This window comes from Oncorhynchus masou, chromosome 28 (genome assembly GCF_036934945.1).
Source record: "Oncorhynchus masou masou isolate Uvic2021 chromosome 28, UVic_Omas_1.1, whole genome shotgun sequence".
NCBI lineage: Eukaryota > Metazoa > Chordata > Actinopteri > Salmoniformes > Salmonidae > Oncorhynchus > Oncorhynchus masou.
Window position 1 is genome coordinate 2,692,667 of NC_088239.1, and position 51,063 is coordinate 2,743,729.

The 51,063-nt window shown below is 43.2% G+C and overlaps 1 protein-coding gene across 1 annotated transcript; it reads left to right on the forward strand.

The window, feature by feature from the left end:
• Positions 1–3,584: 3,584 nt before the first annotated feature.
• On the forward strand, positions 3,585–48,427 carry hhatlb (hedgehog acyltransferase like, b). Its single transcript, XM_064943660.1, has 12 exons — positions 3,585–3,763; positions 19,987–20,169; positions 20,288–20,355; positions 20,475–20,588; positions 21,628–21,822; positions 25,587–25,796; positions 27,038–27,209; positions 36,544–36,688; positions 36,775–36,810; positions 37,164–37,365; positions 38,117–38,258; positions 47,727–48,427. The coding sequence occupies exons 2-12, from the start codon at positions 20,064–20,066 to the stop codon at positions 47,942–47,944; spliced, it is 1,608 nt and encodes a 535-aa protein (XP_064799732.1). The 5' UTR covers positions 3,585–3,763; positions 19,987–20,063; the 3' UTR covers positions 47,945–48,427.
• The last annotated feature ends 2,636 nt before the right edge of the window (positions 48,428–51,063 follow it).

Genomic DNA, 51,063 nt, shown 5'->3' on the forward strand with positions numbered 1-51,063 from the left:
CAAACAGACCGGGAAACACAGAGAACTACAGGTTCAGACCCTCCCCAAACAGACCAGGCAACACAGAGAACTACAGGTTCAGACCCTCCCCAAACAGACCTGGCAACACAGAGAACTACAGGTTCAGACCCTCCACAAACAGACCTGGCAACAGAGAGAACAACAGTTTCAGACCCTCCCCAAACAGACCTTGCAACACAGAGAACTATAGGTTTAGACCCTCCCCAAACAGACCTTGCAACACAGAGAACTATAGGTTCAGACCCTCCCCACACAGACCTGGCATCACAGAGAACTACAGGTTCAGACCCTCCCCACACAGACCTGGCAACACAGAGAACTACAGGTTCAGACCCTCCCCAAACAGACCTGGCAAAACAGAGAACTACAGGTTCAGACCCTCCCCAAACAGACCAGGCAACACAGAGAACTACAGGTTCAGACCTTCCCCAAAGACCTGGCAACACAGAGAACTATAGGTTCAGACCCTCCCCAAACAGACCTGGCAACACAGAGAACTACAGGTTCAGACCCTCCCCAAACAGACCAGGCAACACAGAGAACTACAGGTCCAGACCCTCCCCAAACAGACCAGGCAACACAGAGATCTACAGGTTCAGACCCTCCCCAAACAGACCTGGCATCACAGAGAACTACAGGTTCAGACCCTCCCCAAACAGACCAGGCAACACAGAGAACTACAGGTCCAGACCCTCCCCAAACAGACCTGGCATCACAGAGAACTACAGGTTCAGGCCCTCCCCAAACAGACCTGGCAACACAGAGAACTTCAGGTTCAGACCCACCCCAAACAGACCTGGCAACACAGAGAAGTACAGATTCAGACCCTCCCCAAACAGACATGGCAACACAGAGAACTACAGGTTCAGACCCTCCCCAAACAGAACTGGCAACACAGAGAACTACAGGTTCAGACCCTCCCCAAACAGACCTGGCAACACAGAGAATTACAGGTTCAGACCCTCCACAAACAGACCTGGCAACAGAGAGAACAACAGTTTCAGACCCTCCCCAAACAGACCTGGCAACACAGAGAACTACAGGTTCAGACCTTCCCCAAAGACCTGGCAACACAGAGAACTATAGGTTCAGACCCTCCCCAAACAGACCTGGCATCACAGAGAACTACAGGTTCAGACCCTCCCCAAACAGACCTGGCAACACAGAGAACTGCAGGTTCAGACCCTCCCCAAACAGACCTGGCAACACAGAGAACTACAGGTTCAGACCCTCCCCAAACAGACCTGGCATCACAGAGAACTACAGGTTCAGGCCCTCCCCAAACAGACCTGGCAACACAGAGAAGTACAGGTTCAGACCCACCTCAAACAGACCTGGCAACATAGAGAACTACAGATCAGAACGGTATTTGCACCTGCTCCTGTCCTGCTGCATAGATAACTTTGGTTTGCATTGTTCTGGTGTAAAGTTAGCTTCAAGTTATTTCCTCATCTGTCAGTCAATTATTTATTGTGATGAAATTTATTTTGAGATAATTCAACAAGCAAAGAAACGGAACATTTTCTCAGGACATCAGAGGAAGGAAGACTTAAAATTTGAATCCTGACATTGATTACCCTATGATCCCCCTCTCCGCTGTTTCAGTTCATCCTGTTCATGACCCTCTCTCCCCTGTTTCAGCACATCCTGGCTATGAAACTCTCTCCCCTGTTTCAGCACATCCTGGTCATGACGCTCTCTCCCCTGTTTCAGCTCATCCTGGTCATGACGCTCTCTCCCCTGTTTCAGCTCATCCTGGTCATGACCCTCTCTCCCCTGTTTCAGCTCATCCTGGTCATGACCCTCTCTCCCCTGTTTCAGCACATCCTGGCTATGAAACTCTCTCCCTTGTTTCAGCACATCCTGGATATGAAACTCTCTCCCCTGTTTCAGCTCATCCTGGTCATGACCCTCTCTCCCCTGTTTCAGCTCATCCTGGTCATGACCCTCTCTCCCCTGTTTCAGTACATCCTGGCTATGAAACGCTCTCCCCTGTTTCAGCTCATCCTGGTCATGACGCTCTCTCCCATGTTTCAGCTCATCCTGGCCATGACCCTCTCTCACTTGTTTCAGCTCATTCTGGTCATGACGCTCTCTCCCCTGTTTCAGCTCATCCTGGTCATGACGCTCTCTCCCCTGTTTCAGCTCATCCTGGTCATGACGCTCTCTCCCATGTTTCAGTTCATCCTGGTCATGACGCTCTCTCCCATGTTTCAGCTCATCCTGGTCATGACCCTCTCTCCCTTGTTTCAGCTCATCCTGGCTATGACCCTCTCTCCCTTGTTTCAGCTCATCCTGGTCATGACCCTCCCTTGTTTCAGCTCATCCTGGCTATGACCCTCTCTCCCTTGTTTCAGCTCATCCTGGTCATGACCCTCCCTTGTTTCAGCTCATCCTGGTTTTGACCCTCTCTTCCTTGTTTCAGCTCATCCTGGTCATGACTCTCCCTTGTTTCAGCTCATCCTGGCTATGACCCTCTCTCCCATGTTTCAGCTCATCCTGGTCATGACGCTCTCTCCCATGTTTCAGCTCATCCTGGCCATGACCCTCTCTTCCTTGTTTCAGCTCATCCTGGTCATGACCCTCTCTCCCTTGTTTCAGCTCATCCTGGTCATTACGCTCCCCCTTGTTTCAGCTCATCCTGGTTTTGACCCTATCTTCCTTGTTTCAGCTCATTCTGGTCATGACCCTCTCTCCCTTGTTTCAGCACATCCTGGCTATGAAACTCTTCCTTGTTTCAGCTCATCCTGGCCATGGCCCTCTCTCCCTTGTTTCAGCACATCCTGGCTATGAAACTCTTCCTTGTTTCAGCTCATCCTGGTCATGACCCTCTCTCCCCTGTTTCAGCTAATCCTGGTCATGACCTTCTCTCCCCTGTTTCAGCTCATCCTGGTCATTACGCTCCCCCTTGTTTCAGCTCATCCTGGCTATGACCCTCTCTCCCTTGTTTCAGCTCATCCTGGTCATGACCCTCCCTTGTTTCAGCTCATCCTGGTTTTGACCCTCTCTCCCATGTTTCAGCTGATCCTGGTCATGACCCTCTCTTCCTTGTTTCAGCTCATCCTGGTCATGACCCTCCCTTGTTTCAGCTCATCCTGGCTATGACCCTCTCTCCCATATTTCAGCTCATCCTGATCATGACCCTCTCTTCCTTGTTTCAGCTCATCCTGGTCATGACCCTCCCTTGTTTCAGCTCATCCTGGCTATGACCCTCTCTCCCCTGTTTCAGCTCATCCTGGCTATGACCCTCTCTCCCATGTTTCAGCTCATCCTGGTCATGACCCTCTCTCCCATGTTTCAGCTCATCCTGATCATGACCCTCTCTCCCATGTTTCAGCTCATCCTGGTCATGACCCTCTCTTCCTTGTTTCAGCTCATCCTGGTCATGAGTTCCAGAACCAACAGAGCTCTTCTGTATAACCTGGACTTGTCATGGAAACCCAATGAACCTTTATCTACAGTTACCACTATATTTTGTTGTGACAGGCACTAAAACGGGTCCGCCCCCTCTGAGAAAATAAAAAAATCCAGACGCACCTTTAATTGTTGTCCGCTTCCTCCCCGGGAGTCAGTGGTCCCGTGCGCCGACCACACCACTGGACCGATAACAACACTGCAGATGCACGAGACTGCTTTCTTTCCCCACCTTCATTTTCCATTTGGTCTTTTTGTTTCGTTTTAAGGGGGATTGCATTTACTTTGTTGACTTGTTTGGGGGTTACAGCTACTTTGCCTCCTCAAGGTCAGTACCGCAACAGGTGTTGCTATTATAAGCGCAATAAGGTTACAAATTGCAATGCATGACCATGTGACATTTAACCAGATAACATCACAGAGAAGTGATTTTAATAGCAGCAACAGTTTTCACTATGGAGATCAAATGTGCATGTTTAATGCAATGTGGGCTATTATTCCTAGCAAGCAGAATAAAGTAGCCTAGTAAAAATATTAAGTAGACTAAAATTGGTCAATGGTCAATGACCCTTCAATAGGGTACACTGGAAAACCATGAAACGTGACACGTTCATAACCTAAATACCAGTGTTTAAAACGTAAAGATAATGCATTTATATTAGCCAATATGTGATTAGCATGCTAGATTAAACACTATAGTCAGCTTTTTCCAGTCCGTTTCCAACCAGGATAACACCTACATCTGCAAAGTATTTAGATTTTAAACATTAGTGTTTACTTTCACATTGTCCTGTTTAGAGTGTATTTAGTCATTAGAAATGTATGTGACCTTCCATGGCTTTTTTTTCAGATCAGTGTTATGAATGTCTGTCACCTTATCTACATTTCAGGACAACTGAACAGGACATTTCATTCAATAAATAGGTTTAACCGCATGTTGTTGTTTTTACTTGACTGTATTGAGTTAATTACCATGAACTTTCTAGAGTGAAAAAGACATGAAAGGGGCCTCATTATCATATTTCCCAGCATGCTTTGTTGCAGGTTAGTTTTTAGAATAGTTGGTTTTAATATCTATGGTTTTATCATGTATGTTGATTGATTTATTGATATTTTACTATACAAAGATAAATAACTTACATTTTTCTAAAATAATCCAATCTGTAAAGGGGTTGGACATATTGCACCCGAAAACTAATCCAATCTGAAAGGGGTTGGACATATTGCACCCGAAAACTAATCCAATCTGAAAGGGGTTGGACATATTGCACTTGAAAACTAATCCAATCTGTAAAGGGGTTGGACATATTGCACCTGAAAACTAATCCAATCTGTAAAGGGGTTGGACATATTGCACCTGAAAACTAATCCAATCTGTAAAGGGGTTGGACATATTGCACCTGAAAACTAATCCAATCTGTAAAGGGGTTGAACATATTGCACCTGAAAACTAATCCAATCTGTAAAGGGGTTGGACATATTGCACTTGAAAACTAATCCAATCTGTAAAGGGGTTGGACATATTGCACCTGAAAACTAATCCAATCTGTAAAGGGGTTGGACATATTGCACCTGAAAACTAATCCAATCTGAAAGGGGTTGGACATATTGCACCTGAAAACTAATCCAATCTGTAAAGGGGTTGGACATATTGCACCTGAAAACTAATCCAATCTGTAAAGGGGTTGGACATATTGCACCTGAAAACTAATCCAATCTGTAAAGGGGTTGGACATATTGCACCCGAAAACTAATCCAATCTGAAAGGGGTTGGATTTATGCAACCCATTACTGATATAGTTGTTCCAGTTGAGATGGTTGAGCTAGTAGTGTTTATAAATCAATCGCCATAGCAGTAATAATGAGTGCAGATTGTGGGTGATAAAAATATTCCAATTGTTGGATACTCTCTCTTTGGCTGGACTCAGATAGGAATTTCTAATCACTTCACAAACAGTGTATTTTGACTTGTTCTGATGTGGATAACTAGTCCATAACTAAAGACTGAGGATAACTAGTCCATAACTAAAGACCGAGGATAACTAGTCCATAACTAAAGACTGAGGATAACTAGTCCATAAATAAAGACTAACTAGTCCATAACTAAAGACTGAGGATAACTAGTCCATAACTAAAGACTGAGGATAACTAGTCCATAACTAAAGACTGAGGATAACTAGTCCATAGCTAAAGACTAACTAGTCCATAACTAAAGACTAACTAGTCCATAACTAAAGACTAACTAGTCCATAACTAAAGACTGAGGATAACTAGTCCATAACTAAAAACTGAGGATAACTAGTCCATAACTAAAGACTGAGGATAACTAGTCCATAACTAAAGACTGAGGATAACTAGTCCATAACTAAAGACTGAGGATAACTAGTCCATAACTAAAGACTAACTAGTCCATAACTATAGACTGAGGATAACTAGACCATAACTAAAGACTAACTAGTCCATAACTAAAGACTGAGGATAACTAGTCCATAACTATAGACTGAGGATAACTAGACCATAACTAAAGACTGAGGATAACTAGTCCATAACTAAAGACTAACTAGTCCATAACTAAAGACTGAGGATAACTAGTCCATAACTAAAGACTAACTAGTCCATAACTAAAGACCGAGGATAACTAGACCATAACTAAAGACTGTGGATAACTAGTCCATAACTAAAGACTGAATATAACTAGTCCATAACTAAAGACTAACTAGGACATAACTAAAGACTAACTAGTCCATAACTAAAGACCGAGGATAACTAGACCATAACTAAAGACTGAGGATAACTAGTCCATAACTATAGACTGAGGATAACTAGACCATAACTAAAGACTAACTAGGACATAACTAAAGACTAAATCGTCCATAACTTAAGACCTTATGACCTGTCTAATATGTGGTCATAAAAGGTTAACTTTTTATTGAAAGACATTTATTGAAAGACGGTTACTGATAAAAGGCTTCCGGAGTAGATCTTACTAAATGTACAACCAATACTCTGTCACTAACAAACACAGTCATGAGTGGGTATCTCTCACATTCACTCGAAAGGAAAGCTTGGAAATACGCAAATACAGCTTTACGCCCTAGAGTGTTAAAACAACACCCCCAGTATTTAGTGTTTAAAATGCCTTGTGCTGAATAAATGTGTTCATGTGTTTAAAAATTGCTACATGTTTTGGTATTTACAATCTCAACACTGATGCGTTTGCATGGAAATTCTAAATGCCTTGACGTGTTTAAATAGAGTTTCATAAAAGCGTTTAGTTATATGTTCAGATCGTAAACACTTGGTTTAGCAGTTTATGCAGTTCCATATATGTTGCAATGTCATTTGAGACCAAAACATCACTAGTAATCAATGTAATGAACATACACTACCATTCCAACGTTTGGGGTCACTTAGAAATGTCCTTGTTTTCCATGAAAACATACATGAAATGAGTTGCAAAATGAATAGGAAATATAGTCAAGACGTTGACAAGGTTATAAATAATGATTTTTAATTTAAATAATACTTGTGTCCTTCAAACTTTGCTTTCATCAAAGAATGCTACTTTTGCAGCAATTACAGTTGTCAATATGTTGAGGAAATCTGGAGAGATTTCACCACATGCTTCCTGAAGCACCTCCCACCAGTTGGATTGGCTTGATGGGCACGTCTTACGTACTGCACCAAGCTCCTCCCACAACAGCTCAATAGGGTTGAGATCGGGTGACTGTGCTGGCCACTCCATTATAGACAGAATACCAGCTGACTGCTTCTTCCCTAAATAGTTCTTGCATAGTTTGTAGCTGTGCTTTGGGTCATTGTCCTGTTGTAGGAGAAAATTGTCTCCAATTAAGGACCGTCCACAGGGTATGTCATGATGTTGCAAAATGGAGTGATAGCCTTCCTTCTTCAAGATCCCTTTTACCCGGAACAAATCTCTCACTTTACCACCACCAAATCACCCCCAGACCATCACATTGCCTCCACCAAATCACCCCCAGACCATCACATTGCCTCCACCAAATCACCCCCAGACCATCACATTGCCTCCACCAAATCACCCCCAGACCATCACATTGCCTCCACCAAAGCACCCCCAGACCATCACATTGCCTCCACCAAATCACCCCCAGACCATCACATTGCCTCCACCAAATCACCCCCAGACCATCACATTGCCTCCACCATGCTTGACAGATGACGTCACTCCTCCACCATCTTTTCATTTTTTCTATGTCTCACAAATGTTCTTCTTTGTGATTCGAAACCTCAAACTTAGATTTGTCTGTACATAACACTTTTTTCCAATCTTCCTCTGTCAAGTGTCTGTGTTATTTTGCCCATCTTAATATTTTCTTTTTATTGGCCAGTCTGAGATATAGCTTTTCACTTTGCAACTCTGCCTAGGCCAGCATCTTCACTGTTGACGTTGAGACTGGTGTTTTGCAGGTACTATTTAATGAAGCTGCCAGTTGAGGACTTGTGAGGCATCTGTTTCTCTAACTAGACACTCTAATGTACTTGTCCTCTTGCTCAGTTGTGCACCGATGCCTCCCACTCCTCTTTCTCTTCTGGTTAGTGCCAGTTTGCGCTTTTCTGTGAAGGGAGTAGTACACAGCGTTGTACGAGATCTTCATTTTCTAGGCAATTTCTCACATGGAATAGCCTTCATTTCTCAGAACAAGAATAGACTGACGAGTTTCAGAAAAAATGTCTTTGTTTCTGTCCATTTTGAGCCTGTAATCGAACCCGCAAAATGCTGATGCTCCAGATACTCAACTAGTCTAAAGAAGGCCAGTTTTATTGCTCCAGAACAACAGTTTTCAGCTGTGCTAACATAATTACAAAAGGGTTTTCTAATGATCAATTAGCCTTTAAAAATGATCAACTTGGATTAGCTAACACAAAGTATCATTGGAACACAGGAGTGATGGTTGCTGATAATGGGCCTCTGTACGCCGATGTAGATATTCCATAAAAAAATCAGACATTTCCAGCTACAATAGTCATTTACAACATTAACAATGTCTACACTGTATTTCTGATCAATTTAATGTTATTTTAATGGACAAAAAAATATGCCTTTCTTTCATAACCATTTCTAAGTGACCCCAAACTTTTGAACGGTAGTCTATATATATATAACAAATCAGTGTCAGAAATGTTCAGCAGTTAGCTCCAAATAGGCAACAGCTGCTGTATAGGAATAGATGACCTCTCAGAGTCCTTGTCTGTCCCGTTGTTCCTCTCCTTCTAGATACACATGAACCATGTTCAAAGACATTATATTAAAGGTCCAGTCAGATATAAAGCTGATGACAGCCTATCCGTCCTGTGTCTGGACAAACATTGACAAGTGATCAGTATCTTGTAGTAATAATATGGTAATATGATCTAGTATCTACACAACATCTAAATGGAGGAAGAAGTGCTTTACATCGGACCATATGCATGTCAAGGTAAAATAACAACCCAATGTTCATCTCCCAGGACAAAATAGCTATCAAAAGCTAGCTAGCTAAAATGTCCATCAGCGATTCTGATCCACCCGTAAAATACATTGTGCCCCTGGACTGAGAGGACGGAAGTTCAATATGTAGCTAGATGTAGAAAGCTAATGTTAACTAGCTAACGTTGCCCATGAAAGGACGTATCTAATAACACTAGTGTATATAATTCCAGAGAGAGAGAGAGAGGTCTCTAGGTTCTCTGCTATCTCTGATAACACTAGTGTATATAATTCCAGAGTAAGAGAGAGAGGTCTCTAGGTTCTCTGCTATCTCTGATAACACTACTGTATATAATTCCAGAGAGAGAGAGAGAGGTCTCTAGGTTCTCTGCTATCTCTGATAACACTAGTGTATATAATTCCAGAGAGAGAGATAGAGGTCTCTGGGTTCTCTGCTATCTCTGATAACACTAGTGTATATAATTCCAGAGAAAGAGAGAGGTCTCTAGGTTCTCTGCTATCTCTGATAACACTAGTGTATATAATTCCAGAGAGAGAGATAGAGGTCTCTAGGTTCTCTGCTATCTCTGATAACACTAGTGTATATAATTCCAGAGAGAGAGTATAGAGGTCTCTAGGTTCTCTGCTATCTCTGATAACACTAGTGTATATAATTCCAGAGAGAGAGATAGAGGTCTCTAGGTTCTCTGCTATCTCTGATAACACTAGTGTATATAATTCCAGAGAGAGAGATAGAGGTCTCTAGGTTCTCTGCTATCTCTGATAACACTAGTGTATATAATTCCAGAGAGAGAGATAGAGGTCTCTAGGTTCTCTGCTATCTCTGATAACACTAGTGTATATAATTCCAGAGAGAGAGATAGAGGTCTCTAGGTTCTCTGCTATCTCTGATAACACTAGTGTATATAATTCCAGAGAGAGAGAGAGGTCTCTAGGTTCTCTGCTATCTCTGATAACACTAGTGTATATAATTCCAGAGTAAGAGAGAGAGGTCTCTAGGTTCTCTGCTATCTCTGATAACACTAGTGTATATAATTCCAGAGAGAGAGATAGAGGTCTCTAGGTTCTCTGCTATCTCTGATAACACTAGTGTATATAATTCCAGAGAAAGAGAGAGGTCTCTAGGTTCTCTGCTATCTCTGATAACACTAGTGTATATAATTCCAGAGAGAGAGAGAGAGGTCTCTAGGTTCTCTACAATCTCTGATAACACTCGTGTATATAATTCCAGAGAAAGAGAGAGAGGTCTCTAGGTTCTCTGCTATCTCTGATAACACTAGTGTATATAATTCCAGAAAGAGAGAGAGGTCTCTAGGTTCTCTGCTATCTCTGATAACACTAGTGTATATAATTCCAGAGAGAGAGATAGAGGTCTCTAGGTTCTCTGCTATCTCTGATAACACTAGTGTATATAATTCCAGAGTAAGAGAGAGAGGTCTCTAGGTTCTCTGCTATCTCTGATAACACTAGTGTATATAATTCCAGAGAAAGAGGTCTCTAGGTTCTCTACAATCTCTGATAACACTCGTGTATATAATTCCAGAGAAAGAGAGAGAGGTCTCTAGGTTCTCTGCTATCTCTGATAACACTAGAGTATATAATTCCAGAAAGAGAGAGAGGTCTCTAGGTTCTCTGCTATCTCTGATAACACTAGTGTATATAATTCCAGAGAGAGAGATAGAGGTCTCTAGGTTCTCTGCTATCTCTGATAACACTAGTGTATATAATTCCAGAGAAAGAGAGAGAGGTCTCTAGGTTCTCTGCTATCTCTGATAACACTAGTGTATATAATTCCAGAGAGAGAGAGAGAGGTCTCTAGGTTCTCTGCTATCTCTGATAACACTAGTGTATATAATTCCAGAGTAAGAGAGAGAGGTCTCTAGGTTCTCTGCTATCTCTGATAACACTAGTGTATATAATTCCAGAGAGAGAGAGAGGTCTCTAGGTTCTCTGCTATCTCTGATAACACTAGTGTATATAAATGACCACTTTTTATGACTCAGAGAGGGAGAGTCACTGTGAATACACTAGGCATTAGTCTACTAGTACTGCAGCCAAATACAGTAGTTTGTCCAAACGTGACACTGACCTGAATGTAAACTGGAGGGCGAGGGACTATTTTTAAGCCTGCCGCTCCATCACATTGATATCTGACTCTGATTGAAACAGTGGTAACTATAGACCAGGCCTGACTGCATCTCAAATGGGACACTATTCCATATTTAGTGCACTACTTTTGACCAAGACCTTTAGGAAATAGGGTGCCATTGGGACACAGCCTGTTGACAACATGGGGCTGGTGCTAACAGAGAGAATTGCTAGCTTTACAGATAGCTGAGCTACAATGTGACATTTGTTCACTTTGAGAGAGTGAGAGAGACTCATGGCTCTATTCAATCGGGGTCACTGAAGCGTTACAGATTGCCCGCTAGAAATGTGAAGGTAATTTCCCATTGAGCTGACATATGTAGCATTTACCGTGAATGTACAGTCGTCTCGGAAACCACGGGAACATTGCCAATAATTGTCAATTTCACTATGAAGCTGAATTTATACGGATGGAATAGAGCCCGACGGTCAGAAAAGGTTTAGGAAAGAGGAAGTCCAATTGAATCAACATTTATTGGTTGCCGACACAGATTTACAGATGTTCAAATCATATCAAAGTAACTTGTTATCGCAGATGCTGTGAAATGCTAATGTTTCTAGCTCCAATAGAGCAATAATATATATCAACACAATAACAATACATACTGAATACACAAAGTTACAAATATCAGAGTCTGGAATAGATATACAGGACCAGTCAATAGTTTCGACACACCTACTCATTCCAGCGGTTGTCTTCATTTTTACTATCTTCTACATTGTAGAATAATAGTGAAGATATTAAAACTATGAAATAACACGTATGGAGTCATGTAGTAACCAAAAAAAGTGTTAAACATATCAAAATACAGATTCTTCAACGTAGCCACCCTTTGCCTTGATGACAGCTTTTCACACTCTTGGCATTCTCTCAACCAGCTTCACCTGGAATGCATTTCCAACAGTCTTGAAATAGTTCCCACATATGCTGAGCACTTGTTGACGGCTTTTTCTTCACTCTGCGGTCCAATTCATCCCAAACCATCTCAATTGGGTTGAGGTTGGGTGATGCAGCACTCCATCACTCTCCTTCTTGGTCAAATAGCCCATACACAGCCTGGAGGTGTGTTGGGTCATTGTCCTGTTGAAAAACAAATGATTTTCCCACTAAGTGCAAACCAGTTAAGATGGCATATCGCTGCAGAATTCTGTGTCAGACATGCTGGTTAAGTGTGCCTTGAATTGTAAATAAATCACAGACGGTGTCACCAGCAAAGCACCCCCATACCATCATACCTCTTCCTCCATGCTTCACGGTGGGAACCACACATGTGGTAATCATCCGTTCACCTACTCTGCTTCTCTCAAAGACACGGCAGTTGTAAACAAACATCAAATGTGGTCTCATCAGACCTCAGGACAGATTTCCACCAGTCTAATGTCCATTGTGCGTGTTTCTTGGATCAATCAAGTCTCTGACTAGAATACAGTACTTCCTGTACATATATACTGGGCATAAACTCAGCAAAAAAACAAAATGTCCTCTCACTGTCAACTGCATTTATTTTCAGCAAACTTAACATGTGCAAAAATGTGTATGAACATAACAAGATTCAACAACTGAGACATAAACTGAACATATTCCACAGACATGTGACTAACAGAAATGGAATAATGTGTCCCTGAACAAAGGGGGGATCAAAATCAAAAGTAACAGTTAGTATCTGGTGTGGCCAGCAGCTGCATTACGTACTGCAGTGCATCTCCTCCTCATGGACTGGACCGGATTTGCCAGTTCTTGCTGTGAGATGTTACCCCACTCTTCCACCAAGGAACCTGCAAGTTCCCAGACATGTCTGGGGGGGAATGGCCCTGGCCCTCACCTTCTGATCCAACAGGTCCCAGATGTGCTCAATGGGATTGAGATCCAGGCTCTTCACTGGGCATGGCAGAACACTGACTATCCTGTCTTGCAGGAAATCACGCACATAACGAGCAGTATGGCTGGTGGCATTGTCATGCTGGAGGGTCATGTCAGGATGAGCCTGCAGGAAGGGTACCACATGAGGGAGGAGGATGTCTTCCATGTAACGCACAGCGTTGAGTCTACCTGCAATGACCAACAAGCTCAGTCCGATGATGCTGTGACATACCATGACGGACCCTCCACCTCCAAATCGATCCCGCTCCAGAGTACAGGCCTCGGTGTAATGCTCCTTCGACGATAAATGCGAATCCGACCATCACCCCTGGTGAGACAAAACCGTGACACATCAGAGAAGAGCACTTTTTGCCAGTCCTGTCTGGTCCGGCGACGGTGGGTTTGTGACCATTAGCGACGGTGTTACCGGTGATGTCTGGTGAGGATCTGCCTTACAACAGGACTACAAGCCCACAGTCCAGCCTCTCTAAGCCTATTGCGGACAGTCTGAGCACTGATGGAGGGATTGTGCGTTCCTGGTGTAACTCGGACAGTTGTTGTTGCCATCCTGTACCTGTCCCTCAGGTGTTCGGATTTACAGATCCCGTGTAGGTTTTGTTACTTGTGGTCTGAAACTACGAGGACGATCAGCTGTCCGTCCTGTCTCCCTCTATAACCGTCTTAGGTGTCTCACAGTACGGACATTGCAATTTAATGCCCTGGCCACATCTGCAGTCCTCATGCCTCCTTGCAGCATGCCTAAGGCACGTTCATGCAGATGAGCAGGGACCCTGGGAATCTTTATTTTGGTGTTTTTCTGAGTCAGTAGAAAGGCCTCTTTAGTGTCCTAAGTTTTAATAACTCTGACCTTAATTGCCTACCGTCTGTACGCTGTTAACCTCTCTGGCCCACCCGGGACACTACCGCACCCCCTTCCAACAATAAATGCAAATGCGCTACGCCAAATGCTAATAGCACTCGTTAAAACTCAAACGTTCAGTAAAATTCACATACAGGGTACTCAATTCAAGCTACACTCGTTGTGAATCTAGCCAACGAGTCAGATTTGTAAAATGCTTTTCGGCGAAAGCATGAGTAGCTATTATCTGATAGCAGGCAACACGCCGAAATACCAGAAGGGGACGTAAACAAAGGAATTAGCGTAGCCGGCGCAAAACGCAGAAATAAAATATAAAACATTCATTACCTTTGACGAGATTCTTTGTTGGCACTCCTATATGTCCCATAAACATCACAATTGGGTCTTTTTTTTATTAAATCGGTCCTTGTGTACCCAAAATGTCAATTTATGAACACCGTCAGATCCAGTAAAAACACATTTTTTAAAAACAACGTTATTTTTTTAAATTAAAAAAGTTGCCTATAAACTTTGACAAAACACTTCAAACTACTTCTGTAATCCAACTTTAGGTATTACTAAACGTTAATAAACGATCAAATTGATCGGAGCAATCTGTATTCAATAAGCACGAGTTTGGGTAACGTAACTAACTTTTCCGGTTCCATTGTTTACATCTGTGGACTTGACAACCGGATGTGGCTATTACTCAGATGACCAAGGATTTAGTTGAATCGAAATCACAACACTGGCGACATCGTGTGGAAGCTGTAGGAACTGTAATCTCACTCTTAATTATTTTTCCTTCCAAAAGACAATACATGGGCTGGCGGATTGATTTTTTCTTTGTCGATTTAGTGACCAGGTTTTCTGGCTATTTTGACCACGGAACTCGTTCTAGTCACAGACACCATTGAACCAGTTCTAGAAACTTCAGAGTTTTTTCTATGCACACATACTAATCATATGCATATACTATATTCCTGGCATGAGTAGCAGGATGTTGAAATGTTGCGCGATTTTTAACAGAATGTTGAAAAAAGTAGCCCGATCTCTAATTTATGGTTCATTGAACAAGCATGGGAAACAGTGTTTAAACCCTTTACAATGAAGATGTGTGAAGTTATTTGGATTTTTACGAATTATCTTTGAAAGACAGGGTCCTGAAAAAGGGACGTTTCGTTTTATAAAGTAGGTAAAACAGCATGTAAACATTGTTAAAGTTCCCAGTGTTCAATGTTTCTAAGGTGCTGGGCAGAGTACCGGGCGGTGGCTGGCCAGTGATGGCTGTTCAAAAGTCTGATGGCCTTTTTATCAACCTCTTGGTCTCGGCAAACTGGCTCTAACCAGAATAAAAAGCAGAATCGGAGGCCCCAGTGCACAAATGAGCAAGAAGACAAGTACATTAGAGTGTCTAGTTTGAGAAACAGATGCCTCACAAGTCCTCAACTGGCAGCTTCATTAATTAGCACGTGCAAAACACTAGTCTCAACGTCAACAGTGAAAAGGCAACTGGATAAGAGCGTCTGCTAAATGACTTAAATGTAAAATGTAAATGCAACTCCGGGATGCCATTTCTCAGACTGGCCAATAAAAATAAAAGATTAAGATGGGCAAAAGAACACAGACACTGGACAGAGAAACTCTGCCTAGAAGGCCAGCATCCCGGAGTCACCTCTTCCATGTTGATGTTGAGACTGGTGTTTTGCGTGTACTATTTAATAACGCTACCAGTTGAGGACTTGAGGCGACTGTTTCTCGAACTAGACGCTCTAATGTACTTGTCCTCTTACTCAGTTGTGCACCAGGACCTCCCACTCCTCTTTATATTCTGGTTAGAGCCCGTTTGTGCTGTTCTGTGAAGGGAGTAGTACACAGCGTTGTACGAGATCTTCAGTTTCTTGGCAATTTCTCACATGGAATAGTTTTCATTTCTCAGAACAGGAATAGACTGACAAGTTTCAGAAGACAGGTCTTTGTTTCTGGCCATTCTGTAATTCGCTTGCTTGGGTATCGGAAACAATGGTGGACGTCTTGAAGCAAGTGGGGATGGCAGACCTGGATAGGGAGAGATCGAATATGTTTGTAAATACTCCAGTCAGCTGGTCTGCCATACTCTGAGGACGCGGCTAGGGATGCCATCAGGCCAGCAGCCTTGCGAGGGGTAACAATCTTAAATGTCTTACTCACATCGGCCATGGAGAACGAGAGCTCACAGTCCCCGAGAGAGGTGGTGGCCCTTGTTGGCAGCATTATGTTTTCCTCAAAGTGGGCGAAGAAGGTGTTTAGCTTGTCCGGGAGCAAGACATCGGTGGCTGGTTTTCCCTTTATAATCTGTGATGGTCTTGAATTGCATCTCCACTTTGTCTCTGTACTGATGTTTTGCCTCTTTATTTGCCTTTCAAAGGGCATAACTGGACTGTTTGTACCCAACCATGTTCTCAGTCCCCTTGTTCGCTCTTTCAGTTTTGTGCAAATGCTGCCCTTCTATCCATGTTTTTTGGTTTGGATAGGTGCTATCGTCACAGTGGGTACAACATCCTCTATACACTTCCTGATGAACCTAGTGACTGAGTCAGTGTAATCATCAATGCTATTCTCAGAGGCAACCCGGAATATAATCCAGCCCACTTGATCAAAACAGTCCTGTTGTTAGTGATGTTAACTGATGTTAAGTGATGATAGTGATGACTTCTTAAGGCTATGGGTTCCCCTACAGGAACTCCATCCCCCCGTTCAGCTGAAACGGTGGCGCAGGGAATGCAAAAATATTCTTAGAAATATTTAACCTCCACACATTAACAAGTCCAATACCTCAAATGAAAGATAAACACCTTGTTCATCTACCCAGCGTGTCAGATTTTTTAAATGTTTTACCGCGAAAACACAGCATATATTTATGTTAGACCACCATCAAAAGAAATAAAAAACATCGCCATTTTGTCCAGCAAAATATAAATTGAAAAAAGCAGGATTTAAAAAAAAATAATTCACTAACCTCTTGAAAATCTTCATCAGATGACAGTCATATGACATGTTACACAGTACATTCATGTTTTGTTCGATAATATGCATTTTATATCCATAAATCTCGGTTTACATTGACGCCATGTTCAGAAAATTCTCCAAAATGACCGGAGGAATTATAGAAAGCTACGCCAGATAACAGAAATACTCATCATGAACTTTGACTAAAGATATATGTTCTACATATAATTAAAAATAAGCACTGGTTCTTAATGCAACCGCTGTGTCACATTTTTTTAACGTTACGGAAAAAGCCTAACATTGCAATAATCTGAGATGGCGCTCAGACGTAACAATATTTCTCCGCTATGTTGGAGTCAACAGAAATAAAAAATTACAACATAAATATTCCCTTACCTTTGATGATCTTCCATCAGAATGTAGTGCAAGGAGTCCTAGTTCAACAATAAATCATTTTGTTTCATAATGTTCAATTCTAGTGTCCAAGTAGCGGCATTTGCTACCACTTTCAGCTCAAATGCCCCAAAAATGACTTCTGGTCCAGGATAACTTTGCATCAAAACTTCCAAACTAAGTGCAGAATCAATCTTCAGGATGTTACAATCATACAGATCGAATAGCATTCCAACCGGGCAATCCTAGTTCATCTGGGGCTGATTGGAACAGCCGAAGCACTCGAACGCAAACGCGCCTCAAGCACATGGAAATCTTTTGCGACACTTACTACTTTCCTTCCCATTAGGTCAAAGTTCACAGCAAATGCTCCATTACACTTTCTACTGAATGAGGACATCTAGTGGAAGACATAGGAAGTGTTTCCAGATCCATAACTTGTTGGGAAGGGAGGGGGCGATGACGTCAAAGTTGCCCCAACTTTCAGGATTTCAAAACTAGTTTGGAAGATTGCCTGCCCTGTGAGTTCTGTTATACTCACAGACATAATTCAAACGGTTTTAGAAACCTCAGAGTGTTTTCTATCCAATGTTAATAATAATATGCATATATTAGCAATTTAGGACAGATTTTGATGCAGTTCACTATGGGCACGCAATTCATCCAAAGGGGAAATACTGCCCCCTATCTCTAAAAGTTTTTTTAACTGATGTTAACTGATGATAGTGATGCTAACTGATGCTAACTGATGATAGTGATGCTAACTGATGTTAACTGATGTTAAATCAAATCAAATCAAATCCAATTTTATTTGTCACATACACATGGTTAGCAGATGTTAATGCGAGTGTAGCGAAATGCTTGTGCTTCTAGTTCCGACAATGCAGTAATAACCAACAAGTAATCTAGCTAACAATTCCAAAACTACTAACTTATAGACACAAGTGTAAGGGGATAAAGAATATGTACAAAAATATATATATGAATGAGTGATGGTACAGAGCGGCATAGGCAAGATACAGTAGATGGTATCGAGTACAGTATATACATATGAGATGAGTATGTAAACAAAGTGGTATAGTTTAAAGTGGCTAGTGATACATGTATTACATAAAGATGCAGTAGATGATATAGAGTACAATATATACGTATACATATGAGATGAATAATGTAGGGTATGTAAACATTATATTAGGTAGCATTGTTTAAAGTGGCTAGTGATATATTTTACATCATTTCCCATCAATTCCCATTATTAAAGTGGCTGGAGTTGAGTCAGTGTGTTGGCAGCAGCCACTCAATGTTAGTGGTGGCTGTTTAACAGTCTAATGGCCTTGAGATAGAAGCTGTTTTTCAGTCTCTCGGTCCCAGCTTTGATGCACCTGTACTGACCTCGCCTTCTGGATGATAGCGGGGTGAACAGGCAGTGGCTCGGGTGGTTGATGTCCTTGATGATCTTTATGGCCTTCCTGTAACATCGGATGGTGTAGGTGTCCTGGAGGGCAGGTAGTTTGCCCCCGGTGATGCGTTGTGCAGACCTCACTACCCTCTGGAGAGCCTTACGGTTGTGGGCGGAGCAGTTGCCGTACCAGGCGGTGATACAGCCCGACCGAATGCTCTCGATTGTGCATCTGTAGAAGTTTGTGAGTGCTTTTGGTGACAAGCCGAATTTCTTCAGCCTCCTGAGGTTGAAGAGGCGCTGCTGTCTGTGTGAGTTGACCAATTCAGTTTGTCTGTGATGTGTATGCCGAGGAACTTAAAACTTACTACCCTCTCCACTACTGTTCCATCGATGTGGATAGGTGGGTGTTCCCTCTGCTGTTTCCTGAAGTCCACAATCATCTCCTTCGTTTTGTTGACGTTGAGTGTGAGGTTATTTTCCTGACACCACACTCCGAGGGCCCTCACCTCCTCCCTGTAGGCAGTCTCGTCGTTGTTGGTAATCAAGCCTACCACTGTTGTGTCGTCCGCAAACTTGATGATTGAGTTGGAGGCGTGCGTGGCCACGCAGTCATGGGTGAACAGGGAGTACAGGAGAGGGCTCAGAACGCACCCTTGTGGGGCCCCAGTGTTGAGGATCAGCGGGGTGGAGATGTTGTTGCCTACTCTCACCACCTGATGATAGTGATGTTAACTGATGTTAACTGATTTTAGTGACACTAACTGATGTTAACTGATGATAGTGATGTTAACTGATATTAGTGATGTTAACTGATATTAGTGATGTTAACTGATGTTAACTGGTAATAGTGATGTTAACTGATGTTAACTGATGACAGTGATGTTAACTGATGTTAACTGATGATAGAGATGTTAAATGATATTAGTGATGTTAACTGATGTTAAATGGTTAACTGATGATAGTGATGTTCGCAGATTTTAGTGATGTTAACTGATGTTAACTGGTGTTAACTGATGATAGTGATGTTAACTGATGTTAATAACTGATGATAGTGATGTTAACTGATATTAGTGATGTTAATTGATGTTAAATGGTTAACTGATGATAGTGATGTTCGCAGATTTTAGTGATGTTAACTGATGTTAACTGGTGTTAACTGTTGTTAACTGATTTTAATGATGTTAACTGATGTTAACTGATGTTAACTGATGATAGTGATGTTAACTGATGTTAATAACTGATGATAGTGATGTTAACTGATATTAGTGATGTTAACTGATGTTAACTTGTGTTAACTGATGATAGTGATGTTAACTGATGTTAGTGATGTTAACTAATGTTAGTGATGTTAACTGATGTTAGTGATGTTAACTGATGTTAGTGATGTTAACTGATGTTAACTGATGTTAGTGATTGTTCCACCTCTGCAGGTCCCTTCTGAGTGGAGGGTGTCTGTCCCTACCCTCCAGGTTCTGAGTGTGTGGGTTCCACCAGCTGATCGGTCACCATGGGGATCAAGGCAGCCCTGCCCAGATATGAGCTGTACTTCTATAACACAGTGGTCTATCTGGGCTTGTTGTGGGCTGCCAGCTGGATCTTTGATGTGTCCAGCTGTAAGTATACACACACACACACACACACACACACACGGTCCTAAACATTACAGAATGGATTTTTTTGTCACATTTTAATAACTTAAAATCTAAGCTAATCAAAGTTTTATTTTTCCAGCGAATGCAAACAGAAAGACGTTCAAGTCCAGCGTGACACCAGGATGGTACTACTTCGGCAGGAGGATGGTGAGAGGAACGCTTTAGATTCAGGCTGACTTGTGGACCTTTTATATGTTAGTAACAACTAAGATCCAAATCATCCTCTGATATGACTGAGATCCCTACTCTATTTTATCTGGCTGCAGGATACGGCTGACTTTGAGTGGGTGATGTGGTTCTCTACGTTCCGGGACCACATCCTCTTCGCCCTGTCTGGTCATGTGATCTTCGCTAAGATCTGCTCCATGCTGGCTCCACAGGTGGATTTACATCTGCAACTCTGTATCCAAAATGGTCAAATGTAGTGCCCTATGTAGGGAATAGGGTACCATTTAGGACACAGGCATCATCTTACCAGTTAAGAATATCAGCTTCATCATCCTCTGGAACCAGTTTTGTCACCCTTCAAAGCCATGCTACATTGTACAGTAGCTTTTATTACCTTTAGATACTTAGTGATGGGAGGGGACAGGTGGAGGGAGGGGGAGGGAGGGAGGGAGGGAGGGAGGGAGGGAGGGAGAGAGAGAGAGAGAGAGAGAGAGAGAGAGAGAGAGAGAGAGAGGGAGGGAGGGAGGGGGAGGGAGGGAGGGAGGGAGGGAGGGAGGGAGGGAGGGAGGGAGGGAGGGAGGGAGGGAGGGAGGGAGGGAGGGAGGGAGGGAGGGAGGGAGGGAGGGCTAACTTGGTTGTGTCTGTGTAACTGGCCTGTCAGCAAACTCATTCTATAGAGGACAAGGCTCTTCAGAAATATACATATATCCATACGTTTAAATATATACAGTACATAAACATCTATCCATAGATTTGTCTCTGTGTATGCTCACAACCTTGGAGAAAAGAGAAAACAGTTTCTAATTGGTGCATCACATCAAGGACTGAATCAAGGTACCTACACCCAATATCATGATGTACACAGAGGACTGCATCAAGGATGGCCTGTCTGTCTGTCCACATCATAGGTCCCGGTTGTACATGTTGAGTGAGTGAGTGAGTGAGTGAGTGAGTGAGTGAGTGAGTCCGTCCGTCCGTCCACAGCATAGGAGCCTGATGTACCTGTGTTATGGTACCCCTGTCTGTCTGTCTGTCCACAGCATAGGTCCCGGTTGTACATGTTGAGTGAGTGAGTGAGTGAGTGAGTGAGTGAGTGAGTGAGAGAGTGAGTGAGTGAGTGAGTGAGTGAGTCCGTCCGTCCGTCCGTCCACAGCATAGGAGCCTGATGTACCTGTGTTATGGTACCCCTGTCTGTCTGTCTGTCCACAGCATAGGGTGTTACGGTACCCCTGTCTGTCTGTCTGTCCACAGCATAGGAGCCTGATGTACCTGTGTTACGGTACCCTGGCGGTGCTGGTCACTATGGGTTGGACCTACACCACTCTGATCCTGTCCCACTGTGTGCTGCTCTACAGTATCTCTCTGGTTAAACTGCGCTGGCTCTGCTTCCTAGCTGGACTCACCACCCTGTCCACATTCAAGATGGAACCATTCATATCCTGGCAGGTAAGAATAATACACTACAATACATTACTACTGGGTGGCAGGTAGCCTCGTGGTTAGAGAGGTGAGCTAGCAACTGGAGGGGAGAAATCTGACGGGAAGTGAGCTGGCAACTGAAAGGCTGCTGGTATCAAATCCTAGATGCCTTTGCTGCCTTTGTACCCTTGAGTAAAACACTAGAGGTTAGAGGTTAGGGTTAGGGTTAGGGCGTCCAGTGTTGGGTTAGGGTTAGGGCGTCCAGTGTTGGGTTAGAGGTTAGGGTTAGAGGTTAGAGGTTAGAAGTTAGGGTTAGAGGTTAGAGGTTAGGGCGTTCAGTGTTGGGTTAGGGTTAGAGGTTAGAGTTAGGGTTAATGTGTCCAGTGTTGGGTTAGGGTTAGGGTTAAGGCGTCCAGTGTTGGGTTAGAGTTAGGGTTAGGGCGTCCAGTGTTGGGTTAGGGGTAGAGGTTAGAGGTTAGAGTTAGGGTTAGGGCGTCCAGTGGTGGGTTAGGGTTAGGGTTAGGGTTAGGTTTAGGGTTAGAGGTTAGAGTTAGGGTTAGGGTTAGGGAGTACAGTGTTGGGTTAGGTTTAGAGGTTAGGGTTAGGGTTAGGGCGTCCAGTGTTGGGTTAGGGTTAGGGTTAGGGTTAGGTTTAGGGTTAGAGGTTAGAGTTAGGGTTAGGGTTAGAGAGTACAGTGTTGGGTTAGGTTTAGAGGTTAGGGTTAGGGTTAGGGCGTCGGGTGTTGGGTTAGGGTTAGGGTTAGATATTAGAGGTTAGAGTTAGGGTTAGGGCATCCAGTGTTGGGTTATGGTTTGGGTTAGGGTTAGAGGTTAGGGTTAGGGTTAGGATTAGGGTTAGATGTTAGAGTTAGGGTTAGGGGTTAGATTTTAGAGTTAGGGTTAGTTACAGGTTAGGGATAGGGTTAGGGTTAGGGTTAGGGCATCCAGTGTTGGGTTAGGGTTAGGGTTATTGCTACTACTATAGTATTAATATTACTACTATACTACTACTATCATATTGCTATACTGCTACTGTAATGCTACTATACTGCTACTGCTATTACTGTACTATTGCTACTATACTACTACTACTATCATATTACTATACTGCTACTACTAAAGTATTAATGTAATATTACTACTATACTACTACTAGGCTAACCCTATTATTATACTTCTACTATATTATTACTGTTTTAGTACTATACTTTTACTATACTATTACTATTGATGGGTTTGTATGTCAAACTTTAAACATTGTTAGTCATCAGTTAAACTAGAGACATGAGGAGTGCCATAGTCTGGTTTCTACACCAGAAGTGAATGGGTATCTGTAGGAGGGTCAAGTTGGATAGGAGCCAGGGGGCTTTGGGAGATGCTGAGTAGAGGAGAGGCAATCGCATGATTGCAGTCACTGATGATAATGGCAGGAGAGCTGTGGAGTAGTGAGGAAGGGGGTTGAGGTCATGTCAGGTCACCTGAAGGGAGAATGAACAGTTTGAGGGCCGTATTACTTCACTTCCTAGTAATAAAGCTGTTTAGAAGGAAGGAGGAGACCCAAGTTTGTTTTACCACTGGTGGAAATATGTCTTTGTCTTATGCAGCTGTGTCGAACCAATGGGTGAATAAACTTGGTTTAAACTTTACTAATCGTCAGTGAGTTTTACTAGGTTATTGTAACGGTTTTCGTGCGGTAAAAGAGAGTCGGACCAAAATGCAGCGTGTAGATTGCGATCCATGTTTAATACTATTACTACACTATTGCCATACTCTTAGTGTACTGCTGCTATACTATTACTACACTTTTGCCATACTCTTAGTGTACTGCTGCTATACTATTACTACACTTTTGCCATACTCTTAGTGTACTGCTGCTATACTATTACTATGCTACCATTATGGTATTGCTATACTATCACCATACTATTACTATACTGCAACCATACTTTTAATGTTACCATTATAGTATTGGTGTACTAATATGACTATACTATTACTCTACTAGCACTATACTGCTACTATACTATTACTATAACAGTACTACACAGCTACTACTATACTATTACTGCACTGCCCTACTATACTATTGATATTATGTTTCTATACTATTACTGCACTGCTACTACTCTACTATTACTGTACTACTACTACTCTACTATTACTGTACTACTTTTAATACTTTACTATACTATTACAATTCTGTTTCTATACTATTACTGCACTGCTACTACTCTACTATTACTGCACTGCTACTACTCTACTATTACTGCACTGCTACTACTCTACTATTACTGCACTGCTACTACTCTACTATTACTGTACTACTTTTAATACTTTACTATACTATTACAATTCTGTTTCTATTCTATTACTGCACTGCTACTACTCTACTATTACTGCACTGCTACTACTCTACTATTACTGCACTGCTACTACTCTACTATTACTGTACTACTTTACTATACTATTACAATTCTGTTTCTATACTATTACTGCACTGCTACTATACAATTACTGTGCTACACCTATACTGTTACTATACTACTACTACTACACTATTACTATAATATTACTATTACATTACTTTGCTAAAACAATAATATTACTATCCTTTTACTGTATTTATATTACTATATTATTAATGTAACTAGACTATTACTATGCTACCACTATACTATTACTATACTATTAATGTACTACTTATACTATACTATTACTATGCTATTACCATGGTAGGACTATGGTATTACTCTACTGCGACTGTACTACTACTACTACACTATTACCATACTATGCCTGTACTATTTATATGCTACCGCTATACTACTACTGCTATAATATTACTGTACCATTATACTACTACTACCATTACTATGCAGCTACTATATTATTACTAAGCTACCACTATACTATTCCTGTAATATGTACTACTCTCCTACTATACTACTACTATAATACCACTATGCTATTACTTTACTAAAACTGGAATGTTGTACTATCACTCTATATCACTCTATAACCATCCGTTTCCTGTCTTTCCTCTCCGTCTCCATCCTCTCCTACAACCCTCCTCTTCCTCTCTTTCCCCTCCCTCTCTGTCCTCTCCGACAAAACTCCTCTTCCTCTCTTTTGTCTCCCTCTCCGTCCTCTCCTACAACCCTCCTCTTCCTCTCTTTCCCCTCCTTCTGTCCTCTCCAACAACCCTCCTCTTCCTCTCTTCCCCTCCCTCTCTGTCCTCTCCTACAACCCTCCTCTTCCTCTCTTTCCTCTCCCTCTCCATCCTCTCCTACAACCCTCCTCTTCCTCTCTTTCCCCTCCCTCTCTGTCCTCTCCTACAACCCTCCTCTTCCTCTCTTTCCTCTCCCTCTCCATCCTCTCCTACAACCCTCCTCTTCCTCTCTTTCCCCTCCCTCTCTGTCCTCTCCTACAACCCTCCTCTTCCTCTCTTTCCTCTCCCTCTCCATCCTCTCCTACAACCCTCCTCTTCCTCTCTTTCCCCTCCCTCTCTGTCCTCTCCTACAACCCTCCTCTTCCTCTCTTTCCTCTCCCTCTCCATCCTCTCCTACAACCCTCCTCTTCCTCTCTTTCCCCTCCCTCTCTGTCCTCTCCTTCAACCCTCCTCTTCCTCTCTTTCCCATCCTTCTGTCCTCTCCAACAACCCTCCTCTTCCTCTCTTTTGTCTCCCTCTCCATCCTCTCACTGCTCCCCTCTAACCCTCCTCTAACCCCCCTCTTCCTCTCTTTCCTCTTCCTCCTCCCCTCTAACCCTCCTCTTCCTCTCCCTCTCCACCAGGCTGGTTTTGTGACGGGGGATTTTGAGCTCCGTTCCGTCCTGTTCTACGGCGGTTGTGGGTTCACCATCATGCGCTGTATGAGTTTTGCTCTGGAGAACTGTGAGAAGAAAGAAGGAAACTACAGCATCCTGGAACTCCTCAAGTACAACTTCTACCTGCCCTTCTTCTACTTTGGACCAATTATGACCTTCGACAAGTTCTACGCTCAGGTAAACATTATGTAACATATGGATTCAGTGCTATGTTCAGGTAAACATCATGTAACCTATGGATTCAGTGCTATGTTCAGGTAAACATTATGTTACCTATGGATTCAGTGCTATGTTCAGGTAAACATTATGTTACCTATGGATTCAGTGCAATGTTCAGGTACACATCATGTTACCTATGGATTCAGTGCTATGTTCAGGTAAACATCATGTAACCTATGGATTCAGTGCTATGTTCAGGTAAACATCATGTTACCTATGGATTCAGTGCTATGTTCAGGTAAACATTATGTTACCTATGGATTCAGTGCTATGTTCAGGTAAACATCATGTTACCTATGGATTCAGTGCTATGTTCAGGTAAACATTATGTTACCTATGGATTCAGTGCTATGTTCAGGTACACATCATGTTACCTATGGATTCAGTGCTATGTTCAGGTAAACATCATGTAACCTATGGATTCAGTGCTATGTTCAGGTACACATCATGTAACCTACGGATTCAGTGCTATGTTCAGGTACACATCATGTTACCCATGGATTCAGTGCTATGTTCAGGTACACATCATGTTACCTATGGATTCAGTGCTATGTTCAGGTAAACATCATGTTACCTATGGATTCAGTGCTATGTTCATGTAAACATCATGTAACATATGGATTCAGTGCTATGTTCATGTAAACATCATGTAACCTACGGATTCAGTGCTATGTTCATGTAAACATCATGTTACCTATGGATTCAGTGCTATGTTCAGGTAAACATCATGTAACCTATGGATTCAGTGCTATGTTCAGGTAAACATCATGTTACCCATAGATTCAGTGCTATGTTCATGTAAACATCATGTTACCTATGAATTCAGTGCTATGTTCAGGTACACATCATGTTACCTACAGATTCAGTGGTATGTTCAGGTACACATCATGCTACCTATGGATTCAGTGCTATGTTCAGGTAAACATCATGTTACCTATGAATTCAGTGCTATGTTCAGGTAAACATCATGTTACCTATGGATTCAGTGCTATGTTCAGGTACATATAACGTATATGCTCACAGAATATCATATGCAAAATGCAGAGAGCATCGGTGACTGTCATTTTTGATCTTAAATGTGTGTGTGTGTGTGTGTGTGTGTGTGTGTGTGTGTGTGTGTGTGTGTGTGTGTGTGTGTGTGTGTGTGTGTGTGTGTGTGTGTGTGTGTGTGTGTGCGTGTGCGTGTGTCTCTCCTCCAGGCCAACAAGGCTGACCTGACCCGTCCGGAGGGGGCGATATGGAACATATCTCTGCAGGGACTCATTCACCTGGGGGCCATATTAACAGTGGACATCCTCTTCCACTTCCTGTACATCCTGAGCATCCCCACGGACATGAAGCTGCTCAAACACATGTCTGACTGGGCTGTAGGTCTGTAACAGTAGCATGTCTGACTGGGCTGTAGGTCTGTAACAGTAACATGTCTGACTGGGCTGTAGGTCTGTAACAGTAACATGTCTGACTGGGCTGTAGGTCTGTAACAGTAACATGTCTGACTGGGCGGTAGGTCTGTAACAGTAGCATGTCTGACTGGGCTGTAGGTCTGTAACAGTAACATGTCTGACTGGGCTGTAGGTCTGTAACAGTAACATGTCTGACTGGGCTGTAGGTCTGTAACAGTAACATGTCTGACTGGGCTGTAGGTCTGTAACAGTAACATGTCTGACTGGGCTGTAGGTCTGTAACAGTAGCATGTCTGACTGGGCTGTAGGTCTGTAACAGTAGCATGTCTGACTGGGCTGTAGGTCTGTAACAGTAACATGTCTGACTGGGCTGTAGGTCTGTAACAGTAGCATGTCTGACTGGGCTGTAGGTCTGTAACAGTAGCATGTCTGACTGGGCTGTAGGTCTGTAACAGTAGCATGTCTGACTGGGCTGTAGGTCTGTAACAGTAGCATGTCTGACTGGGCTGTAGGTCTGTAACAGTAGCATGTCTGACTGGGCTGTAGGTCTGTAACAGTAGCATGTCTGACTGGGCTGTAGGGCTGTAACAGTAACATGTCTGACTGGGCTGTAGGTCTGTAACAGTAGCATGTCTGACTGGGCGGTAGGTCTGTAACAGTAGCATGTCTGACTGGGCTGTAGGTCTGTAACAGTAACATGTCTGACTGGGCTGTAGGTCTGTAACAGTAGCATGACTGACTGGGCTGTAGGTGTGTAACAGTAACATGACTGACTGGGCTGTAGGTCTGTAACAGTAGCATGTCTGACTGGGCTGTAGGTCTGTAACAGTAGCATGTCTGACTGGGCGGTAGGTCTGTAACAGTAACATGTCTGACTGGGCTGTAGGTCTGTAACAGTAACATGACTGACTGGGCTGTAGGTCTGTAACAGTAGCATGTCTGACTGGGCTGTAGGTCTGTAACAGTAGCATGTCTGACTGGGCTGTAGGTCTGTAACAGTAACATGTCTGACTGGGCTGTAGGTCTGTAACAGTAGCATGTCTGACTGGGCGGTAGGTCTGTAACAGTAGCATGTCTGACTGGGCTGTAGGTCTGTAACAGTAGCATGTCTGACTGGGCTGTAGGTCTGTAACAGTAACATGTCTGACTGGGCTGTAGGTCTGTAACAGTAACATGTCTGACTGGGCTGTAGGTCTGTAACAGTAACATGTCTGACTGGGCGGTAGGTCTGTAACAGTAGCATGTCTGACTGGGCTGTAGGTCTGTAACAGTAGCATGTCTGACTGGGCGGTAGGTCTGTAACAGTAGCATGTCTGACTGGGCTGTAGGTCTGTAACAGTAACATGTCTGACTGGGCGGTAGGTCTGTAACAGTAGCATGTCTGACTGGGCTGTAGGTCTGTAACAGTAGCATGTCTGACTGGGCGGTAGGTCTGTAACAGTAGCATGTCTGACTGGGCGGTAGGTCTGTAACAGTAGCATGTCTGACTGGGCTGTAGGTCTGTAACAGTAGCATGTCTGACTGGGCGGTAGGTCTGTAACAGTAACATGTCTGACTGGGCTGTAGGTCTGTAACAGTAACATGTCTGACTGGGCTGTAGGTCTGTAACAGTAGCATGACTGACTGGGCTGTAGGTCTGTAACAGTAACATGTCTGACTGGGCTGTAGGTCTGTAACAGTAGCATGTCTGACTGGGCTGTAGGTCTGTAACAGTAACATGACTGACTGGGCTGTAGGTCTGTAACAGTAGCATGTCTGACTGGGCGGTAGGTCTGTAACAGTAGCATGTCTGACTGGGCTGTAGGTCTGTAACAGTAGCATGTCTGACTGGGCGGTAGGTCTGTAACAGTAGCATGTCTGACTGGGCGGTAGGTCTGTAAAAGTAACATGTCTGACTGGGCTGTAGGTCTGTAACAGTAGCATGTCTGACTGGGCGGTAGGTCTGTAACAGTAACATGACTGACTGGGCTGTAGGTCTGTAACAGTAACATGTCTGACTGGGCTGTAGGTCTGTAACAGTAACATGACTTACTGGGCTGTAGGTCTGTAACAGTAACATGTCTGACTGGGCTGTAGGTCTGTAACAGTAACATGTCTGACTGGGCTGTAGGTCTGTAACAGTAGCATGTCTGACTGGGCGGTAGGTCTGTAACAGTAACATGTCTGACTGGGCTGTAGGTCTGTAACAGTAGCATGTCTGACTGGGCTGTAGGTCTGTAACAGTAACATGACTGACTGGGCTGTAGGTCTGTAACAGTAACATGTCTGACTGGGCTGTAGGTCTGTAACAGTAGCATGTCTGACTGGGCTGTAGGTCTGTAACAGTAACATGTCTGACTGGGCTGTAGGTCTGTAACAGTAACATGTCTGACTGGGCTGTAGGTCTGTAACAGTAGCATGTCTGACTGGGCTGTAGGTCTGTAACAGTAACATGTCTGACTGGGCTGTAGGTCTGTAACAGTAACATGACTGACTGGGCTGTAGGTCTGTAACAGTAACATGTCTGACTGGGCTGTAGGTCTGTAACAGTAGCATGACTGACTGGGCTGTAGGTCTGTAACAGTAGCATGACTGACTGGGCTGTAGGTCTGTAACAGTAACATGACTGACTGGGCTGTAGGTCTGTAACAGTAACATGTCTGACTGGGCTGTAGGTCTGTAACAGTAACATGACTGACTGGGCTGTAGGTCTGTAACAGTAACATGACTGACTGGGCTGTAGGTCTGTAACAGTAACATGACTGACTGGGCTGTAGGTCTGTAAAAGTAACATGACTGACTGGGCTGTAGGTCTGTAACAGTAGCATGTCTGACTGGGCTGTAGGTCTGTAACAGTAACATGTCTGACTGGGCTGTAGGTCTGTAACAGTAACATGACTGACTGGGCTGTAGGTCTGTAACAGTAACATGACTGACTGGGCTGTAGGTCTGTAACAGTAACATGTCTGACTGGGCTGTAGGTCTGTAAAAGTAACATGACTGACTGGGCTGTAGGTCTGTAACAGTAACATGTCTGACTGGGCTGTAGGTCTGTAACAGTAACATGACTGACTGGGCTGTAGGTCTGTAACAGTAACATGTCTGACTGGGCTGTAGGTCTGTAAAAGTAACATGACTGACTGGGCTGTAGGTCTGTAACAGTAACATGTCTGACTGGGCTGTAGGTCTGTAACAGTAGCATGTCTGACTGGGCTGTAGGTATGTAACAGTAAAATGTCTGACTGGGCTGTAGGTCTGTAACAGTAGCATGTCTGACTGGGCTGTAGGTATGTAACAGTAACATGTCTGACTGGGCTGTAGGTCTGTAACAGTAGCATGACTGACTGGGCTGTAGGTCTGTAAAAGTAACATGTCTGACTGGGCGGTAGGTCTGTAACAGTAGCATGTCTGACTGGGCTGTAGGTCTGTAACAGTAGCATGTCTGACTGGGCGGTAGGTCTGTAACAGTAGCATGTCTGACTGGGCTGTAGGTCTGTAACAGTAGCATGTCTGACTGGGCTGTAGGTCTGTAACAGTAGCATGACTGACTGGGCTGTAGGTGTGTAACAGTAACATGACTGACTGGGCTGTAGGTCTGTAACAGTAGCATGTCTGACTGGGCTGTAGGTCTGTAACAGTAGCATGTCTGACTGGGCGGTAGGTCTGTAACAGTAACATGTCTGACTGGGCTGTAGGTCTGTAACAGTAACATGACTGACTGGGCTGTAGGTCTGTAACAGTAGCATGTCTGACTGGGCTGTAGGTCTGTAACAGTAGCATGTCTGACTGGGCTGTAGGTCTGTAACAGTAACATGTCTGACTGGGCTGTAGGTCTGTAACAGTAGCATGTCTGACTGGGCGGTAGGTCTGTAACAGTAGCATGTCTGACTGGGCTGTAGGTCTGTAACAGTAGCATGTCTGACTGGGCTGTAGGTCTGTAACAGTAACATGTCTGACTGGGCTGTAGGTCTGTAACAGTAACATGTCTGACTGGGCTGTAGGTCTGTAACAGTAACATGTCTGACTGGGCGGTAGGTCTGTAACAGTAGCATGTCTGACTGGGCTGTAGGTCTGTAACAGTAGCATGTCTGACTGGGCGGTAGGTCTGTAACAGTAGCATGTCTGACTGGGCTGTAGGTCTGTAACAGTAACATGTCTGACTGGGCGGTAGGTCTGTAACAGTAGCATGTCTGACTGGGCTGTAGGTCTGTAACAGTAGCATGTCTGACTGGGCGGTAGGTCTGTAACAGTAGCATGTCTGACTGGGCGGTAGGTCTGTAACAGTAGCATGTCTGACTGGGCTGTAGGTCTGTAACAGTAGCATGTCTGACTGGGCGGTAGGTCTGTAACAGTAACATGTCTGACTGGGCTGTAGGTCTGTAACAGTAACATGTCTGACTGGGCTGTAGGTCTGTAACAGTAGCATGACTGACTGGGCTGTAGGTCTGTAACAGTAACATGTCTGACTGGGCTGTAGGTCTGTAACAGTAGCATGTCTGACTGGGCTGTAGGTCTGTAACAGTAACATGACTGACTGGGCTGTAGGTCTGTAACAGTAGCATGTCTGACTGGGCGGTAGGTCTGTAACAGTAGCATGTCTGACTGGGCTGTAGGTCTGTAACAGTAGCATGTCTGACTGGGCGGTAGGTCTGTAACAGTAGCATGTCTGACTGGGCGGTAGGTCTGTAAAAGTAACATGTCTGACTGGGCTGTAGGTCTGTAACAGTAGCATGTCTGACTGGGCGGTAGGTCTGTAACAGTAACATGACTGACTGGGCTGTAGGTCTGTAACAGTAGCATGTCTGACTGGGCGGTAGGTCTGTAACAGTAACATGTCTGACTGGGCTGTAGGTCTGTAACAGTAGCATGTCTGACTGGGCGGTAGGTCTGTAACAGTAACATGTCTGACTGGGCTGTAGGTCTGTAACAGTAGCATGTCTGACTGGGCTGTAGGTCTGTAACAGTAACATGACTGACTGGGCTGTAGGTCTGTAACAGTAACATGTCTGACTGGGCTGTAGGTCTGTAACAGTAGCATGTCTGACTGGGCTGTAGGTCTGTAACAGTAACATGTCTGACTGGGCTGTAGGTCTGTAACAGTAACATGTCTGACTGGGCTGTAGGTCTGTAACAGTAGCATGTCTGACTGGGCTGTAGGTCTGTAACAGTAACATGTCTGACTGGGCTGTAGGTCTGTAACAGTAACATGACTGACTGGGCTGTAGGTCTGTAACAGTAACATGTCTGACTGGGCTGTAGGTCTGTAACAGTAACATGTCTGACTGGGCTGTAGGTCTGTAACAGTAGCATGTCTGACTGGGCTGTAGGTCTGTAACAGTAGCATGTCTGACTGGGCGGTAGGTCTGTAACAGTAGCATGTCTGACTGGGCTGTAGGTCTGTAACAGTAGCATGTCTGACTGGGCTGTAGGTCTGTAACAGTAACATGTCTGACTGTGCTGTAGGTCTGTAACAGTAGCATGACTGACTGGGCTGTAGGTCTGTAACAGTAGCATGACTGACTGGGCTGTAGGTCTGTAACAGTAACATGACTGACTGGGCTGTAGGTCTGTAACAGTAACATGTCTGACTGGGCTGTAGGTCTGTAACAGTAACATGACTGACTGGGCTGTAGGTCTGTAACAGTAACATGACTGACTGGGCTGTAGGTCTGTAACAGTAACATGACTGACTGGGCTGTAGGTCTGTAAAAGTAACATGACTGACTGGGCTGTAGGTCTGTAACAGTAGCATGTCTGACTGGGCTGTAGGTCTGTAACAGTAACATGTCTGACTGGGCTGTAGGTCTGTAACAGTAACATGACTGACTGGGCTGTAGGTCTGTAACAGTAACATGTCTGACTGGGCTGTAGGTCTGTAACAGTAACATGTCTGACTGGGCTGTAGGTCTGTAACAGTAACATGTCTGACTGGGCTGTAGGTCTGTAAAAGTAACATGACTGACTGGGCTGTAGGTCTGTAACAGTAACATGTCTGACTGGGCTGTAGGTCTGTAACAGTAGCATGTCTGACTGGGCTGTAGGTATGTAACAGTAAAATGTCTGACTGGGCTGTAGGTCTGTAACAGTAGCATGTCTGACTGGGCTGTAGGTATGTAACAGTAACATGTCTGACTGGGCTGTAGGTCTGTAACAGTAGCATGACTGACTGGGCTGTAGGTCTGTAAAAGTAACATGTCTGACTGGGCGGTAGGTCTGTAACAGTAGCATGTCTGACTGGGCTGTAGGTCTGTAACAGTAGCATGTCTGACTGGGCGGTAGGTCTGTAACAGTAGCATGTCTGACTGGGCTGTAGGTCTGTAACAGTAGCATGTCTGACTGGGCTGTAGGTCTGTAACAGTAACATGTCTGACTGGGCTGTAGGTCTGTAACAGTAGCAGGTCTGACTGGGCTGTAGGTCTGTAACAGTAGCATGTCTGACTGGGCTGTAGGTCTGTAACAGTAACATGTCTGACTGGGCTGTAGGTCTGTAACAGTAGCATGTCTGACTGGGCGGTAGGTCTGTAACAGTAACATGTCTGACTGGGCTGTAGGTCTGTAAAAGTAACATGACTGACTGGGCTGTAGGTCTGTAACAGTAACATGTCTGACTGGGCTGTAGGTCTGTAACAGTAGCATGTCTGACTGGGCTGTAGGTCTGTAACAGTAACATGTCTGACTGGGCTGTAGGTCTGTAACAGTAGCATGTCTGACTGGGCGGTAGGTCTGTAACAGTAGCATGTCTGACTGGGCGGTAGGTCTGTAACAGTAGCATGTCTGACTGGGCTGTAGGTCTGTAACAGTAGCATGTCTGACTGGGCGGTAGGTCTGTAACAGTAGCATGTCTGACTGGGCTGTAGGTCTGTAACAGTAACATGTCTGACTGGGCTGTAGGTCTGTAAAAGTAACATGACTGACTGGGCTGTAGGTCTGTAACAGTAACATGTCTGACTGGGCTGTAGGTCTGTAAAAGTAGTCTTTTACAAAAAAAAAAAAAGTCTGGCCTTCTGTAACCTGGTGTCTGTCTGGTCTCTCTGTCTCCTGTAGTTGGTCTGGCCTACTGTAACCTGGTGTCTGTCTGGTCTCTCTGTCTCCTGTAGTTGGTCTGGCCTACTGTAACCTGGTGTACGTCTGGTCTCTCTGTCTCCTGTAGTTGGTCTGGCCTACTGTAACCTGGTGTATGTCTGGTCTCTCTTTCTCCTGTAGTTGGTCTGGCCTACTGTAACCTGGTGTCTGTCTGGTCTCTCTGTCTCCTGTAGTTGGTCTGGCCTACTGTAACCTGGTGTCTGTCTGGTCTCTCTGTCTCCTGTAGTTGGTCTGGCCTACTGTAACCTGGTGTCTGACTGGTCTCTCTGTCTCCTGTAGTTGGTCTGGCCTACTGTAACCTGGTGTCTGTCTGGTCTCTCTTTCTCCTGTAGTTGGTTTGGCCTACTGTAACCTGGTGTCTGACTGGTCTCTCTGTCTCCTGTAGTTGGTCTGGCCTACTGTAACCTGGTGTCTGTCTGGTCTCTCTGTCTAGTGTAGTTGGTCTGGCCTACTGTAACCTGGTGTATGTCTGGTCTCTCTGTCTCCTGTAGTTGGTCTGGCCTACTGTAACCTGGTGTCTGTCTGGTCTCTCTGTCTCCTGTAGTTGGTCTGGCCTACTGTAACCTGGTGTATGTCTGGTCTCTCTGTCTCCTGTAGTTGGTCTGGCCTACTGTAACCTGGTGTCTGTCTCGTCTCTCTGTCTCCTGTAGTTGGTCTGGCCTACTGTAACCTGGTGTATGACTGGTCTCTCTGTCTCCTGAAGTTGGTCTGGCCTACTGTAACCTGGTGTACAACTGGTCTCTCTGTCTCCTGTAGTTGGTCTGGCCTACTGTAACCTGGTGTCTGTCTCGTCTCTCTGTCTCCTGTAGTTGGTCTGGCCTACTGTAACCTGGTGTACAACTGGTCTCTCTGTCTCCTGTAGTTGGTCTGGCCTACTGTAACCTGGTGTATGTCTGGTCTCTCTGTCTCCTGTAGTTGGTCTGGCCTACTGTAACCTGGTGTATGTCTGGTCTCTCTGTCTCCTGTAGTTGGTCTGGCCTACTGTAACCTGGTGTACGACTGGTCTCTCTGTCTCCTGTAGTTGGTCTGGCCTACTGTAACCTGGTGTACAACTGGTCTCTCTGTCTCCTGTAGTTGGTCTGGCCTACTGTAACCTGGTGTACGTCTGGTCTCTCTGTCTCCTGTAGTTGGTCTGGCCTACTGTAACCTGGTGTATGTCTGGTCTCTCTGTCTCCTGTAGTTGGTCTGGCCTACTGTAACCTGGTGTACGTCTGGTCTCTCTGTCTCCTGTAGTTGGTCTGGCCTACTGTAACCTGGTGTATGTCTGGTCTCTCTTTCTCCTGTAGTTGGTCTGGCCTACTGTAACCTGGTGTCTGTCTGGTCTCTCTGTCTCCTGTAGTTGGTCTGGCCTACTGTAACCTGGTGTCTGTCTGGTCTCTCTGTCTCCTGTAGTTGGTCTGGCCTACTGTAACCTGGTGTCTGACTGGTCTCTCTGTCTCCTGTAGTTGGTCTGGCCTACTGTAACCTGGTGTCTGTCTGGTCTCTCTTTCTCCTGTAGTTGGTTTGGCCTACTGTAACCTGGTGTCTGACTGGTCTCTCTGTCTCCTGTAGTTGGTCTGGCCTACTGTAACCTGGTGTCTGTCTGGTCTCTCTGTCTAGTGTAGTTGGTCCGGCCTACTGTAACCTGGTGTATGTCTGGTCTCTCTGTCTCCTGTAGTTGGTCTGGCCTACTGTAACCTGGTGTCTGTCTGGTCTCTCTGTCTCCTGTAGTTGGTCTGGCCTACTGTAACCTGGTGTATGTCTGGTCTCTCTGTCTCCTGTAGTTGGTCTGGCCTACTGTAACCTGGTGTCTGTCTCGTCTCTCTGTCTCCTGTAGTTGGTCTGGCCTACTGTAACCTGGTGTATGACTGGTCTCTCTGTCTCCTGAAGTTGGTCTGGCCTACTGTAACCTGGTGTACAACTGGTCTCTCTGTCTCCTGTAGTTGGTCTGGCCTACTGTAACCTGGTGTCTGTCTCGTCTCTCTGTCTCCTGTAGTTGGTCTGGCCTACTGTAACCTGGTGTACAACTGGTCTCTCTGTCTCCTGTAGTTGGTCTGGCCTACTGTAACCTGGTGTATGTCTGGTCTCTCTGTCTCCTGTAGTTGGTCTGGCCTACTGTAACCTGGTGTATGTCTGGTCTCTCTGTCTCCTGTAGTTGGTCTGGCCTACTGTAACCTGGTGTACGACTGGTCTCTCTGTCTCCTGTAGTTGGTCTGGCCTACTGTAACCTGGTATACAACTGGTCTCTCTGTCTCCTGTAGTTGGTCTGGCCTACTGTAACCTGGTGTACGACTGGGTGAAGGCAGCGGTGATGTTTGGGGTGATCAACACTGTGTCTAGACTGGATCATCTGGACCCTCCTGAACCTCCAAAATGTATCACAATGCTCTACGTCTTCTCTGAGACGTACGTCAACAGACCTATCACACCTTCTCCGTTCTCCACATCTTTCTGTTTTCAACCAAATCATTTGTTTTTTCTCTCCCTCATAGATACTTTGACAGAGGAATAAATGACTGGCTGTGCAAGTAAGTCACCGGCATGTTATTTAATTCACAGCAAACATCAGAGCTGTAATCTCAGAGCTGTGTCTGTTTGTGTCTCCAGTTATGTGTCTGTGTCTCCAGGTATGTGTCTGTGTCTCCAGGTATGTGTCTGTGTCTCCAGGTATGTGTCTGTGTCTCCAGGTATGTGTCTGTGTATCCAGGTATGTGTCTGTGTCTCCAGGTATGTGTCTGTGTATCCAGGTATGTGTCTGTGTCTCCAGGTATGTGTCTGTGTCTACAGGTATGTGTCTGTGTCTCCGGGTATGTGTCTGTGTCTCCAGGTATGTGTCTGTGTCTCCAGGTATGTGTATGATTACCTGTGTCTGTGTCTCCAGGTATGTGTATAACTACCTGGGAGGGAAGCATGACACTGTGTGGGATGAGGCCATTGCCACGCTGTGTACTTTTGGCATCACTGTGCTGTGGCTGGGACCCTGTCAGGTGGTGTTCATCTGGGCCTTCTTCAACTGCTTCGGACTCAACTTCGAGCTCTGGACTGCCAAGTTCGTCTGCATGGAACCATTTGCTTCTCTAGAGGTAAGAGCGAGCAATGCTAGTCGATACCTACAAACTTCCAATCATTGCGCTATTGCTAGTTAACATTGGCTCGCAAACAACCATAAACTTCCTCCGTACTGGACACAAGAGACATTAAAATGGTATCCTCCACGAGTTCATCTGACTCTAGGGAAGTAGGTAAAGGGCCTCTGACAAAATCACTTCAACACCTTTAACTCTCTCTCTAGATGGCGATGTCTCCTGCTGTGTCTCGTATGATCAGAGCTCTGTTTAACATCTCCCTCCCTCCTCTCCTCTCCTCTCCTCTCCTCTCCTCTCCTCTCCTCTCCTCTCCTCTCCTCTCCTCTCCTCCAGATGGCGCTGTGTCTCCTATGATCAAAAGTCTGTTTAACATCTCTCCCTCTCCCTTTCCTCTCTTCTCGATGGTGATGTCTCCTGCTGTTTCGTATGATCAGAGCTCTGTTTAACATCTCCCTCTCCCCTCCTCTAGATGGTGATGTCTCCTGCCATGTTTCGTAGGATCAGAGCTCTGTTTAACGTCTCCCTCCCCCTCCTCTAGATGGCGATGTCTCCTGCCATGTTTCGTAGGATCAGAGCTCTGTTTAACATCTCCCTCTCCCCTCCTCTAGATGGTGATGTCTCCTGCCATGTTTCGTAGGATCAGAGCTCTGTTTAACATCTCCCTCTCCCCTCCTCTAGATGGTGATGTCTCCTGCCATGTCTCGTAGGATCAGAGCTCTGTTTAACATCTCCCTCTCCCCTCCTGTAGATGGCGATGTCTCCTGCCATGTCACGTAGGATTAGAGCTGTGTTCAACACCTTTAACTTCTGGACCATCGTCCTCTACAACATCATCGCTCTCAACAGCCTGGAGTTCACTAAGCTGGTCGCCAGGAGACTGCTGCTTAAAGGTAACAGTTAGATTTCCTTCTGACCTGTCTCTTGATCTCGATGTTGAAGAACGTCAATGCTCATACTGAACATGATATTGAACAACTGTTTTGGTTTTGATACTGGCATACTATGATCGCACTATATGTTACAATGTTATATAGTAACAAGACCTAGTATTTACTTGAGTAACAGTAGACACACTATGACTGACTCCTCCACCTCCAGGCTTCCCATCACCACCCTCACTGTGTTGATAACTAGTATGTTACTTGATATATAATTATTAAGGTATAGTTATTAGTGTCCCATGTTGACATGTTCCTCCCCCTCCAGGCTTCCCATCACCACCATCACTGTGTTGATAACTAGTATGTTATTTGAGATATAGTTATTATGATATAGTTATTAGTGTCACATGTTGACTTGTTCCTCCCCCTCCAGGCTTCCCATCACCACCATCACTGTGTTGATAACTAGTATGTTACTTGATATATAATTATTATGATATAGTTATTAGTGTCCCTGGTTGACTTGTTCCTCCCCCTCCAGGATTCCCATCACCACCATCACTGTGTTGATAACTAGTATGTTACTTGATATATAGTTATTATGATACAGTTATTAGTGCCCCATGTTGACTTGTTCCTCCCCTCCAGGCTCCCCATCACCACCATCACTGTGTTGATAAAATATCAAGTAACATACTAGTTGTTATTATGATATAGTTTTAGTATCCCATGTTGACTTGTTCCTCCCCCTCCAGGCTTCCCATCAACACCATCACTGTGTTGATAACTAGTATGTTACTTGATATATAATTATTATGGTATAGTTATTAGTGTCCCATGTTGACTTGTTCCTCCACCTCCAGGCTTCCCATCACCACCATCACTGTGTTGATAACTAGTATGTTACTTGATATATAGTTATTATGATATAGTTATTAGTGTCCCATGTTGACCTGTTCCTCCCCTCCAGGCTTCCCATCACCACCATCACTGTGTTGATAACTAGTATGTTACTTGATATTTTGTTATTATGATATAGTAATTAGTGTCCCATGTTGACTTGTTCCTCCCCCTACAGGCTTCCCATCGCCACCATCACTGTGCTGATAACTAGTATGTTACTTGATATTTTGTTATTATGATATAGTAATTAGTGTCCCATGTTGACTTATTCCTCCACCTCCAGGCTTCCCATCGCCACCATCACTGTGCTGATAACTAGTATGTTACTTGATATATAGTTATTATGATATAGTTATTAGTGTCCCATGTTGACCTGTTCCTCCCCCTCCAGGCTTCCCATCACCACCATCACTGTGTTGATAACTAGTATGTTACTTGATATTTTGTTATTATGATATAGTTATTAGTGTCCCATGTTGACCTGTTCCTCCCCCTCCAGGCTTCCCATCACCACCCTCACTGTGTTGATAACTAGTATGTTACTTGATATATAATTATTATGGTATAGTTATTAGTGTCCCATGTTGACATGTTCCTCCCCCTCCAGGCTTCCCATCACCACCATCACTGTGTTGATAACTAGTATGTTATTTGAGATATAGTTATTATGATATAGTTATTAGTGTCACATGTTGACTTGTTCCTCCCCCTCCAGGTGTCCCATCACCACCATCACTGTGTTGATAACTAGTATGTTACTTGATATATAATTATTATGATATAGTTATTAGTGTCCCTGGTTGACTTGTTCCTCCCCCTCCAGGATTCCCATCACCACCATCACTGTGTTGATAACTAGTATGTTACTTGATATATAGTTATTATGATACAGTTATTAGTGCCCCATGTTGACTTGTTCCTCCCCCTCCAGGCTCCCCATCACCACCATCACTGTGTTGATAAAATATCAAGTAACATACTAGTTGTTATTATGATATAGTTTTAGTATCCCATGTTGACTTGTTCCTCCCCCTACAGGCTTCCCATCACCACCATCACTGTGTTGATAACTAGTATGTTTCTTGATATATAGTTATTATGATATAGTTATTAGTGTCCCATGTTGACCTGTTCCTCCCCTCCAGGCTTCCCATCACCACCATCACTGTGTTGATAACTAGTATGTTACTTGATATTTTGTTATTATGATATAGTTATTAGTGTCCCATGTTGACCTGTTCCTCCCCTCCAGGCTTCCCATCACCACCCTCACTGTGTTGATAACTAGTATGTTACTTGATATATAATTATTATGGTATAGTTATTAGTGTCCCATGTTGACATGTTCCTCCCCCACCAGGCTTCCCATCACCACCATCACTGTGTTGATAACTAGTATGTTATTTGAGATATAGTTATTATGATATAGTTATTAGTGTCACATGTTGACTTGTTCCTCCCCTCCAGGCTTCCCATCACCACCATCACTGTGTTGATAACTAGTATGTTACTTGATATATAATTATTATGATATAGTTATTAGTGTCCCTGGTTGACTTGTTCCTCCCCTCCAGGATTCCCATCACCACCATCACTGTGTTGATAACTAGTATGTTACTTGATATATAGTTATTATGATACAGTTATTAGTGTCCCATGTTGACCTGTTCCTCCCCCTCCAGGCTTCCCATCACCACCATCACTGTGTTGATAACTAGTATGTTACTTGATATTTTGTTATTATGATATAGTAATTAGTGTCCCATGTTGACTTGTTCCTCCCCCTACAGGCTTCCCATCACCACCATCACTGTGTTGATAACTAGTATGTTTCTTGATATATAGTTATTATGATATAGTTATTCGTGTCCCATGTTGACCTGTTCCTCCCCCTCCAGGCTTCCCATCACCACCATCACTGTGTTGATAACTAGTATGTTACTTGATATTTTGTTATTATGATATAGTTATTAGTGTCCCATGTTGACCTGTTCCTCCCCCTCCAGGCTTCCCATCACCACCCTCACTGTGTTGATAACTAGTATGTTACTTGATATATAATTATTATGGTATAGTTATTAGTGTCCCATGTTGACATGTTCCTCCCCCTCCAGGCTTCCCATCACCACCATCACTGTGTTGATAACTAGTATGTTATTTGAGATATAGTTATTATGATATAGTTATTAGTGTCACATGTTGACTTGTTCCTCCCCTCCAGGCTTCCCATCACCACCATCACTGTGTTGATAACTAGTATGTTACTTGATATATAATTATTATGATATAGTTATTAGTGTCCCTGGTTGACTTGTTCCTCCCCTCCAGGATTCCCATCACCACCATCACTGTGTTGATAACTAGTATGTTACTTGATATATAGTTATTATGATACAGTTATTAGTGCCCCATGTTGACTTGTTCCTCCCCCTCCAGGCTCCCCATCACCACCATCACCGTGTTGATAAAATATCAAGTAACATACTAGTTGTTATTATGATATAGTTTTAGTATCCCATGTTGACTTGTTCCTCCCCCTACAGGCTTCCCATCACCACCATCACTGTGTTGATAACTAGTATGTTTCTTGATATATAGTTATTATGATATAGTTATTAGTGTCCCATGTTGACCTGTTCCTCCCCCTCCAGGCTTCCCATCACCACCATCACTGTGTTGATAACTAGTATGTTACTTGATATTTTGTTATTATGATATAGTTATTAGTGTCCCATGTTGACCTGTTCCTCCCCTCCAGGCTTCCCATCACCACCCTCACTGTGTTGATAACTAGTATGTTACTTGATATATAATTATTATGGTATAGTTATTAGTGTCCCATGTTGACATGTTCCTCCCCTCCAGGCTTCCCATCACCACCATCACTGTGTTGATAACTAGTATGTTATTTGAGATATAGTTATTATGATATAGTTATTAGTGTCACATGTTGACTTGTTCCTCCCCTCCAGGCTTCCCATCACCACCATCACTGTGTTGATAACTAGTATGTTACTTGATATATAATTATTATGATATAGTTATTAGTGTCCCTGGTTGACTTGTTCCTCCCCCTCCAGGATTCCCATCACCACCATCACTGTGTTGATAACTAGTATGTTACTTGATATATAGTTATTATGATACAGTTATTAGTGCCCCATGTTGACTTGTTCCTCCCCTCCAGGCTCCCCATCACCACCATCACTGTGTTGATAAAATATCAAGTAACATACTAGTTGTTATTATGATATAGTTTTAGTATCCCATGTTGACTTGTTCCTCCCCTCCAGGCTTCCCATCAACACCATCACTGTGTTGATAACTAGTATGTTACTTGATATATAATTATTATGGTATAGTTATTAGTGTCCCATGTTGACTTGTTCCTCCACCTCCAGGCTTCCCATCACCACCATCACTGTGTTGATAACTAGTATGTTACTTGATATATAGTTATTATGATATAGTTATTAGTGTCCCATGTTGACCTGTTCCTCCCCCTCCAGGCTTCCCATCACCACCATCACTGTGTTGATAACTAGTATGTTACTTGATATTTTGTTATTATGATATAGTAATTAGTGTCCCATGTTGACTTGTTCCTCCCCCTACAGGCTTCCCATCGCCACCATCACTGTGCTGATAACTAGTATGTTACTTGATATTTTGTTATTATGATATAGTAATTAGTGTCCCATGTTGACTTATTCCTCCCCCTCCAGGCTTCCCATCACCACCATCACTGTGTTGATAACTAGTATGTTACTTGATATATAATTATTATGATATAGTTATTAGTGTCCCTGGTTGACTTGTTCCTCCCCCTCCAGGATTCCCATCACCACCATCACTGTGTTGATAACTAGTATGTTACTTGATATATAGTTATTATGATACAGTTATTAGTGTCCCATGTTGACCTGTTCCTCCCCTCCAGGCTTCCCATCACCACCATCACTGTGTTGATAACTAGTATGTTACTTGATATTTTGTTATTATGATATAGTAATTAGTGTCCCATGTTGACTTGTTCCTCCCCCTACAGGCTTCCCATCACCACCATCACTGTGTTGATAACTAGTATGTTTCTTGATATATAGTTATTATGATATAGTTATTCGTGTCCCATGTTGACCTGTTCCTCCCCCTCCAGGCTTCCCATCACCACCATCACTGTGTTGATAACTAGTATGTTACTTGATATTTTGTTATTATGATATAGTTATTAGTGTCCCATGTTGACCTGTTCCTCCCCCTCCAGGCTTCCCATCACCACCCTCACTGTGTTGATAACTAGTATGTTACTTGATATATAATTATTATGGTATAGTTATTAGTGTCCCATGTTGACATGTTCCTCCCCTCCAGGCTTCCCATCACCACCATCACTGTGTTGATAACTAGTATGTTATTTGAGATATAGTTATTATGATATAGTTATTAGTGTCACATGTTGACTTGTTCCTCCCCCTCCAGGCTTCCCATCACCACCATCACTGTGTTGATAACTAGTATGTTACTTGATATATAATTATTATGATATAGTTATTAGTGTCCCTGGTTGACTTGTTCCTCCCCCTCCAGGATTCCCATCACCACCATCACTGTGTTGATAACTAGTATGTTACTTGATATTTTGTTATTATGATATAGTTATTAGTGTCCCATGTTGACCTGTTCCTCCCCCTCCAGGCTTCCCATCACCACCCTCACTGTGTTGATAACTAGTATGTTACTTGATATATAATTATTATGGTATAGTTATTAGTGTCCCATGTTGACATGTTCCTCCCCCTCCAGGCTTCCCATCACCACCATCACTGTGTTGATAACTAGTATGTTATTTGAGATATAGTTATTATGATATAGTTATTAGTGTCACATGTTGACTTGTTCCTCCCCCTCCAGGCTTCCCATCACCACCATCACTGTGTTGATAACTAGTATGTTACTTGATATATAATTATTATGATATAGTTATTAGTGTCCCTGGTTGACTTGTTCCTCCCCCTCCAGGATTCCCATCACCACCATCACTGTGTTGATAACTAGTATGTTACTTGATATATAGTTATTATGATACAGTTATTAGTGCCCCATGTTGACTTGTTCCTCCCCCTCCAGGCTCCCCATCACCACCATCACTGTGTTGATAAAATATCAAGTAACATACTAGTTGTTATTATGATATAGTTTTAGTATCCCATGTTGACTTGTTCCTCCCCCTCCAGGCTTCCCATCAACACCATCACTGTGTTGATAACTAGTATGTTACTTGATATATAATTATTATGGTATAGTTATTAGTGTCCCATGTTGACTTGTTCCTCCACCTCCAGGCTTCCCATCACCACCATCACTGTGTTGATAACTAGTATGTTACTTGATATATAGTTATTATGATATAGTTATTAGTGTCCCATGTTGACCTGTTCCTCCCCCTCCAGGCTTCCCATCACCACCATCACTGTGTTGATAACTAGTATGTTACTTGATATTTTGTTATTATGATATAGTAATTAGTGTCCCATGTTGACTTGTTCCTCCCCCTACAGGCTTCCCATCGCCACCATCACTGTGCTGATAACTAGTATGTTACTTGATATTTTGTTATTATGATATAGTAATTAGTGTCCCATGTTGACTTATTCCTCCCCCTCCAGGCTTCCCATCACCACCATCACTGTGTTGATAACTAGTATGTTACTTGATATATAATTATTATGATATAGTTATTAGTGTCCCTGGTTGACTTGTTCCTCCCCCTCCAGGATTCCCATCACCACCATCACTGTGTTGATAACTAGTATGTTACTTGATATATAGTTATTATGATACAGTTATTAGTGTCCCATGTTGACCTGTTCCTCCCCCTCCAGGCTTCCCATCACCACCATCACTGTGTTGATAACTAGTATGTTACTTGATATTTTGTTATTATGATATAGTAATTAGTGTCCCATGTTGACTTGTTCCTCCCCCTACAGGCTTCCCATCACCACCATCACTGTGTTGATAACTAGTATGTTTCTTGATATATAGTTATTATGATATAGTTATTCGTGTCCCATGTTGACCTGTTCCTCCCCCTCCAGGCTTCCCATCACCACCATCACTGTGTTGATAACTAGTATGTTACTTGATATTTTGTTATTATGATATAGTTATTAGTGTCCCATGTTGACCTGTTCCTCCCCCTCCAGGCTTCCCATCACCACCCTCACTGTGTTGATAACTAGTATGTTACTTGATATATAATTATTATGGTATAGTTATTAGTGTCCCATGTTGACATGTTCCTCCCCCTCCAGGCTTCCCATCACCACCATCACTGTGTTGATAACTAGTATGTTATTTGAGATATAGTTATTATGATATAGTTATTAGTGTCACATGTTGACTTGTTCCTCCCCCTCCAGGCTTCCCATCACCACCATCACTGTGTTGATAACTAGTATGTTACTTGATATATAATTATTATGATATAGTTATTAGTGTCCCTGGTTGACTTGTTCCTCCCCTCCAGGATTCCCATCACCACCATCACTGTGTTGATAACTAGTATGTTACTTGATATATAGTTATTATGATACAGTTATTAGTGCCCCATGTTGACTTGTTCCTCCCCCTCCAGGCTCCCCATCACCACCATCACCGTGTTGATAAAATATCAAGTAACATACTAGTTGTTATTATGATATAGTTTTAGTATCCCATGTTGACTTGTTCCTCCCCCTACAGGCTTCCCATCACCACCATCACTGTGTTGATAACTAGTATGTTTCTTGATATATAGTTATTATGATATAGTTATTAGTGTCCCATGTTGACCTGTTCCTCCCCCTCCAGGCTTCCCATCACCACCATCACTGTGTTGATAACTAGTATGTTACTTGATATTTTGTTATTATGATATAGTTATTAGTGTCCCATGTTGACCTGTTCCTCCCCCTCCAGGCTTCCCATCACCACCCTCACTGTGTTGATAACTAGTATGTTACTTGATATATAATTATTATGGTATAGTTATTAGTGTCCCATGTTGACATGTTCCTCCCTCCAGGCTTCCCATCACCACCATCACTGTGTTGATAACTAGTATGTTATTTGAGATATAGTTATTATGATATAGTTATTAGTGTCACATGTTGACTTGTTCCTCCCCCTCCAGGCTTCCCATCACCACCATCACTGTGTTGATAACTAGTATGTTACTTGATATATAATTATTATGATATAGTTATTAGTGTCCCTGGTTGACTTGTTCCTCCCCTCCAGGATTCCCATCACCACCATCACTGTGTTGATAACTAGTATGTTACTTGATATATAGTTATTATGATACAGTTATTAGTGCCCCATGTTGACTTGTTCCTCCCCCTCCAGGCTCCCCATCACCACCATCACTGTGTTGATAAAATATCAAGTAACATACTAGTTGTTATTATGATATAGTTTTAGTATCCCATGTTGACTTGTTCCTCCCCCTCCAGGCTTCCCATCAACACCATCACTGTGTTGATAACTAGTATGTTACTTGATATATAATTATTATGGTATAGTTATTAGTGTCCCATGTTGACTTGTTCCTCCACCTCCAGGCTTCCCATCACCACCATCACTGTGTTGATAACTAGTATGTTACTTGATATATAGTTATTATGATATAGTTATTAGTGTCCCATGTTGACCTGTTCCTCCCCCTCCAGGCTTCCCATCACCACCATCACTGTGTTGATAACTAGTATGTTACTTGATATTTTGTTATTATGATATAGTAATTAGTGTCCCATGTTGACTTGTTCCTCCCCCTACAGGCTTCCCATCGCCACCATCACTGTGCTGATAACTAGTATGTTACTTGATATTTTGTTATTATGATATAGTAATTAGTGTCCCATGTTGACTTATTCCTCCACCTCCAGGCGTCCCATCGCCACCATCACTGTGCTGATAACTAGTATGTTACTTGATATATAGTTATTATGATATAGTTATTAGTGTCCCATGTTGACCTGTTCCTCCCCTCCAGGCTTCCCATCACCACCATCACTGTGTTGATAACTAGTATGTTACTTGATATTTTGTTATTATGATATAGTAATTAGTGTCCCATGTTGACTTGTTCCTCCCCTACAGGCTTCCCATCACCACCATCACTGTGTTGATAACTAGTATGTTTCTTGATATATAGTTATTATGATATAGTTATTAGTGTCCCATGTTGACCTGTTCCTCCCCCTCCAGGCTTCCCATCACCACCATCACTGTGCTGATAACTAGTATGTTACTTGATATTTTGTTATTATGATATAGTAATTAGTGTCCCATGTTGACTTGTTCCTCCCCCTACAGGCTTCCCATCACCACCATCACTGTGTTGATAACTAGTATGTTACTTGATATATAGTTATTATGATATAGTAATTAGTGTCCCATGTTGACCTGTTCCTCCCCCTACAGGCTTCCCATCACCACCATCACTGTGCTGATAACTAGTATGTTACTTGATATTTTGTTATTATGATATAGTAATTAGTGTCCCATGTTGACTTGTTCCTCCACCTCCAGGCTTCCCCATCACCACCATCACTGTCTTCATAGTGACCTATTGTCTTGTCCAGCTTATCAAGGAGAGAGAGAGAAGACAGGCTCTGATCGATGACCCCGACCCCATCCCTCCCCCCGCCCCCGTCCCTCCCCCCGCCCCTGCCCCCGCCCCCACAACAGTCACATCCACAGCCCCCATTCAGCCGGTGGTGGACCCCAGCAAGGAGAAAGCAGAGTAGTGATTGGAGGGTGACAGTGTCTGTCAAAGTCCCAAATGTCTTTATGAGTCATGGTTTCCTCTGTGTCATCATGGAGATGGCGAGGCTACAGTTAATCGACCAGGTATATTTAGAAGTTCTTCATAGCAATAAAATCTATTGAGCAGCAATATCTATCTACTGTAATATCGACAAAGAGTAATATGTAAGATTTCTACTCAGTCTACTGCCTAAAACACACTGAGAGTGCTCTCATCAATATAGATTTTCTACAATGTTTTAATCAGAAGTTGTGTTTCATTGCTAATCATGTAAAACTGCCTTTATTGTAATTAAATCCTCTAAGTGGTGCTCAAAGATGTGATTTTAACTAAGATACACACCTCTGGTTTTAACTAAGATCCACACCTCTGGGAGTCTTATGGTTTTAACTAAGATACACACCTCTGGTTTTAACTAAGATCCACACCTCTGGGAGTCTTATGGTTTTAACTAAGATACACACCTCTGGTTTTAACTAAGATACACACCTCTGGTTTTAACTAAGATACACACCTCTGGTTTTAACTAAGATACACACCTCTGGTTTTAACTAAGATACACACCTCTGGTATTAACTAAGATCCACACCTCTGGTTTTAACTAAGATACACACCTCTGGTTTTAACTAAGATACACACCTCTGGGAGTCTTATGATTTTAACTAAGATACACACCTCTGGTTTTAACTAAGATACACACCTCTGGGAGTCTTATGATTTTAACTAAGATACACACCTCTGGTTTTAACTAAGATACACACCTCTGGGAGTCTTGTGGTTTTAACTAAGATCCACACCTCTGGTTTTAACTAAGATACACACCTCTGGTTTTAACTAAGATCCACACCTCTGGTTTTAACTAAGATACACACCTCTGGTTTTAACTAAGATACACACCTCTGGTTTTAACTAAGATACACACCTCTGGGAGTCTTATGATTTTAACTAAGATACACACCTCTGGTTTTAACTAAGATACACACCTCTGGGAGTCTTGTGGTTTTAACTAAGATCCACACCTCTGGTTTTAACTAAGATACACACCTCTGGTTTTAACTAAGATACACAACTCTGGTTTTAACTAAGATACACACCTCTGGTTTTAACTAAGATACACACCTCTGGTTTTAACTAAGATACACACCTCTGGGAGTCTTATGATTTTAACTAAGATACACACCTCTGGTTTTAACTAAGATACACACCTCGGTGAGTCTTGTGGTTTTAACTAAGATACACACCTCTGGTTTTAACTAAGATACACACCTCTGATTTTAACTAAGATCCACACCTCTGGTTTTAACTAAGATACACACCTCTGGTTTTAACTAAGATACACACCTCTGGTTTTAACTAAGATACACACCTCTGGTTTTAACTAAGATACACACCTCTGGTTTTAACTAAGATCCACACCTCTGATTTTAACTAAGATCCACACCTCTGGTTTTAACTAAGATCCACACCTCTGGTTTTAACTAAGATACACACCTCTGGTTTTAACTAAGATACACACCTCTGGTTTTAACTAAGATACACACCTCTGGTTTTAACTAAGATACACACCTCTGGTTTTAACTAAGATACACAACTCTGGTTTTAACTAAGATACACACCTCTGGTTTTAACTAAGATACACACCTCTGGTTTTAACTAAGATACACACCTCTGATTTTAACTAAGATCCACACCTCTGGTTTTAACTAAGATCCACACCTCTGGTTTTAACTAAGATACACACCTCTGGTTTTAACTAAGATACACACCTCTGATTTTAACTAAGATCCACACCTCTGGTTTTAACTAAGATACACACCTCTGGTTTTAACTAAGATACACAACTCTGGTTTTAACTAAGATACACACCTCTGGTTTTAACTAAGATACACACCTCTGGTTTTAACTAAGATACACACCTCTGGGAGTCTTATGATTTTAACTAAGATACACACCTCTGGTTTTAACTAAGATACACACCTCGGTGAGTCTTGTGGTTTTAACTAAGATACACACCTCTGGTTTTAACTAAGATACACACCTCTGATTTTAACTAAGATCCACACCTCTGGTTTTAACTAAGATACACACCTCTGGTTTTAACTAAGATACACACCTCTGGTTTTAACTAAGATACACACCTCTGGTTTTAACTAAGATCCACACCTCTGGTTTTAACTAAGATACACACCTCTGGTTTTAACTAAGATACACACCTCTGGTTTTAACTAAGATACACACCTCTGGGAGATGTGGTTTTAACAGAGGATCGAATAGAAAGGGCTTCAACTCTGTGGAGCTCAGACACTACTTTCCTGTCAAATGTACTGTACATCCAAATATAATATATTCATTTACTGATACGTGACTCCAACTTTTTGTCTCTTTTACTTCATTCTCATTTAAAGAATGTGACCATTGCCCTCTCTGATGCTGTAACTCAGAATACTCTTTGAGAAAGATGAGAGAGAAGAGAGAGAAAGAAAGAGAAAGAGAAAGAATGAGAGAGACCGTGAGAGAGTCAGAGAGAGAGTGTGAGGGAGAAAAGGAGACAATGAGAGAGACTGTGAGCGAGTGTGAGGGAGAAAGAGAGACAATGAAAGAGACCGTGAGAGTCAGAGACAGTGTGAGGGAGAAAGAGAGACAATGAGAGAGAACGTGAGAATCAGAGAGACAGTGTGAGGGAGAAAGAGAGACAATGAGAGAGACCGTGAGAATCAGAGAGACAGTGTGAGGGAGAAAGAGAGACAATGAGAGAGACAGAGATAAAGAGGCTTAATAAGCACTATAAATATGACTGAGTCACTGTAGTAGATCCTGCGTCTGACTCAAAGTTACACCCTCTAATATGGAGAATGACCTCAATCTCAACACTCTCACTGGCGTGGCCCACACCCCCCACAGACTCCCCACGAGCCCCAATACTCCCGTCTGACAGCAAGTTCTCCGTAGCCGTTGACTAAGTCTTGTACGAGATTAAGTTTGTTGTTAAGGTCCCACTCAATGATGAGCACAAAACTTCATAGGAATCCTCAGACTGAGCGATGAATTAATCACTGCCAGCTCACAATCCATTGAAGTCCTCCTCATGGGTCAGGAGTC

Coding starts and splice junctions, on each gene's coding strand:
- hhatlb (XM_064943660.1), top strand. CDS start 20,064: ATGGGGATCAAGGCAGCCCTGCCCAGATATGAGCTGTACTTCTATAAC. Junction 20,170..20,287: donor GATCTTTGATGTGTCCAGCT/GTAAGTATACAC, acceptor TTATTTTTCCAG/CGAATGCAAACAGAAAGACG. Junction 20,356..20,474: donor ACTACTTCGGCAGGAGGATG/GTGAGAGGAACG, acceptor ATCTGGCTGCAG/GATACGGCTGACTTTGAGTG.